Raw genomic sequence first — 72,089 nt, forward strand, 5'->3', positions numbered from 1 at the left:
CTATGTACATTTCAGGTATTATAATAGGCACTATTTGTATACTATTTATAGGGCTTACGTGGTTAAGAAATGGGCATCTCAGGTAACCACCACCATAAGTAAAAAGTGTAATTTCACTATGTAAATAATACATTTCTTCATGATAATGCTATTGTACAGCACATTCCCAAAATCTACAAATCTGCCGAATGCGCACACTGTTTGTGGTTGTTAGCCTTCCTGTGTTAAATACAGTAGCCTACAGTTGGGATCCCTCTGCACTAGGCTATTGCTTGCACAATGTTTGTTATTGATTTCATGAATTGTGCATTAGTGATTAACTCGTTGACCACTTCACGCACAAAAATATATACACATGAAGTCAATCCCACAAAGTTCTGTTTAAATAACCAGATATAAGTATACATTACAATGTAGAAATATCCCCTGAAATGCAGAACTTCTGCTTTGTTTTTAACCCATGCACCACGCACAGTAAACTCCTCAGAGTTAATTCAACTCTGTGAGAGTACAGATTTCAACTAACACTGAGGATTTCACAGTGTGTAGGCTTAGAAAATGAGAATGAGAGGGGTATGATATATTTACTTTATTTAAACCATCCAAAGGTATTGCAGGGACTTGAGATCCCATGCTAATTGTCTTGTGCACAGTGACAGCGTCTGGGGATTAACCGCAAGGTACAACACATCTGTACTAAAACAAACCCACCTCCTGAACCAGACCTGACTCGTCTCCTGTCTGCTTATACTGGCTTATGGTCTTTAGAGACCGTCTATGACTGAATGAAGTCACTGTAATTACAGTGGATTGATGCAAAACCTGATGGTTCACCTGTCCTACCCCATTGCTCATGCACAGTGAAAACCTAACTCTTGGGAGTGTAAAAGTAGAATCCAAATGGACCGGTACCCCAAGAGTAAAAAAACAAGGTCCCACTCCCACTTATATGAGTTGAAGGAACAATGAGGATTTTACTGTGCACCCCTTTCTCCTGGAACAATGGCTGTAATAATATTTTAGAGCTCTTTTGTTGCTTTCTTATGTCAGCGTACGTCTTTGAGTTAAAAGCTACTTAGCCGGCACACTCATCATTTCTGGGCTCAATAAAAATGTTTTTCAGCCTCCCCGGGAGCTATAAAGTGTAACAGTGTCAGATCCCCTGTCAGTTCCTCAGGTGCCTCGTCTGGACTCTGGCCAAATCTGACACAGCTGGAAAACAAAACCACCATATTTCCACTGTCCTTCATGTACAATACCTTTAACCACGTGAACGCCAGCATCCCTATTCTATTTTTGGCCACAAGATTTGGTGTTGAGTGAAAAAAAGAGCGTGACCAAGTACAGCTGCAACTCAGGTCTGTTTTACTAAGTATAGAGGGTTTAAGTGGTTAACACTCATTCTTTCCCGTCTTTTAACGCTCTCTCTCCTGCTACACTTTCTCTCTCCACCTCAGTCCCTTCCTCCCTCCCTCGCTCTCACTATACCTCCCAAAGAGATCTAGTGCTGTTGTCTTTGCTTTGTTTTCCTTGAAAAAGTGTGATCAAACCTGGGCCACACACACCTTCTCACACCCCCAGGCTCCTGCAGGCTGGCAGGCAGCGCTGCACAATGTGCACACAAACGTACAGACATTAAAGTCCCCACATCTGGTACTGGTCTGAGTATAGAACTGTTTATCTCCGTGAGTGGGTGGACTGATTGGTTTGACTTTATTAACAAGTTTGATAACAGTACATGTAATACAGTCAAGCCATATGAAGACAAAAAATTGAAGCCAGAGGATTGAAGAGTGTCCAAGTCAATTCCCCATTGAGTTGCAAGCAGGCAAGTGGTCAGACCGTCAGACTTCTGTTTTCTTTGGTTTGTGTTGATGTAGAAGTCATGTATTGTATGCATGTGAAAGTCATGTTTGTATGAAATGTGAGTCATGTTTGTATGAAATGTGAAAGTCATGTTTGTATGATGTGAAAGTCATGAATATTCAGGTAAATGTATGAATGTTAATGTTTGTTTTTTATTAGTTTTCTGTCTCAAAGTTTACTGCAGTGTTTACACGATGAAGCCCCTGAAATACAGCAGTTCTGCTTTTAACCCATGACCACACACAGTAAACCACACACAGGTACCAACGATGGCAATGGCAAAGATTAATGTCCAAATTGTAGAGGAGTGGCAAGGATTGGCAAACCAGCACGCAGTAGCAGATGGATCCATTAATTCCTACAAATACCCCCTGTGATCCTTTCGGCTTCAACCAAACCAGTGCCATCTATTAGAGAGTTACGCCAACTCCGTTCACTTCTTCGGGCCAGCTCTTCTACATACACATACATTGGCGAATAGTGACAAATCCCTGAACCGGAAGTACATGGAATGCATTGAAGTGGACGGCTCCTTGTCACTATTTCCAGCTACATAAACCACGTGACCGACGCTGTTTCTGACCCCTCATTGGCGCAACTCTCTAATAGATGGCACTGAACCAAACCATTCCCAATCTATTGTTGGAGCTCATTCAACAAGCACCAAGTCCATTGTTGGGACAGCCACTGTCCAACAAAACAGAACAATTCACCAGGTGAGGAATTTATTCTCACCATAAGGATTCAAAGCAATGTGTAGTTTACAGAAAGAAAACATGTATAATATCATACAGTACGTTAAATGAATCCCATCTCTTCACAATGTTTTTATGCTCTGCGCCCCGTTGTGTATGAACTTTATGGCCCAAACTATGCTGGAACACCTGACGCCAATCAAGATACCCTTGTAGGGCATGTCATGCAGTACTTGTTTGAGCTTTACCCGAGTGGCCAGTATCCTCCTGCATAAATGGTGCTACATATATCTTACATATCGTGCCTGTACTGTACGTGCAAAGCAAGTACACAAAACAAAACATGCTAACCCATGAGAGGAACACCAAGCAACTTATTGCAGTTAACTCATTCTCATTTCAGGAAGTGGTAAGAGCACAATGTACAGAATAATAACCCATAAACTTCCCTTTTACAGGTAGTCTATAAGGCCCATATTAGTTCCACTGTATAGGGCAGTAAGTGTGTGAATGAATGTGTGGCTGAAGACTTCACTGCGAGTTCCACTGTGTATGAGTTGAATGAATGTGTGGCTAAAACGTCCACTTTTGAGTCCATCCGGGTATGGGTAGATAGATATGTAGGCTACTGTATGCAGTGTTGCTAGCAAGACAAGTAGTCCACTGTGTGCTGCAGATGTGAGGTGATGTGGAAAAGGTTCAGTCAGTGTTCAAATTATAGTGTCTTATCTGATAAAGGGTGCTGCTTGAAGATCTAGATCCAGTCTGTGGGTGGCCCACCATCATGCATCGTTGAGTGGTACACAAATGTCACTTAATTCTCTCCAAGGAACAAAACCGGACCTGTTATAGAACAGTATCATGTATTCATAAATTAGGATCACACCCTTAATGTTTAGAAAGAAAACAAATATTGTCTCTTCTATCTAAATTACTTCCCTAATTACAATCCTGCACAACATGCAGAAATGGATGTATGCCATTAATGGATACACCTGTTGAACTCCATTAACTTGTCCCAACAATATCAACCGGCATACATTGTATTAATTGGCTTCCCTTTACATAAATAAACTCTTCAACTTGTTCACCAATTCTTTAGTTGTTAAACTACTGAAGGTTTTACAATTAGCTGGATTTACAATGACATCAAAATGGTTACCAAGACACAAAGTAGCATGGCTATGACAAACACAATGTACAGCTCAACTCACCAAGTCAGTGTTCACAACATAAGAAGGATCACAAGGATCAATATAAAGCACTCTTCACTTCAAAAAATAATGGGATGAACCAAACATTTTATGAATTGAAGTGGTCGGTTCACATTCATCACAATTGTCTTTCTCAAGCTTTTAATTCAACAGGATTTCTCTCTCTTGTTCTCTCCAAAACATTCATCTTTTCTCTGACTCTGAGGAAGGTATGCTAATTGGCTGATTCAGATCACCTGGCTTCCTGGCTAAATCAAGGCACCTCACTGGGGCTCTTAAGAGACACAAGTGGATGAATAGGAATGGATTAAATTAACCCATATATTATTTTACTCCGCAAACGTTAATTTGTTTTTGACCATCCCTGTCCATTATAAATCCATGAAGGCAGCGGGTATTCATTTAATAAAATACTCTTTTAATATTTACTGTACATGAGATTTCATAATCAGCAACATAATTTATAAACCTATGTTCTTATTTATAACCAAAATGCAGCATTCAAACATTTGTGTCCAAGCTTTCAACAAATCATTAGTCGACGCGTGTCCACAGTGACGTTAGTCACATAAATAACTATGATCAAAAAACAAAACACTGCTTCCTCTTAGACAGTGGTTCTGTATTAGTCTGTTTAATTAGGCCACAGACCCCCATTTGAAAATATTTTGTGCCAGGGACCCCCATAAGATAGGATTACAGTGGAGAGAGTAAAACCTATGAGGGGGTTGTAACATTTAAACTGTCTGCTTGTATGTTGTCAATGTGGCAGCAGTCCAACTTGTCATTTTTCAGAAATGTTATATATCTTATACATACTGTCATTGGGCTAAGTTCTAACCGGTGAAAAAATTGTGGAATTAATTTTTACTGGGCATCCCCTGGAATCCCCTCAAGGACCCCTCGGGGTAACCGGAACAGTGGGCCCCTGAGATTTATATGCACCAATTTGTTAAATATGTATTTATTTAATATTTTATTTAATATTTATTTGACAAATGAGTAATCATTTCATAACATTTAAGGCCCAATATTTCTACAAATGCTACAAATTTCTACGAAACATGTGATAGCCAGTCATTTTGAGGACAAACAAGAATTTGAAGGGTGGGTTACATACATACATTTACATACTTTTTTTTCTTTCTTTTTTTTTTACATTTTGAAAAAAACACCCAATTCAACATTGAGGTGCCCACAAGGATTAGATACCCACTGGATCTGTTTCCCCCCTGAGGATCCCCAGACCCATTTGAGAACAACCACTGTAAACCAAGTTGATGGCAGTGAGTGATACAATCTTCATCACTGATGGTCTCTGGCCTGTTTGTGCAGATAAGGCCACTCAATAGGGTTTTCCTCTGCTCAGGACATACACACACACACACACACACACGCACACACACACGCGCACACACATAGGCTTACGCACGTACGCATGCACCTAAGCACACATGCACACACATACACACAGATTTTGATTTAGATATTGGTAGAATTTTATATGCAACATTTAAAACACATTGGCAAACAAAACACGTCAGCAAAATTATGTTTTTGTAGGAAAACGTACCTGTCTCGCCCCTCCTGCACACAAGATTATCAATATCAACAGTGTGACCAAAACACAGCCAGCTGGTACCAACCAGTTGGCTCTCTCTGGAACAGACACAGAAACAAAGCTATCAGTTGTCAGCCATGAATGCAGCCTTGGCACTGTACTGCCACCATCTGGTACCAAACATTACTGCAGCTCTATGTGATTGTGTTCATTGTTTTGCAGTGCCCTTGTGAGAAAAGACTGCAGACACATTTCTAATCAGCAATGACACATGCACAATGCCATTTGTTGCTTTTTAACAAATGTAACCACATTTCAGTACAGACATTCCTAGCATAAGAGTTCTTCGTAACTGTCAGACAAGTTTCTCACCTTGGACAGTCAGTGTGACGCTCTTGCGGATGGGCATGCGAAGGGAACTGTGGGAAACACTACAGACAAACTGACTCCCTGAATCCCTGAGCGAGGCCTGGAGGTAGTGGAAGGCTGACAGGTTGAACGTCTTGTCCACGTTGTCTGTGTGGCCGCCACGATGTAATTTGGGAAGTTGAGCGCCAACTCGCTTGTTCGACGCCCCAGGTGCCTCTTGGTAGCGGTGCCAATCAATCTCCACCTCCAGGGGGTAGTAGCCCACTGCCGTGCAGACTAATGTCTTCTCACCCCCTTCTGGCAGGGAGAGGTCAGTGTCCACATTGAGAGAAACACGAGGAGGCTCTTAGGAGAGGAGGGGGTGAAAAAATAAATTAGGATTACTATACAGTGGAGATTACTTCAGTATCTTTAAATACCTATCAGCCAGATGTAGGTATTGTATTTCTGAGCCACCATAAATATTAATGGCATCCATGTAATATTTATTTACACTGCATCCATATAATAACCCATGACTTTCACACCAGGGTCCACGACCCATACTCACCTACGATATGAAGAGCAATATCGTGACTGGTGGATAGTGGAGGCACTGACACTTTACAGATATACGTCCCCTCGTTGGAGATCTTGATGAGGGATAAGGAAAGGGAGGCATCTCCTCTTCCCAGGTCCTTCACCTTGACCCCTTTCCCCTGCGTTTGCCCGGAACGGCTAGCGTGGCTGAACAGTTTGACCCGATCTCCACGCCAATTCCACAGCCATTCCATGTTGAGGTTTGGCCCCTTGTGGTCAACAGCAAACTGGCAGTGGATCTTTTGGTCTGACAGCAGTCGCACACGCACCGATGGAGTGCGAGTTTGGAGCACCATGGCCACTGTACAAGCAGATGTGAGGAACACACAGAGTATACATTAAATGGGGCTTGCTCCTGTTTGAATAAAGTTTGTATACAATAAAAGGGGCACACACAGATCTGCTTATCTCCCAAACATGAACAGCAAAGCACAAAAAACAGGAAGACACTGCAAAACATGTGCATATGTGTATACAACACAGAACACCCCCCCCCCACACACACACACACACACACACACACACACACACACACACACACACACACACACACACTGAAGAAAAGGGATAGGTGCTGGTAAAGGTAAAGTTAGTACTCGCTCTGGAGTGTCGGTCAGAACACAAGGAGGAGGCAATTGGGAGTGTAAACCATTTACTGAAGGCTTAGTAGGGCAGCATACAGATACGCACAGGTACAGGTATTGTGTGTGTGGTGGTTGTTCGATGACGCACACAGGTTAAAGGAATAAAAGGTAGAAAGGTAGAAAGGAGTATTAATAATACTAGGAGAGTCCGTCGCGGTGGACAAACTCCTCTGCAGGCACGGTGAAACAGAGTCACTAATGATTGACAGGTGCGTCCACGCTCCCGTTCTGTGCCTGCGGGGTGCGCTCATGCACGCGCTTTGGGAGCGCGCCTGGCAGGGTCTCTGGGACTTTATAACAGCCGCCCCCACAATTGAGTAGCAATTGTGCTCCCTGATGAGCAGGCAAGGATGGAAGGCGAGGTGAGGGGCTGTCGTCGCAGAGTTCAGGGAGAACGATGAGTCGCACGACAGGTCGCGTGTAAACGCGATCTCCGACCTTCACTTCCGCTGATCGAACTTTCCCATCTGCGCCGGGGTTCACCTTGATGACACGGCCGATGGACCAGAGTGCACGAGGCAGTTGAGGGTCGGCCATCATGACCACCGTATTCACAGTGAGGTTATCTGTCGACTTCTGCCACTTCTGACGTGGTTGAAGGCTTGGCAGGTAGTACTTGATAAACCTAGACCAGAAGTGGTCGGTCAGGATTTGGCTTTGCCTCCAGCGTCTTCGGCTCAGGAGCTCCGATTGCGGGTAGACCACTGGAGGTAGAGAACTGCTAGGCCGCCCCATGAGAAGGTGATTCGGGGTGATAGGGTCGAGGTCTGAGATGTCGGAGGAGACGTAACCTAAAGGCTTCGAATTCAGGATCCCTTCAACCTCTATCAGGACTGTCCGGAGGACCTCCTCTGTGACAGTCTGTGCCCCAATGGTGGCTTGGAGAGTGGACTTAACAGAACGAATCTCGCGCTCCCACGCTCCTCCAAAGTGTGGGGCCGCTGGTGGATTGAAATGGAACTCAATCCTGTGGTTCCTGGCAAGGATCTCCTTCAGGTCAGGGTGCATCTTCGCGAAGGCCACAGCCAACTCCTTCTCAACCCCCACGGAAATTGGTTCCCTGGTCTGAATAGAGCTCAGCCGTGGTTCCCCGGCGGGCAGTAAACCTTCGGAGAGCCATGAGGAATGCATCGGAGTCGATGGAAGTCAGGAGCTCCAGATGCACGGCTCGAGTTGTGAGGCATTTGAAGATGAGGCCCCACCTTTTCTCCGTCCGGCGTCCTATTCTAACCTGGAAGGGTCCGAAACAGTCCATGCCAGTGGAGTGGAAAGGCGGCTTGAAAAGACGGAGTCGGGCAGGTGGCAAGTCGGCCATGAATGGGGCTGCAGGCTTAGCTCTCCATCGTTGACACTCTGGGCAGGAGTGTTGTAGCTTCCTGATGGCTTCGCGTCCTCGCAGAATCCAAAAGGAGCGTCTGAGCTCAGGGAAGACTCGCTCAGGCCCTGGATGACGTAGCCGGCCATCGAAGTCTCTGATCAGCAGTGTGGCAACTCGGTGGTGCGGATTCCAGGACGACAGGATGTACCGCTGCAGGATCGAGCTCTTCGGCACGGCGCAGCCGGCCTCCGACTCTAATGAGTGCAGTGGCGGTTTTGAACTCAGGGGACAAGGTGATAAGGCGACTGTTAGCAGGCACAGGCTTGCCTGCCCGCAGTAGAGCGTAGTCATCAGGGAAGCAGTCGATCTGAGCTCGTTGTAGGATGAGACTCTCGGCTTGTTGATACATGGCTACAGAGGGTGCTGCGCCCTGGCTAGCCGCCCCGTGAAGCTGCTTCGCCGTAGCGTTGACCAAATCTTTCCAGGTATCGTACCTCTCTGGATCTGGCACAGCTGGATGAGGACTGGTAGCGGTCAACCCGCAGAACATGGATCGGCGAAGCTCTGGGGTATCCTGGATTGACTCACTCACCGGAGACTTGGGCCACTCAACTGGTGGCTGCAACAGGAAGGGAGGTCCATCACTCCATCGGTTGGGTTTCGCCAGGTCAGCTAAGGGTTTGCCTCGGGTCAGATCGTCGGCAGGGTTGGCAGCTGAATTGACGTATCTCCAGGAATCAGAGCGTGTGAGTTCCTGCACCTCGGCTATCCTGGTCCCCACAAAGACCTTGAACCGACAGGAGTCGGATTTCAGCCAGGTGAGCACCGTTGTCGAGTCAGACCAGAGTACAGTCTCTCGGATAGGCAGAGTGAGCTCAGTCTTTAGCAACTTGGTTAGCTGGGCCCCAGTGAGGGCTGCACAGAGTTCCAGCCTAGGAATGGACTGTTGCTTTCGTGGTGCGACCCTTGACCTGGCCATCAGGAAGGCCAAGTTGATGTTACCATCACGGTCTTCAGTGCGTAGGTAGGCCACCGAGCCATAGGCTCGCTCGGAGGCGTCACAGAAGATGTGGACATCATGGGTTGCATCAGGCTGGTCCATGTGGGCAGGAACGTAGCAGCGAGGCAGGCTTATCTTTGACAGTAAGGAGAGTTCGGTTACCCAGGTGTTCCATGCGGTCAGGATCTCCTCAGGAAGCAGTGGGTCGTCCCATTCTCTTGGCTTGTCCCAGAGACGCTGGACAAGGACTTTGGCCTTCGTAGTAAAGGGAAGGAGGAGTCCCAAAGGGTCATACTGGCTAGCAAGAACCCGGTAGACGTTGCGCATTGTTGGTGGGCCGTGGTCCACTGGCCGATGCTTGTAGCCGATGGTATCAGAGGGACAATGCCATTGCAGACCAAGGGTGGTCTCTTGCATGTCTACACGGTCCTGTGAGAGCCAGAGTTCTGTATTGCCAGAGAGCGCTTCCTTGGGCAGGTGGCTGACCACAGAGGGAACGTTGCTGGCCCACTGCCTGATCTCGAATCCGCCGGAGGAAAGGAGAGCTCGTAGCTTGTCCACCAACTGTCTGGCGTCCTTTGCTGAGGGAAGGCTCTGCAGGCACGGAGACTCTGACGTCTTCATCGGGACTGCTGTTGTCGATAACATGCCGTTGGAGGGCAAAGGTGGCACAGCAGGGTGAGCAGGTTGTGCCAAAGGGTAGCACTTGCCACTCATAGATGTCAGGAGGCATGTCTCTGTTCAGGTCGCGCCAGACAAACTTTAGGAGGGGCTTGTCTTCGGGCAGGAGACGGACCTGATGAAACATGGCCTTGATATCCCCGCTAATGGCCACACTGTGTAGCAGCACCCCGAGGAGTGAAGGACCAAGGGTAGGTCCCGGCAGGAGAGCATCATTTAAGTTCAGGCCTCTGTACACATAGGAGCAGTTGAAGACGATGCGATTCTTCTGATTATGCGACACCATATGGTGGGGTATGAACCACGACTGTCCCTGTTCGGCTTTGTGACTGAGCCTGCGACTTCCAGCTTGCTGATCTCGGCTCCATAGGCCACGGCCTTGTCGGGATCCTTCAGGAGTCGCCGCTCGGTGCTCCTAAGGCTCGGCATAACGGCCTCTGGAGAGGCTTGGAAGTGAGGCGCAGTCTTCCTCCTGAGCAGGGGCGTGGCATACCGGTAGATACCATCAACATTGACACGTACTGTTTTGCTCTCTAGGAGAGCGATGGCCTCTTGGTCCTCCTTCGACCGTGTCACCAGCTTCTCGTTGCGGAAAGGTAGCGTATCTACCTGCCAGAGAAGCTCGACATTACGGAGAAGTTCTGCTGTAGCAGGATTGGTGGAAGTCAGGAGGCAGCTCTGTGACTGGCAGTACTGTGGCAGACCCCTGGCTGGGCCCTGCAGGGTCCATCCGAGATTGGTCTTGATGGCTGCAGGTCCCCCTGGTGGTCCGCTGCGCACTGGCTCAATAGGCGTGATTAGATGGGTCTGATCGCTGCCGATGAGCAGTAGAGGGCTGACTCCGTCGAAGGACTCAAGGGGCAAACCCCTCAGGTGCTTGTACTTCTTTTGTAGGGCAGACACTGGGTACGAGTGGTCCGCCAGGCTAAGGTGTTTGGAGGTGAAGGCACCCACAATGTGGTATAGCTGATGAGGGTGAGCAACTGAAGAGATCTTGAAGGAGACATTGGCTCCATGGATAACCTCGATGTCCTGCCGGACTGTTCTCAGAGGTAAATCTTCAGGGGTGCCCCGAAGGCCCAGCTTGATGGCGGCAGTAGATAAAAGCACGGTGCGCTCTGAGCCGTCGTCAAGGACTACGTACGTGTCTAAGGTGCGGTCTTCATAATGCAGTTGGACCCTGATTACCTTCAGGAAGACACGGCTGCAGTCGGCTGGCCTGCCCAGATACATGGATGTCTGGGCAGCTCTGGCAGAGCTGTCCTTCACATTCACGTTGTGCAGAATCTGAAGGTGCGTCTCTTGACAGATGTTGCAGGGCTTCTTCAAGTTACACTGCTCAGGAGAGTGTGCTCGACCACATTTAGGGCATCGCTTGTTCTCCTTCAGCCATTTAGCAATCTGCTCCACTGTGAAGGACTTGAAGGCGTCGCACTGGCTGAGGTAGTGCTCCGTGCTATCGCAGTAGGGGCAGAATGGTTTGGGCTTGTTCTTCTTCCCTTTATCCCCAGTAGAAGGTTTGGCAGGTGGAGCAGGATTGTCCATTAAGGGAGTCTCAGCGCCGTGCAGGATGGTGGCTGCCCTAGGCTGGGCGGAAGGTCCCCTCTGTCGCACTTGCTTGTTGGGGACAGGCTTCTCCTTCCTGTCGCTGGGCTGATCGTCATTGCCTTGACACCAAGCTTCGTACTGGAGCCACTGGGAGAATTCAAGGAGGGTGTAGATGTTCCCAGGCTTGTGAAACATCTGTCTGCGGAAGGCTGCACGCCAGGGCCGGATACAGAAATTATTAATTGGGGGGGCATTAGGAAATGCTGGGGGGGGGGCGGCTTCCTCGGCGCCGGCGGCGGCTGTTTGTGTAATACTGCTTCTTATTGTTTAGGAGTAGTACTGTGTGTGACTGTGGAAAATCAGGGCAGAGGATTATTTGAATTGTGCAATGATACATGATGGAATATGATTAACGATTATTTTGATTATGGTAAGCTCACATTTCATATCATGACATAAATGTAACTTTCACAAGCCCCCCCACCCAAAAAAATAGGTAATTTACCCAGGAGCCTTGCCACATGTGAGCCGCATCTGAGTTCAGTGTCCCCTTCAGGGCCAAGCAATATGCCAACCAGGGCACGGATCTGCAGGGTGAACTTCTCGAAAGCTGCGGTGTCTCCCCACTTTATGTCGGGGGAATCCATCACTTGGGTTATCTTGTTCAAGGCCAGCATATGAGGTTGCCCATATTTCTCATTTAACGCCCACATGGTATCAGTGTATGGAGTCGCTGAATTCAGGTAAGAGTCGGCAATTAGGCATGCCTCCTCTAGCTTCAGGTGATCCACTAGGATCTGATACTTAAAGAGCTCTGTACCGTCAGGTGGCAGGAGATTCTCCAAGGCGATCTTGAGTCGGGCGAATTCTCCAGGGTCCCGATGGGCGAAATACGGTATGCTTGGCTTTGGTCCACGGTAGCTCCTCTCAGAGGCCACTGATGCTGATAACTGGGAATGGCTTTGAGATGGATGAACTTGAGCAGGTGCGCTCGTGTAGGCACGCTGCTGAGTGGCAGGCCTCGGCAGTGCGTGTGTTGTCTGAGGATACATGGGAGGCTGAGGATATGTAGTGGGCCAGGATATGCAGCCGTCGCTGTGGGTGGCGGCGGATAGGCGGACCAGCTCCGGGCCGGCATAGACTGTGGCGCAGGATATGAAGCCGTCGCTATGGGTGCAGGTGGATAGGCGGACCAGCTCCGGGCAGGCATAGGCTGTGGTGCAAGATAAGAACCATACTGATGGGTTCCTGCCGCAGCAAGGTTAGCCTGAGCCGGATAGCTCTGAGGTGGCTGTAACTGGTCATGAGATGAGGGATGTGTAGAGGGGAATGCAATGTAGCTCCTCATTGTCTGCAGCTCACGCATCATCCTCTCCAGATGGTCCATCATGGCATTTTCGGGTCCTACTGGCTCCCGATGTCCTCTCCCGTAGGTGGCAGGATTGTTGCCTCTGTCTGCAGGAGCAACACCACCATGCATTACTTGTTCAGCGATGGGCTCATGCTGGGTCGACATAAGATGTTGACTGACTACAGGTGCATGGCCTGTCGCTTGGGTCGGTAGAGTATAGGGGTGCCACTCTACAGGGGCTCTTTGTTGTTGTTGGGGCAAGGAATGGGTTTGAGTGGGAACGTAGTTTAACATCCCTCTCTGTCGGAGCTCAGGCTCTGTGGGAATGGAGGACCTAGCAGGCAGATTGCCCTGTTGGTCCAACTGGCGTGGCGGTGGGTTACCAACCTGCCTGGTCGGGTTGGAACCGAGTAGGTCCTCTCCAGGTTCCTCGAGGGTGTCATGGTAATTTTCGGTCGAAGGACCACAATGAAGAAAAGGGATAGGTGCTGGTAAAGGTAAAGTTAGTACTCGCTCTGGAGTGTCGGTCAGAACACAAGGAGGAGGCAATTGGGAGTGTAAACCATTTACTGAAGGCTTAGTAGGGCAGCATACAGATACGCACAGGTAAAGCAGTCTCAATAGAGTAACACAGTTACAATAGTGTATGAAGGGAGAGAGAATGAGTCAAATAAAGTTATATACATAAACTCATATTCTCTTTTCCACCAGGCAGGGTAGAGAGAGAGGCTGCAAACTGTGATCAGTGTTACCTGAAGTGGTGATTGTGTCTCTATCTCCAACAGCCGGCTTGGTGCGATAGTCCTCCTGTGCCGAGGGTGGCATAGCAGGGGTGTGTCTGAGGAAGCCGGTGACAGCAAACAGACCCTCTGTGTGTTTGAGGGAGCAGGTGAACCAACGGTCGTACTCCTGGGCTCCATCGCTAGGCCAGCGGAGCTGGATTCCTTCTGTACTGTACCAACTCAACTCACACTGCAGCTGGTCTGCAGCAGCACCCTCTATATATTTCCGCAGATCCACCTTTGAACCTATAGAACAGGAGTAGGCAACCTTAGGCACGGGTGCCAACATTGGCACAGGGGAGGGTGATCACTGGCACACTGGCATTAGTGTGAGAGACAGTGGCGGAGCGTCCGGGGAGGCCAGGGAGGCGGCCGCCTCCGGGCCCGCGACCCAGGAGGGCCCGGGCCGTCAGATAATAAATCGGTAAAATCAGGCAAAAATAAGAATTAAACAACATAACCCTAACCTAACCCTACCCTAACCCTAAAACCGAAATAAAGTGACAAAAAGCCCCCCAAAAAGTGACCGAATTTGCGCGCGCGGGATGTGGGGGGGGCCTGATCACTGCGCTGTGCCTCCCGGCCCGGCTTTCAGTTGTTCCGCCACTGGTGAGAGAGAGGTTTTTTCTTTTGAAATTGAAGTTCTAAAAAAGTTGAGTCAGTTAAATTAAGTCCACTCACATCTATATATTTAAATTACATCCTGCACATAATTCTACATTCATTCAAACTGATAACTCTCTGACTGGGGAGGGTGTCTGGGAGATAGGTGGGTTATTGATAGGTGGGTTATAATGATCATTACATCCTGAAATATTTCTAAAGAAGGAAAAAAATAAAGGTTGTTATGTATAGCCTATGGACAATCAAAATCAGTTGGATATATTTAATTGTGATGTGTTGTCATAATTAAACTAAATGTTGATATGGCTCACTGACAATCAAGAAAATGAAAACATGGCACTTCATGTCAAAAAGGTTGCCGACCCCTGCTATAGAATGTCAAACGAGTACTGGCTTCACAGAATTGAACAGGGAGATACTGTATGATAGAACAGTGGTTCTCTAACCTTTTCAGGCCGTGACCCCCCAAAATAATCATATTTGAACTGGGGACGCCCCCCCCCCCCCACCCTGACAAACACTTGGAATTGTAGGAGATGAGGCATTACATTAAGTTTGAATCGGTTCCACAGATAAATATTGTGAAAATATTACATAATATTACAGCACCTTGCATTGCGAGGTGTTGTTGTGAGCTTGTAGATCGGCTACTTTCAAAATGTTTGCCTCTTTCTTATATTATTTGACAATTTGGCCAATGTTTAACCAGTTTTTGCGAACGCAGCGGAATGAGGCGCGCCGGACGCGCAAGTGGAGCTTACTATGAAACCGTGCTCGGGGTGTGTGTGTCTCTGTCTGTCTGTGTGTGTCTCTCTGTGTGCATGCACTGCCTGTGTGCAGCCGCCAGAGTGCGCCAGAGTGCAGGAATGTAAACAATGCTCTGATTAAAATGCACAACAGCCTGCAAAACACACACACACACACACACACACACACACACACACACACACAATGTCAATGTTCTCTCCCCATCACAGTGAAATAACACGGATTACAAGTCCGTAAATACACAATATTTTCGAGCTGCGTTCGCTTCCAGCGTTCGCGCCTCTTACTTGTTATAGTACAGCTTGAATACTTTTGATGCAGTAAATGGTCTTTTTCTTTTCTTTTCTTTGAGGAATTAAAAAGGTCTCAAAAGTTATTAAATTGTCACTTCACTGTCATCTGGCGACCCCCCAAAATCATGTGGGGACCCCCAGGTTGGGAACCACTGTGATAGGGAACAGAAGAGGAAACCCACATGCCCAAGCCATTTGGTAAGGTAATGATAGGAATACAAATACGGTAAAGAATAGAATGGAATAGAATAGAATAGAAACTCTCCGACATACTCTTTTAGCCTATAGCTATACTTACTGGTGACCAAGAAAGTTATTGCATGAGGATTGATAGGAGCGTCCCCTGCTTGACCAAACTGCAGCATTGCATCTCTGGGAAAGAACTTTGTCTCAGTGTGATTTTCATGGCCGATGAACAAATAATGATCAATGAATTGACACTGACAGGCCAGCCATGATGTTTGATGCATGCACTGGAATCCTGAGAGAGAGAGAGAGAGAGAGAGAGAGAGAGAGAGAGAGAGAGAGAGAGAGAGAGAGAGAGAGACTGTCATTATGACTGACTACATTTACGATAGCAGGAACACTTTCAGTGGCGGAAACAGATTTTATACTAAAGTCAAAGAATCAATACTGCAATGTAGAAATAGTCTGTTACAGGTAAAGGTACGGAATAAAACATTTACATTTTTGTATAATTACTATTAACTAATAAAGAGAACTGAACATCCCGTCACAGATCTATTACAAGGCTATAAATGACCTAGCCCTGAAACATCATACCATGACAGTCATGGCGCTACTTGTTCCTGTTTTTTGAAAATGTTACATTTACAACCAGTACATCTACATACACGTTCAAATTTCAAATATAAAGTGCTGACCCCCCGGCCACGGATGTTACAAGTTAAAGCGCACGGGTCTAAGTACCCGAATCTTCAGTATTGTTCAATAAAAAGCTTTTTAATCCGATCGCCAGCCATTTTCTCTGATTTGTTTCCCAGCCTGATTGTTGTTTCCATATGCTTTCAACTACGCGCCCCTATCGGTTGGGAGGTATGTTGTAGGTATATTGCAGTCTGATACATTATGAAAAAAAAGGAAAAGCGCCAAACAGATTAAAAATCTTTTTAATTGAACAATACGGAAGATTCGGGTACTTGACCCGTGCGCTTTAACTTCCGTAACCCGTGGCCAGGGGGGGTCAGCACTTTGTATTTGAAATCTGAACGTTTATGTAGATGAACTGGTTGTAAATGTAACATTTTCTAAAAACAGGAACAAGTAGCGCCATGACGCTTGTGACAGGCGAGCGTCATGTGAACCATGGCTATAAATGACCAACCTGCACAGAGATACAAGTAGATCAGAATCTTTAGGATTAAACCCATAGTCATTCATCGGTAGAAAGTCCTCCTTGCTTGAGTAACATAAGTTGTTGCTTTGCCTTCCTTCGTTGTACAGTAACACATTCTACATGAGAATGTGTACAACTAACTGCTTTTACTTTCGTTTCTTGGTCCTGGTCACGTCTCCACGTCTCAGACGCGGTCAGTGTTGCCAGGTTTAGAGAGAGAAACAAGCAACCAGGTCTATGAAAACAAGCACAGGTAGGCAGTAATAGGCACGGGTGATCACACTGGCACACTGGCATTAGTGTGAGAGAGAGGTTTTTTCTTTTGAAATTGAAGTTCTAAAAAAGTTGAGTCAGTTAAATTAAGTCCACTCACATATATATACAAATTTCATCCTGCACATAATTCTACAGTCATTCAAACTGATAACTCTGACTGGGGAGGGTGTCTGAGAGATAGGTGGGTTATTGGTGGGTTATTGCTCGTCTCGTCTAATGATCATAACATCCTGAAATATTTCTAAAGAAGAAGAAAAAAAATAAAGGTTGTTATGTATATCTAGCCTGGTAAACCCTCCCTCCGGAAATCTCAATTCGGAAATGAAATGGAATTGAGATTTCCGGAGGGAGGGTTTACCAGGCTAATGTATATCCTATGGACAATCAAAATCAGTTGGACATATTTGATGTGGTGTCATAATTAAACTTACTGCTACTACTAAACTACTGCAATGTATAAATAGTCTGTTACAGATAAAAGTACGGAATTAAACATTTTCATTTTTGTATAATTAACTAATAAATAGAACTGAGCATCCCGTCACAGATCTATTACAAGGCTATACATAGCCCTGAAACATGACTGTCATACAGTACCATGACAGTTATGGCGCTACTTGTTCCTGTTTTTTGAAAATGTTACATTTACAACAGTAAATCTACATAAACGTTCAAATTTCAAATATAAAGTGCCAGCACTTTATATTGAAAATCTGAACGTTTATGTTGATGTACTGGTTTATTGCTGTAATTGTTGCATTTTTAACCTATCCTCCTAATAGTTGGCTTTCCACTTGTAAATCTCTCTCATTGTCTCTTTTCCAACAAGATATGTTTTTAAGCATGTTAAAAACGGCCATAGCCATCCTTTTCCAGGTATACTTTTTGTGTAAAAAGCCCATTGAGATTGGGCTGTTTTTAGCCCAAGGAGTGGTTTTGGTGCAAAACAAATGCTTGCAATGGATTCAGAATCATAAAAACACCCTAGTTTGACCCCTCACATGCTACTTAAAACAGAATTAAAATATTAATATTTTTTTCTCCTGCAGGTTATGGTGGGTACCCCAACTTTCAGCAGCTGTCAAAAATTCTCCTAGGGAAACTGCATTTCAGTCTTTGTGAGATGTGTTACTAGACACCTTTACAAACACATTGGTGAAGATTTTTTTTGGTAAGGAATTTATTCCAAGATTGGACATTTTTCTGCTAATATCCCCTGACTATCTGAGTATAGAACTGTTTATCTCCGTGAGTGGGTGGACTGATTGGTTTGACTTTATTAACAAGTTTGATAACAGTACATGTAATACAGTCAAGCCATTATGAAGAAAAAAATTTGAAGCCAGCGGATTGAAGTGTCCAAGTCAATTCCCCATTGAGTTGCAAGCAGGCAAGTGGTCAGACCGTCAGACTTCTGTTTTCTTTGTGTTGATGTGGAAGTCATGTATTGTATGATGTGAAAGTCATGAATATTCAGGTAAATGTATGAATGTCAAGTTAAGTTTGTTTTTTATTATGCATCGTTGAGTGGTACACAAATGTCACTTAATTCTCTCCAAGGAACAAAACCGGACCTGTTATAGAACAGTATCATGTATTCATAAATCAGGATTAATGTTTAGAAAGAAAACAAATATTGTCTCTTCTATCTTAATTACTTGCAATCCTGCACAACATGCAGAAATGGATGTATGCCATTAATGGATACAAGTGTTGAACTCCATTAACTTGTCTCAACAATATCAACCGGCATACATTCATATTAATTGGCTTCACTTTAAATAAATAAACTCTTCACCTTGTTCACCAAATGGCAATGCTACACAAAGTAGCATGGCTATGAAAAACACAATGTACAGCTCAACTCACCAAGTCAGTGTTCACAACATCACAAGGATCAATATACAGCACTCTTCACTTCAAAAAGGAATGGGATGAACCAAACATGTAATGAATTGAAGTCGTTGGTTCACATTCATCACACTTGCCTTTTTAAGTTTTTCTCAAGGTTTTAATTGAACAGGATTTCTCTCTCTTGATCTCCCCAAAACATTCATCTTTTCTCTGACTCTGAGGAAGGTATGCTAATTGGCTGATTCAGATCACCTGGCTTCCTGGCTAAATCAAGGCACCTCACTGGGGCTCTTAAAAGAGACACAAGTGGATGAATAGGAATGGATCATTAAATTAACCCATATTATATTATTTTACTCTGCAAACACTTAATTTGTTTTTGACCATTCCTGTCCATTATAAATCCATGAAGGAAGCGGGTATTCATTTAATAAAATACTCTTTTCATATTTACTGTACATTAGATTTCATAATCAGCAACATTATTTATTAACCTATTTTCTTATTTATAACAGTTCAAAAATTGACATTAACACCAAAATGCAGCATTCAAACATTTGTGTCCAAGCTTTCAACAAATCATTAGAACACGTGTCCACAGTGACGTTAGTCACATAAATAACTATGATCAAAAAACAAAACACTGCTTCCTCTTAGACAGTGGTTCTGTATTAGTCTGTTTAATTAGGCCATTGTAACATTTAAACTGTCTGCTTGTATGTTGTCAATATGGCAGCAGTCCAACTTGTCATTTTTCAGAAATGTTCAGAAAATAGCCTATAATAGATCTGCTTTGCGATTCGTTGTACAAGAATTATATAGGGCTTATGTGGTTAACATGTCTGTCATATACATTTTACTACATGTGTGGGGGTCTCAGCCTCTGTCAGATGTAAGAAGGGTGGGAAAGGAGGAAAAGAGGTTGGGAACCACTGATCTGAATAGTCCTTATACATACTGTCATTGGGCTAACTTCTAACCGTTTTTTTACTGGGTATCCCCTGGAATCCCCTCAAGGACCCCTCGGGGTAACCGGAACAGTGGGCCCCTGAGATTTATATGCACCAATTTGTTCAATATTTACTTATTTTATATTTTATTTTATATTTATTTTACAAAGAGTAATCATTTCATAATATTTAAGGCCCAAAATGTCTACAAATGCTACACATTTCTACAAAACATGTGATAGCCAGTCATTTTGAGGACAAACAAGAATTTGAAGGGTACATACATACATTAACATAATTTTTTTTTTTTTTTTACATTTAAAAAAAAACACCCAATTCAACATTGAGGTGCCCACAAGGATTAGATACCCACTGGATCTGTTTCCCCCCTGAGGATCCCCAGACCCATTTGAGAACCACTGTAAACCAAGTTGATGGCAGTGAGTGATACAATCTTCATCACTGATGGTCTCTGGCCTGTTTGTGCAGATAAGGCCACTCAATAGGGTTTCCTCTGCTCAGGACACACACACACACACACACACACACACACACACACACACACACACACACACACACACACACACACACACACACACACACACACACACACACACACACACACACACACACACACACACACACACACTTAGATTTTGATTTAGATATTGGTAGAATTGTGCAACATTTAAAACACATTGACAAACAAAACATGTCAGCAAAATTATGTTTTTGCAGGAAAACGTACCTTTCTTGCATCTTGTCGTACTGAGGAATTACAGAGGTCACAATTACTCCCTCGAACACAAACATTTTATGTGACAAACCTGCATTTGCAATGAATATGCTTGTTAGACTCACCTGAGTGCAAATAGTATAGCAGCACACACAGGATTATCAACAGTGTGACCAAAATGAAAACACCAGTCACCATGTTAAACCAGCTGGCTGTCTCTGGAACAGACACAGAAACAAAGCTATTAGTTGTCAGCCATGAATGCAGCCTTGGCACTGTACTGCCACCATCTGGTACCAAACATTATTGCAGCTCTATGTGATTGTGTATTGTGTTGTTTTGCAGTGCCCTTGTGAGAAAAGACTGCAGACACATTTATAATCAGCTATGACACATGCACAATGCCATTTGTTGCTTTTTAACAAATGTAACCACATTTCAGTACAGACATTCCTAGCATAAGAGTTCTTCGTAACTGTCAGACAAGTTTCTCACCTTGGACAGTCAGTGTGATGCTCTTGCGGATGGGCATGCGAAGGGAACTGTGGGAAACACTACAGACAAACTGACTCCCTGAATCCCTGAGCGAGGCCTGGAGGTAGTGGAAGGCTGACAGTGAGTACGTCTTGTCCAAGTTGTGTTTGTGGCTAGAAAAGACAATGTTCTCCAGAATTTTGGGAAGTGGAGCTCCAACTCGCTTGTTCGACGCCCCAGGTGCCTCTTGGTAGCGGTGCCACTCAATCTCCACGTCCAGGGGGTAGTAGCCCTCTGCCGTGCAGACAAATTTCTGCTCACTCCCTTCTGGCAGGGAGAGGTCAGTGTCCACATTGAGGGAAACACGAGGAGGCTCTTAGGAGAGGAGGGGGTGAAAATAAATTAGGATTACTATACAGTGGAGATTACTTCAGTATCTTTAATCAGCCAGATGCATTTTAAATGCTTTCATGGTAAATCATGGTATTGCATTTCTGAGCCACCTCCGGTAATGGCATCCATGTAATATTTATGACACTGTATCCATATAATAACCCATGACTTTCACACCAGGGTCCACGACCCATACTCACCTACGATATGAAGAGCAATATTGTGACTGGTGGATAGTGGAGGCACAGACACAGAACAGACATACGTCCCCTCGTTGGAGATCTTGACGAGGGATAAGGAAAGGGAGGCATCTCCTCCTACCAGGTCCTTCACCTTGACCCCTTTCCCCTGCGTTTGCCCGGAACGGCTAGCGTGGCTGAACAGTTTGACTCGATCTCCACGCCAATTCCACAGCCATTCCATGTTGAGGTTTGGCCCCTTGTGGTCAACAGCAAACTGGCAGTGGATCTTTTGGTCTGACAGCAGTCGCGCGCGCACCGATGGAGTGCGAGTTTGGAGCACCATGGCCACTGTACAAGCAGATGTGAGGAACACACAGAGTAGTGTTGATTTTGACAGCTAATTCTAATTTAGTTTTAGTCATAGTCTTTTGAATAAAATTCCATTTAGTTTTAGTCATATTTTAGTCATCTGAAATGTTTCAGTTTTTGTCTAGTTTTAATCGACTAAATATCATAAGATTATAGTCGACTAAATCTACAGTTGATTTAGTCGACTAAATTGTATTTTGGCAGTGCTTTGATGGCGTCTTGATGGCTGATTTTACTCTCGGTTGCCTGCTGAAAATAGCAGATCTACAAGCTCACAACGCGTCGCAGCGTGACACGTTGTGAGCTTGTAGATCGTTGTAGATCGGCTATTTTCAGAGCGCAAAACATAAAATGACTTCTACTGGATCTCTTCTCCACTAGTCCCACCATAACATTTTAGTCTAGTTTGCATTTGTTGACAAAATTGTCAGTACATTTAGTCATAGTTTTAGTCATCATAGCTTAGTTTTTATTTAGTTTTCGTTTTTCGTCATAGTTTTAGTCGACAAAATCAACACTGAGAGTATACAATATATGGCGCTTGCTCCTGTTTGAATAAAGTTTGTATACAATAACACAAGGTCCACACACAGATCTGCTTATCTCCCAAACATAAACCAAATGCAGCTGAATGAAAAGCAAAGCACAAAAAAACAGGAAGACGCTGAAATATGTGTATATACACAGAACACAACCCCCCCCCCCCACGCACGCACGCACATGTGCCACATTTTGCCATCATTCTCCTTGTTCATAGATGCTTGGTAACATTGTATGTCATTTAGACATAGTTTGTTAAATGATGCAAACCCAAGTACACAAAATGTAATAATGCAAAATCAATTAAAAGTTCTACATGAAATGTCAGCTCTTCGTGAAAGCAGTCTCAATAGAGTAACACAGTTACAATAGTGTATGAAGGGAGAGAGAATGAGTCAAATAAAGTTATATACATAAACTCATATTCTCTTTTCCACCAGGGTAGAGAGAGAGGCTGCAAACTGTGATCAGTGTTACCTGAAGTGGTGATTGTGTCTCTATCTCCAACAGCCGGCTTGGTGCGATAGTCCTCCTGTGCCGAGGGTGGCATGGCAGGGGTGTGTCTGAGGAAGCCGGTGACAGCAAACAGACCCTCGGTGTGTTTGAGGGAGCAGGTGAACCAACGGTCGTACTCCTGGGCTCCATGGCTAGGCCAGCGGAGCTGGATTCCTTCTGTACTGTACCAACGCAACTCACACTGCAGCTGGTCTGCAGCAGCACCCTCTATATATTTCCGCAGATCCACCTTTGAACCTATAGAACAGGAGTAGGCAACCTTAGGCACGGGTGCCAACATTGGCACAGGGGAGGGTGATCACTGGCACACTGGCATTAGTGTGAGAGAGACGTTTTTTCTTTTGAAATTGAAGTTCCAAAAAAAGTTTAGTCAGTTAAATTAAGTCCACTCACATCTATATATTTAAATTACATCCTGCACATAATTCTACATTCATTCAAACTGATAACTCTCTGACTGGGGAGGGTATCTGGGAGATAGGTGGGTTATTGCTCTGAGTCTAATGATCAATACATCCTGAAATATTTCTAAAGAAGGAAAAAAAATAAAGGTTGCTATGTATAGCCTATGGACAATCAAAATCAGTTGGATATATTTAATTGTGATGTGTTGTCATAATTAAACTTAATGTTGATATGGCACACTGACAATCAAGAAAATGAAAACATGGCACTTCATGTCAAAAAGGTTGCCGACCCCTGCTATAGAATGTCAAACGAGTACTGGCTTCACAGAATTGAACAGGGAGATACTGTATGATAGAACAGTGGTTCTCTAACCTTTTCAGGCCGTGACCCCCCAAAATAATCATATTTGAACTGGGGACGCCCCCCCACCCTGACAAACACTTGGAATTGTAGGAGATGAGGCATTACATTTAGTTTGACTCGGTTCCACAGATAAATATTGTGGAAAATATTACATAATATTACAACACCTTGCGTTGCGAGGTGTTGTTGTGAGCTTGTAGATCTGCTACTTTCAAAATGTTTGCCTCTTTCTTATATTATTTGACAATTTGGCCAATGTTTAACCAGTTTTTATAGTATAGCTTGAATACTTTTGATGGAGTAAATGGTCTTTTTCTTTTCTTTGAGGTATCAAAAAGGTCTTAAAAGTTATTAAATTGTCACTTCACTGTCATCTGGGGACCCCCCAAAATCATGTGGGGACCCCCGGGTTGACAACCACTGTGATAGGGAACAGAAGAGGTAACCCACATGCCCAAGCCATTTGGTAAGGTAATGATAGGAATAAATGTGACTGTAAAAAATACGGTAAAGAATAGAATGGAATAGAATAGAACAGAAACTCTCCGTCATACTCTTTAACTTTTAGCCTATAGCTATACTTACTGGTGACCAAGAAAGTTATGGCATGAGGATTGATAGGAGTGTCCCCTGCTTGACCAAACTGCAGCATTGCTTCTCTGGGAAAGAACTTTGTCTCAGTGTGATTTTCATGGCCGATGAACAAATAATGATCAACGAATTGACAGGCCAGCCATGAGGTTTGATGCATGCACTGGAATCCTGAGAGAGAGAGAGAGAGAGAGAGAGAGAGAGAGAGAGAGAGAGAGAGAGAGAGAGAGAGAGAGAGAGAGAGACTGTCATTATGACTGACTACATTTAGCAGGAACACTTTCAGTGGCGGAAACAGATACTAAAGTCAAAGAATCAATACAGCAATGTAGAAATAGTCTGTTACAGGTAAAAGTACGGAATAAAACATTTACATTTTTGTATAATTACTATTAACTAATAAAGAGAACTGAACATCCCGTCACAGATCTATTACAAGGCTATAAATGACCTAGCCCTGAAACACGACTGTCATACCATGACCATATGGCGCTACTTGTTCCTGTTTTTTGTTACATTTACAACCAGTACATCTACATAAACGTTCAGATTTCAAATATAAAGTGCTGACCCCCCGGCCACGGATGTTACAAGTTAAAGCGCACGGGTCTAAGTACCCGAATCTTCAGTATTGTTCAATAAAAAGCGTTTTAATCCGATCTCCAGCCATTTTCTCCGATTTGTCTCCATATGCTTTCAACTACGCGCCCCTATCGGTTGGGAGGTATGTTGTAGGTATATTGCAGTCTGATACATTATGAAAAAAAAGAAAAAATTGCCACCAATCAGATTAAAAAGCTTTTTAATTGAACAATACGGAAGATTCGGGTACTTGACCCGTGCGCTTTAACTTCCGTAACATCCGTGGCCGGGGGGTCAGCACTTTGTATTTGAAATCTGAACGTTTATGTAGATGAACTGGTTGTAAATGTAACATTTTCTAAAAACAGGAACAAGTAGCGACATGACGCTTGTGACAGACGAGCGTCATGTGTGAACCATGGCTATAAATGACCAACCTGCACAGAGATACAAGTAGATCAGAATCTTTAGTATTAAACCCATGGTCATTCATCGGTAGAAAGTCCTCCTTGCTTGAGTAACATAAGTTGTTGCTTTGCCTTCCTTCGTTGTACAGTAACACATTCTACATGAGAATGTGTACAACTAACTGCTTTTACTTTCGTTTCTTGGTCCCGGTCACGTCTCCACGTCTCAGACGCGGTCAGTGTTGCCAGGTTTAGAGAGAGAAACAAGCAACCAGGTCTATGAAAACAAGGTCACAAAAGAAGCGAGCGCTTCGCCCTTTCAACATATTGGCTATTTGAAAACGCGATGCGACGCGTTGTGAGCTTGTAGATAGATCTGCTATTTAAAAAAAAATCTTGAAATCAATTTGACATTTTTAACAACAAAATCTTGTATGGGGGTCCCTGGCATACAATGTTTTCAGATAGGGTCCGCACGCAGACAAATACATATTCAATTGGGGGGTCCTTGACTTGAAAATGTTTGAGAGCCACTGGTTTAAACAACGTTAGGAAACAAGCCCAAATAAGCAACTACACTTTAGAAACAAGCCCCCAAAAAAACGCAACCCGCAACTACCAACATTTAAAAGGAACTTTAAAGCCCAAAGTCGCTTATAATAACCAGACATGGCAACAGTGGGCTCAGACCAATGGTCTGAGTCCATAGAGTTATAATGTATCATCAATCATAATATCGCATCAACCCGCCTACCTGCACACACATGCAACACCGTTTCCGTATCCGCTGATTCTCTCTAGACTGGATGTGTCAACAAGTAGAGTGAATAGATCCCAGTCTGGAGGCAAAACTCTTTTGCAGGGCGTTGCTGAACATGACTACCCTGTGTAAATAAAGTCACATTACTGTTATTATTGATATTAGGCCTACACTATTACATTGTATCACATCCTTTAGCATATCATGTAGATAACGTATGTGTGAAGTGGTGTAAGGTAACTAAGTTTTGAGGTATTTTTTACTTTTACTTGAGTATTTCCAATTGTCAATACTTTTACTTCTACTTCACTACATCTAAGAGACACATATTGTACTTTTACTCCACTACAGGAAAACTTAAGTTACTAGTTACTTTGCAGTCTTGCAGATATACATTATTATATTATTTTATATAAAACATACAATTAACCACTTCAGCCCTATTTTATACATAAGCTATTTGAAAATAGCCGATCTACAAGGTCACAACGCCTCATTGTGAGCTTGTAGATCTGCTATTTTCAAACATTTGAGTACTTTTACTTTCGGTACTTTAAGTATATTTTAATGCCAATACTTCTGTACTTTTACTCAAGTAAATTTTTGAGCACAGGCCTTTTACTTGTAACAGAGTATTTTTATATTATGGTATTGCTACTTTTACTTAAGTAAAATATCAGAGTACTTCTTTCCACCACTGGAGGGGGGGGGGGGTCTAACCTCTCAGCGGAGGGAGTGGTTTTGATTGATTGATGTAGTTTATTTAGTAAGACATGAGAATAGTACATGACAGTACATGGAAGTACAAATTCACAATACAAGGTCTACTAAACTGGAACTCTCATTAAGCACTGAGCTTGTTTAAGATGAGAACCCCATGCACACAAATCATGATGACATATAAGAGGCAGACAGATATACACACTACTATACAGAATGTCATACAATCAGCTTTCAGGTTACTGGTATGAAGAGAGAGAAAAAAAAAAAAAATAATAATAATATATATATATATATATATATATATATATATATATATATATATATATATATATATATATATATATATATATATACACAAAAGAGGAAAATTAAGGGAGGGGGGGTAGGTTAAGACTTAGACAGGGGCCATTTTCGAATTGCAGCCTCCTGAAGGTGTATCTTTAGGGCAGTTTTGAAAGTGAGTAGGGTTTTACACTCCTTTACTCCTTTTGGTAGGGCATTCCACATTTTTGATGAATAGCATGAGAACGAGTTCATTCCCTTAGTTGAGCCAAATCTGGGTTGAACATGATTTGAATTAGCCCCTACGGAACCATGTTCCGTAGGGGCTAATTCAAATCATGTTAATTCAAATCATAATGCTTGTCATGCAGCTGCTCTATCCATTGAGCTATGGCTGCCACTTCAAACAATACAGTGGTTCTCAAACATTTTCGTGTCAAGGACCCACAAATTGATATGAATTTGGCCGCATACCCCAATCTGAAATGTAGTGCCTACAAGGGCTCCCATAAGAAAGATTTGTATTTAAAACTTAAACAAATAAATTCAAAATGTGTCAAGATTCTTTAAATAGCATGGATAACTTGTACCAACTGGGAATCAAACCTGTGACCTCTTAGCAGTCTTTCTTGAAGTACTTGCTCTGATACTCCAGAACCTCATACTCCAGAACCTCTTGCCTGATGGCAGAGGATCAAAGAGTTTGTGAAGAGGATGTGAGGGGTCCTTCAGTGCCGAGGCATCGGCTCTAGTAGACGTCCTGAATAGAGGGTAGGGAGACTTCAATGATCTTCTCAGCCCCCCTGTACTGCAGCACAGCTGGAGTAGGAAGTAGGAAACCATATAGGGTCCTCACAGATCAGTCTCAGTGGTCTACGCCAACATAGGGCTATAATGTATATGCAGCACTATTGTTAGAAGGAACAATAGCCTGCGTGGTGTAAGTTAAATTTCATTGTTGTCATATGACCTGACTTTCCGTGTGTGTGTGTACCCTTCCTGTCATGTTGTCTATCTATCTGTCTGTCTATTTGTCAGTGTGTGTGCTGGACAACTGACAGATAGTTTGTGAGGAATATTTCCTGTTAGTAAGAGTAAACCCATAATATCTCTCCCCCACACCCACACCCCCCCCCCCACACACACACACACACACACACACACACACACACACACACTTGGACTGACGAGGTTAGAGGTTTAATAATAAAGAATTTAATAATAAACTATTTATAGATATAAATATAAGCATACGTATAATGTACAATCTATAACCAGTAATATGGGCATACAGTATACAGTATATCATCCATACACAGACCATCGACAATGGATGTGATGTGAGGCTGATACGGCTTCGGATGCTGTCAGTGCACTGAATGGGAGATTATCACGTTCAATCAGACCCGGTGGATACATGTACCGTACACTGTCAGTCAGCTACACAGTGGGAAAATGGATAAATACAGTGAATATAAAGAGCCATATGCAGTCTAACATTGGTGAAATCTTTACGGCAGGTAACCTAAGCAGTCCTCTGATTATACTAGTGTACATCCCAGCAGTCCATGAGCAAATGTGCCAGAGTGAGTGATGCAGGAGTCATTAATCCAAGGACAGAACGTATGAGTTATGTAGCTTAATGCTACTGGCACAAAGGACTGATTGAGTCACTCAGTCATGTTCCGAGGGACTATGAGTCTGTGGCTGAAGGTGCTCCTCAACCCCATTAGCTCATCAGACACACACAATTTCAGATATACCTTTCTTTGGACAATATCATTCACCAGAACCAAGGACGGGTGTTTCCGATGAATCTAACATGGTTAAAATGGAGTTTGAAATTATAATGGGTTTGTATTAGGAAGGGGGCGTGTCTGATAAAATGAATATCAAATATCTAAATACTGAATCAAGCAACTTAAAAACCTTCTGGGGGGCTCACATAAGCCTGAGTAGACGATAAAATGACCCAACATTTTTTTTAAAGTGAAATATCCCTTTAAGCCCTATATACTTTGTCATACAACAAATAGCCAATGTACAAGCTAACAACATGTTGGGTTGTCAGCTTGTATTCAGATTCAGATTCCTTTATTAGCCATTGTGTAATACACATAGTTATTTGCTTTGGCAATTACATGATTGTGTTTCGATCTTTTTTCACAAATAACATAAAATACCAACAAACACAAAACAACACCGTGCAAGAAAATAGATAAATATAAAGTGCCATAGTGTTCAGTAGTGCAATGTCATTGCCAGTGTCAAGTTTCAGTGACCCTTGGGGGCGGGGGAGAAGGGAAGCCAGACTCAGTGAGCAGCCACACATGTAGATGCGTGTGTGGTCAGCTTGTAGATCTTTTATTTTACTGCTATATTCGTTATTATGGTGACATTAGATTTAAAAAATATAGTATATTAAGAATATATTCATTAGTATGGTGCTGTCAAACTTTAAAAACAGGTCACCACTTACCAAGAGTGCAAGAACACCTTTATTTACAAGTACCAGTTGTAATCGGTAGTCTTCCATTACAATATTACATAACAAAATGAAATGTAAAAAACTAAAGTTACAAGAATTGAACCACGTTTGTCCTCAAACTATCCCAACGCAACAGCTAATCTGTTTAAATTGGAACAGAATTATTTCTCATTGTTCAAAAAGGAGAGATTTTACATGTTTCACTGACTGCATTTAATTTGAGTATCACCAGACAGAATAGAATACCCGTTCTGTGCTGTAGAGTTGGACTTCGTTATTTTTCTGTTCCTGGCCTCCACACTGGCCTCCACACTGGCCTCCACACTGGCCTCCACACTGGCCTAAACTAGGTCAAGCAATCAAATCCCTGTGTTTTATTTGTAAAAAAAAAAAATTCAAACCGCACAAAAATAAAAGTGATTCGACCAGCAGTCTTGGATAGGTAGCAAACATTCATCATGGAACCTCAGACAACTTCTCTGGAGGGGTGTCTTAGTCCTCAGGGAAACGACCACAGAAACCTGGTAAAATAGAATCCACTGGTGAGAATAGTTGTACAAAGATAACTTGGATGAACAGCCAATAACCATGTTTATCAAAACTATATAGTTTAGTAGTCTGTATTACAACTACAGACTACCAATTTTGATGCGACCTAAGAATCAGAATCAGGTTTATTGTCACATCAAAGGTTTACAGAAGTAAAAAAATGGGTGAAATTCGTTTTGGTGCATAGTTCCCATCGTAACGTTATTTCCATAGAAAGAAGAAGGGGAGGAAGAAGAGGGGGGGGGGGCAAGTGGAAAAAGGGGTTCGATTCCAGCTCGGGGCACTAAAACGCTACAATATCAATAAAAGCAGCAGAGGGGTTTGTGTGGGCTATACACACATATGTAAACTGAAGCATATTTAGGCAAAATATGTTGCCATATTTTGGCAACATATTTTGTCGAGTCGCGTTGTTAGCTTGTAGATCTGTTCTCCAATATTGTGACGTAAATTGCGTAAGAGCACTTCCGGTGCTAGGGCCACCTAGTAACTAAAACGCATGAGCAATAATGGTGTTTTATACAAACTGTACTATTGTTATATAGAATTCAGAGCAATTTTTGTGCAAAGTGTGGAGTTATTTGGAGCATGCGTCTGCTTTGAGACCCTCGCGAACACTGACTCAGCACTCCATGGGTGTCCTCCTCAATTCTGGCAGACAGATTAAGGCTCTGTTTAGTGTAGCACAGTGGTTCTCAAACTTTTTAATTTCAAGGACCCCCATAACTCTCAGAGTTACATACCCATACAGGGCCATTTGGAACCCTCTCAAGGAACCATGAGGGTCCCTGGACCCCAATTTGAGACCCACTGGTGTAGCAGAGTGTTTCCAGTGAGCAAACATGTACAATATCAGCACCCTGACTCTAGTTTCACCAGAATGGAACAGAGCCTTCGTTAGTATCATTGGTAACACCTATGAAGGAAGGAAGAGGCCCAACGTCTTTCCAATATGGCTGCTGTGCATAGAGCCTATCGCACCTCCTTTCCTTCCTCACCTCCTTTGCTCCTCTCCTCTCCTCTCTCCGTGCGCCTCCCTCTCCTCCTCCCACATCAGTCCTCCTTTTTGTTTGGCAGCTCGTCTAGGAGCTTTTGCGTCTGCTCTGCCAGTAGCTTCTTCTCAGCCTCTTCTTTCTTCAAGGCCGCCTCTATTTTCTTGCCCTGGTAGATCTTCGCCCCGGCGAAGCAGACACAGCAGCATTGCCTTCAGGGCCAGGATGTAGAAGAGCAGGGGGACATTGTCCATAGCCTAAAGATGAAGACACACGCACGCACACGCACATGTTACATTATATACACACAGTACATACACTTTGGGGTCACACTAGGCCATTGGTTCCCAAAGTGGAGTCTGGGGGCGAGTTCAACATTGGTGAACAGTGTCCGTGCGTCAACCAATAAGGAAACAAGTGCCGTAGTTTTATCCCACTTGGCAGGCATTTTCCTCATAGTTTTCTTTCATTGAGCCCACCACTCCAACGTGGGTCAAACAAACTACCAGAAAACCAGCATGCACTGCTAACCAGCCTCGGCATGCATTGGACGCTTCTGACACAGATGTATGACCGTTAGTACATGGGGAATAGCTAATCAAATTAATGATGAGTGTGTTAGATTATATGTGTGTAAATGTGCACTGAGTCACCGGTTGACAACTGTGGCTCTGGGCACACCTGCTTAGGTCAGTCTTATGCAGCGTGCCATGTTGTCTGTTGTAGTTTTTGAAACCCACCCAAACTGGAAAACAAAGTACTATATCAGCCATGGGTTTCATGCCCCTTTAAACAAGGTAGGCCTTACAACTTGGAATCACCAAGTTGTAAATTGATGCAAGTGCTTACTATTGTTTCGATGGGAAATTCACCAAAACAATTTCCCACACAATTGCCACAAAGTTAAAGAGCTCACTCGGTTTGCAGTGAGAAACTGGCTGGGAAGCAGTCTCCACAGGAGTGGAGAGCAGAGATTCTTACACTAGAACAACATGGCTGCAATTCAGTCTTGACCCTTATACACAGGCTATTTAAAAACAAATGCAGAGTCCATGGCACTTTGGGTAAGAACATCATGTCCTGTGTTTGTGAAACTATATCTGTACTGAGAAGTGACAGATACCTCTGTCACTAATTATGTTTTCCATTCACAGCCTGAAGAAATGGAGAGGAGCATTTTCTCCAGTACAATTATTTGAAATCTTTAGTTACTAGTTTTACATTTGGATTATTATTACAAAACATATATTAACCACTTCAGCCCTATACATTTCGGCCATTTGAAAATAGCCGATCTACAAGTTCACAATGCCTATGCTATGCGACGCATTGTGAGCTTATATATATTTACTGCTCCTCAACGTGGTCTCAGTGGACAAACATCTCTCCATTGAACAAATGATCAAATCGTTTGGTGTAGGCTTGCACATGATTCACCTCGATGTGAATTCCCTTGTAGGAGACAAGCTAACACAAATCAAGCAGATGTTTTATGATGGTAAGGTTGACATTTTAACTTTCTCTGAAACTAAACTTGATCATACGATAATGGACTCTGAGATTGAGATTGAAAACTGCAAACTCTTCAGAAATTATAGGAACAGAAATGGGAGAAATGTGAGTGGTGTATGCATGTATGTACATAAAGACAATGACTGCATCCTTCGCGAAGACCTGAAAGATGCAGCCATTGAAGCTGTGTGGGTCGAGATCATTTTTAAACATGCTAAACCTGTGCTAGTCGGTACCATATACAGACCTCCTAACCAGACTGATTTCTATGATAGACTTGAGGAGTGTTTAGCTAAGGTGGACCATGCGGAGACGATACTTCTTGGTGACTTTAACACAGACATGCTCCGTAAGGAAGCGTCAATGTTTAAGTCATTCAGGGGGTTTTTAACCTGACGCTTCCAGATCCAAAGAAGCTTTCGTCACACATTTGATGCTGTCTTGAGAAACTAGTTACTCAATACCGCCCCCATCTGGCAGAGTCAGGTTAGGGGGTTTTGTGATCAGCACTCATTCCACCAAATGTGGAATGTGTGGAATGTGTTTCCACTCAAACTACCATAGATCTCATTCTAACAACAGACAAGGACAAAATGTTGTGGTGTTTCGGTTGGCATATCTGATCATAACATGATCTTTTGCACCAGAAAGAAACGTAAACCTAAGACCGGTTACCACAAATCAGTCACGATCAAAGACCTCAAAAACTACAAGAGTGAGGACTTAGATCACAGGCTAGAGGAACAGGACTGGTCCGACGTACTAAACAGCACACAGGTAGACGAATCTTGGCTTGGCTTCAAAACCAAATTCATTCAAATTTTGGACTGTGTGGCTACCATGAAAACCATCAGGGTCAAAACCCGCTCTGTACCATGGATTCATTCGGACATCCTTACTGCCATGTAAGTCAGAAACAAAAAGTGTTCTGAGCTTCATAAAGGTAGGATCAAACTCGCCAAATGCTTTAACAAAGGTCTCGAATCCCACATAGCTAAACTCGAAAAAGAGAGAAACATGCTAAGAAACAAGGTAAATGGCATGCTCCTGTTAGCAGAAAAAAGCTACCTCGATGACAAAATTGAGGAAAATCAAAACAAACCACGAGAGTGCTGGAAGCTATTCAACAACCTACTAGGCTGCAGCAAAAAATTTAAAACCAGGTTTACAAACGTAAACCTCAAGGTGAAGGAGACTCTCACTACAACAAATCGGGAAGTGAGTAAAATCCTCAACATATTCTTTACAACCGTAGCCTCAGAACTGGTTGAAAAACTACCCCCTCACTCTGGGTGCTATGGTAAAGAGTATGTTGACTCATTTTACGAAAAACAAGGTGTACACAAAGATGATTTTAAACTCTCCCCTGTGACAACAGATGAGGTGTTTAAAAAATTGAGTGCACTTCAAGCCACAGGACGCGACAATATCCCTGCCGAATTTCTAAAAGACTCAGCTGAACTCAACAAGATCTGCATCTGGCTCTCCGACAACAAACTATCATTACTCTAGGGGGTGCTCAGGGGGTCGGCGACCCCTTAGCTCTGACACTATGGGGCAGCGCTACTCAACCCGCGGCCCGCGGGCCGCATGCGGCCCGATCGCAGCGTCTTGGCGGCCCCCTCATGGTCAAAAAAAAAAAAAAACTTTTTTTTTTTTTTTTTTTTTAAGCACAGGATAAAAATATACATTTCCGTTCAAATATATGGGTTGCTAAAACATTTTTCAAAAACAAACAGACAGACATACATACAGGTGCGTCAATTGTTACAGGTATAATGCATAGTTTTCTATGCATTTCGGGTTTTTGGGGGGGTTTGACCCCCAAATTTTTCCGGCCGCGCGGCTTTGCCGCGCGCCCAGGATAGGTACACACAACACAAAATAAACTGGTACAGTGAAAAGAATATGATGTCAAAATGTACATTTTCTTGTGCGTTACAAAATCGAAAAATCCAAAATAGGACCGTCATTTTTATGGCGGCCCCTTGGACTTTTGGTATTTTGCTGAGTGGCCCCTGAGCCATCTTAAGTTGAGTAGCCCTGCGTATGGGGGCTGGGGGCTCACACATGCTCCACATGCACGTGCGAGCACGCACCGTCAGCGGCGGTCTTTAACACCACATTCACTGCCAGAACTTTTTTATTTTTGCGTTTGACAAACTGCCAGAGATTTTTCATAGAAAAAAAAAAGTACTCAGGAGCCAAGATACAAAATGTTTAAGTTTTAAGTTAACAAGGAAGTGAATGGGAGTCTAGATCTTCAACAAATCATATCTCCTTGGTCTTTAGGTTAAAAATTAAATAAATAAATAAGAAAAAAAGAAAGAAAAAAAAAAGCTTAAAGGACAAAAGTCGTTTTAGTCGTTCTAGGCAGTGAATGAGTTAAAGTTTAAACAATAGCCTCTCAAGGTTCGCGCCGTCAGCGGCGAGCCGTTCTCAATAGCCTCTACCTGGCTGCTTTGCATAACATTAGGCTACTCGAGAAAAGCCATGGACTTGAATTGAATGTGTACATACTACATTCCTCTCACAATGAGAGACAACAGTCTCTGCGCTGCAGAGTGTGAAGGGGATCGCTTAGCAGAGGACCCAGTTCTCTGAGACAAGACAAAGACAAGTTGTCTGATTATTTTAACTACTTATGTGTGGGTGAGTCTATGTAAAGGGCTTTTATATAAAACTAAAAGGAAAATAAAAGAATTAATGAATTGAAACAAAAATAAAAACAACAAATTAACAATGCAACAAAATAATAAGAAATATAATTACATTAATAATCACATGTTGAATACAGTATTTCAACTAGCACTGAGCTGAGTGGCTATGTGCACATGCCCGTGCGCGCGCCGTGACGTCATAAAATAGAGCCCCCATAGCTCAAAAATCCACAGCTAACCACTGAATTTACACCTGGGTAAAACTAAATCCATCCTCTTTGGGTCCAGTCCTAACCTTAGCAAGGCTGAGAGCTTCACGATCAAAGTGGGTGATGATGTTATCACAAGAAAGGAGGAAACTAGACGCGTCGCAATTCAGGGCAATTGCAAAGTGTGGTTGCGCCGACGCCGGTCGGGACTCGAGGAATACGCTGGGAGGAATATCGTCGGAGGCTGCGCCAATTACATTGTCACGTCACTCCTGAGATCACTTGCGTTTCATTTTGAGAGGATTGATCCCCCCAAAATAAGGTTGTGGCATCAAACGGTTACGTTTTGCGCATTTGTGCTGCCCCCTACGGATTAAAGTGGAAATGCTTTTGGGGATTCGTTAAGTAAACCACCCTCGACATGTGATTCAAATTTGGGATCGATTGGACGTTTCGTTCGTGATTTTTGGCATTTTTGGTAAAACGGGCCCCTCCTTTGGAAGCCAATTGCGGACGAACGGTAAAGACTATCAAAATGCCGTTTGGATAGGTTTATCGCATGGGTCCATAGATCACGTTTACCGATTTTTGTGAGATTTGGGAAAAATCTGTAGGAAAAGGTGCAAAAAGTGTGTTTTGAAGAAAATTCAAAATGGCGGAAAATCTTTCCTGACGCAAATGGGTGTGGCCTATATGGGGAGATGCGTCGTAACCCAAGGAATCCAGGGGAAAAGAGATTTTTATTCTACGACCTACGGTTCAAGAGTTAAAGGCCAAAACGTAAAGGCGGCTGTTATAGCGCCACCATGAGGCCGAATGGTGTAATTATTTGTATAATAATTTTGGACTAAATTATGAACCTCCCCTCCAAATCTGGTAACTCTAGCTCTTACGGTTTCTGAGAAAAAAATACTTGAATTTGAGTTTTTTCACTTTTCCATTAAAGCGGATGGGGAAATTTAATGCACTAATAAATCAATATCAATTAAACTATTTAACCAATCTCTTAGCAAAATACAAGCGCACGATTCCCGGTCAAGACGGTCATTTTGACATATGGCACGAAATTGGGGAATAAAAACTGTGGGAGGAGATGCAGTTTGAAATATTGTTTATTAACATTGTTCAAGAACAATGTTAATACTAGACGCGTCGCAATTCAGGGCAATTGCAAAGTGTGGTTGCGCCGACGCCGGTCGTGGGCTGCGGCCGCCGGGACTCGAGGAATACGCTGGGAGGAATACTGTCGGAGGCTGCGCCAATTACATTGTCACGTCTCTCCTGAGATCACTTGCGTTTCATTTTGAGAGGATCGATCCACCCCGAAATAATGTTTTTGCATTAAACGGTTACGTTTTGCGCATTTGTGGCGCACCCCTATGGATCAAAGTGGAAATGCTTTTGGGGATCCGTTGAGTAAACCACCCTTGACATGTGATTCAAATTTGGGATTGACTGGAGGTTTCGTTTGTGATTTTTGGCCTTTTTTGTAAAACGGGCCCCTCCCGCTAACTTTGGAAGCCATTTAAGGACGAACCGTAAGGACTATCAAAATTCAGCTTGGAGACGTTTATCGCATGGGTCCAGAGATCATGTGTACCGATCTTTGTGAAATTTGGACAAAATATGTGGGAGGAGGAGCTAAAAGTGTGTTTTGAAGAAAATTCAAAATGGCGGAAAATCTATCCAGACGGAAATGGGCGTGGCGTACATGGGGAGTTGCGTCATGACCCAAGGAATCTAGGGAAAAAGACATTTTGATTTTACGACCTACGGTTCAAGAGTTATAGGCCAAAAGGTAAAGTGGGCTGTTATAGCGCCACCATGTGGCCGACTGGTGTGATTTTTTTTTAAATAATTTTGCAAAAAACTATTAACCTCCCCTCCAAGTCATGTAACTCTAGCCCTTATGGTTTCCGAGAAAAAAATACTTGAATGGGAGTTTTTGCAATTCCCATTAAAGTGGATGGGGAAATTTAATGCACTAATAAATCAATATCAAAAAATCGATCCAGACGCAAATGGGCGTGGCCTATATAAGGAGTTGCGTCATGATCCAAGGAATCTAGGGGAAAAGAAATTTTGATTTTACGACCTACGGTTCAAGAGTTATAGGCCAAAAGGTAAAGTGGGCTGTTATAGCGCCACCATGTGGCCAACTGGTGTGATTATTTTTTCAATAATTTTGGACTAAATTATGAACCTCCCCTCCAAATGTGGTAACTCTAGCTCTTACGGTTTCTGAGAAAAAAATACTTGAATTTGAGTTTTTTCACTTTTCCATTAAAGCGGATGGGGAAATTTAATGCACTAATAAATCAATATCAATTAAACTATTTAACCAATCTCTTAGCAAAATACAAGCGCACGATTCCCGGTCAAGACGGTCATTTTGAAATATGGCACGAAATTGGGGAATAAAAACTGTGGGAGGAGATGCAGTTTGAAATATTGTTTATTAACATTGTTCAAGAACAATGTTAATACTAGACGCGTCGCAATTCAGGGCAATTGCAGAGTGTGGTTGCGCCGACGCCGGTCGCGGTTCGCGGCCGCCGGGACTCGAGCAATACGCCTGGAGGAATACCGTCAGAGGCTGCGCCAATTACATTGTCACGTCACTCCTGAGATCGCTTGCGTTTCATTTTGAGTGGATTGATCCCCCCAAAATAATGTTTTTGCATCAAACGGTCACATTTTGCGCATTTGTGGCGCCCCCTATGGATCAAAGTGGAAATGCTTTGGGGGATTTGTTGAGTAAACCACCCTCGACATGTGATTTAAATTTGGGATTGACCGGACGTTTCGTTCGTGATTTGTGGGCTTTTTTGTAAAACGGGCCCCTCCCGCTAACTTTGGAAGCCATTTACGGACGAACGGTAAGGACTATCAAAATGCCGTTTGGATGTCTTTATCGCATGGGTCCATAGATCACGTGTACCGATTTGTGTGAGATTTGGACAAAATTTGAAGGAAAAGGAGCAATAAGTGTGTTTTGAAGAAAATTCAAAATGGCGGAAAATATATCCTGACGCAAATGGGCGTGGCCTATATGGGGAGCTGCGTCATGACCCAAGGAATCTAAGGAAAAAAATATTTTTATTCTATGACCTACGGTTCAAGAGTTATAGGCCAAAAGGTAAAGTGGGCTGTTATAGCGCCACCATGTGGCCAACTGGTGTGATTATTTTTTCAATAATTTTGGACTAAATTATGAACCTCCCCTCCAAATGTGGTAACTCTAGCTCTTACGGTTTCTGAGAAAAAAATACTTGAATTTGAGTTTTTTCACTTTTCCATTAAAGCGGATGGGGAAATTTAATGCACTAATAAATCAATATCAATTAAACTATTTAACCAATCTCTTAGCAAAATACAAGCGCACGATTCCCGGTCAAGACGGTCATTTTGAAATATGGCACGAAATTGGGGAATAAAAACTGTGGGAGGAGATGCAGTTTGAAATATTGTTTATTAACATTGTTCAAGAACAATGTTAATACTAGACGCGTCGCAATTCAGGGCAATTGCAAAGTGTGGTTGCGCCGACGCGAGTCGCGGGTCGCTGCCGCCGGGACTCGGGGAACACGCTGGGAGGAATACCGTCGGAGGCCGCGTGACGTGCCATTCGAATCGGGTGTCGATCGGATCCTGCCTTCGTGATACATGCCGTTTTGATTTTAGGAAATAGGCCCCTCCCACAAATGTAACGGACCAATCATATTGTCACGTCACTCCTGATATCACTTTTATTTCATTTTGAGAGGATTGATCCCCCCAAAAATCATATTTTTGCATCAAACGGTTACGTTTTGTGCATTTGTGGCGCCCCCTATGGGTCAAAGTGGAAATACTTTTGGGGATTCGTTGAGTAAACCACCCTCAACATGTGACTAAAATTTGGGATTGACTGGACGTTTCGTTAGTGATTTGTGGCCTTTTTTGTAAAACGGGCCCCTTCCGCTAACTTTGGAAGCCATTTACGGACGAACGGTATGGACTATCAAAATTCTGTTTCACTCCAGATTATCGCATGGGTCCAGAGATCATGTGTACCGACTTTTGTGAAATTTGGAGAAAATATGTGGGAGGAGGAGCTAAAAGTGTGTTTTGAAGAAAATTCAAAATGGCGGAAAATCTATCCTGACGCAAATGGGCGTGGCCTATATGGGGAGTTGCGTCATGACCCAAGGAATCTAGGGGAAAAAAGATTTTTATTCTAGGACCTACGGTTCAAGAGTTATAGGCCAAAACGTAAAGTGGGCTGTTATAGCGCCACCATGAGGCCGACTGGTGTAATGTTTTTTTAAAAAATAATTTCGGACTAAATCATGAACCTCCCCACCAAATCTGGTAACTATAGCTCTTACGGTTTCAGAGCAAAAAAATACTTGAATTTGAGTTTTTTCACTTTTCCATTAAAGTGGATGGGGACATTTAATGCACTAATAAATCAATATCAATAAAACTATGCAACCAATCTCTTAGCCTTATACAAGCGCACGATTCCCGGTGAGGCCGGTCATTTTGACATATGGCACAAAATTGGGAAAATTAAACTGTGGGAGGAGTAGTGGTTTGAAATATTGTTTATCTAGAAACAGCGAAAGAATAAAGTTTCTGTAAAACAATAGTCTGGTTGCCCATTCGGGCAACCACACTAACTAGACGCGTCGCAATTATGGGAAATTGCAAAGTGTGGTTGCGCCGTCGCCGGTCGCAGGTTGCCGCCGCCCGGACTTGAGGAATATGCTTGGAGGAATACCGTCGGAGGTCGCGTGACGTGCCATTCGAATTTGGTGCTGATTGGATCCTGTGTTCGTGATACATGGCGTTTTGATTTGAAGAAATAGGCCCCTCCCACTAAAATAAATAAGCCCCTCCCACAAATGTAGCGGGCCAATGACATCGTCATGTCACTCCTGAGATCACCTGCTTTTCAATTTGAGAGGAGTGATCCCCCCAAAAATCATGTTTTTGCATCAAACGGTTACGTTTTGCAGAGTTGTGGCGCCCCCTATGGCTCAAAGTGGAAATGCTTTGGGGGATTTGTTGAGTAAACCACACTTGACATGTGATTCAAATTTGGGATTGACTGGACGTTTCGTTCGTGATTTGTGTTTTTTTTTGTAAAACGGGCCCCTCCCGCTAACTTTGGAAGCCATTTACGGACGAACGGTAAGGACTATCAAAATGCCGTTTGGATATCTTTATCGCATGGGTCCATAGATCACGTGTACCGATTTGTGTGAGATTTGGAAAAAAAATTGAAGGAAAAGGAGCAATAAGTGTGTTTTGAAGAAAATTCAAAATGGCGGAAAATATATCCTGACGCAAATGGGCGTGGCCTTGTTCGTGATTTGTGGGCTTTTTTGTAAAACGGGCCCCTCCCTCTAACTTTGGAAGCCATTTACGGACGAACGGTATGGATTATCAAAATTCTGTTTCACTCCAGATTATCGCATGGGTCCATAGATCACGTGTACCGATTTGTGTGAGATTTGGACGGGCCCCTCCCGCTAACTTTGGAAGCCATTTACGGACGAACGGTAAGGACTATCAAAATGCCGTTTGGATATCTTTATCGCATGGGTCCATAGATCACGTGTACCGATTTGTGTGAGATTTGGACAAAATTTGAAGGAAAAGGAGCAATAAGTGTGTTTTGAAGAAAATTCAAAATGGCGGAAAATATATCCTGACGCAAATGGGCGTGGCCTATATGGGGAGCTGCGTCATGACCCAAGGAATCTAAGGAAAAAAATATTTTTATTCTATGACCTACGGTTCAAGAGTTATAGGCCAAAACGTAAAGGGGGCTGTTATAGCGCCACCATGTGGCCGATTAGTATAATTATTTTTTCAATAATTTCGGACTAAATTATGAACCTCCCCTCCAAATCTGGTAACTCTAGCTCTTACGGTTTCTGAGAAAAAAATACTTGAATTTGAGTTTTTGCACTTTTCCATTAAAGCGGATGGGGAAATTTAATGCACTAATAAATCAATATCAATTCAACTATTTAACCAATCTCTTAGCAAAATACAAGCGCACGATTCGAATGTTGAGTAAACCACCCTCGACATGTGATTTAAATTTGGGATCGATTGGACGTTTGTTCGTGATTTTTGGTAAAACGGGCCCCTCCCACTAAGTTTGGAAGCCAATTACGGACGAACGGTAAAGACTATCAAAATGCCGTTCGGATATATTTATCGCATGTGTCCATAGATGACCTGTACCGATTTGTGTGAGATTTGGAAAAAAAATTGTAGGAAAAGGAGCAAAAAGTGTGTTTTGAAGAAAATTCAAAATGGCGGAAAATGTATCTAGACGCAAATGGGCGTGGCCTATATGGGGAGCTGCATCATGACCCAAGGAATCCAGGGGAAAATATTTTTTGATTTTACGACCTACGGTTCAAGAGTTATAGGCCAAAACGTAAAGGGGGCTGTTATAGCGCCACCATGTGGCCGATTAGTATAATTATTTTTTCAATAATTTCGGACTAAATTATAAACCTCCCCTCCAAATCTGGTAACTCTAGCTCTTACGGTTTCTGAGAAAAAAATACTTGAATTTGAGTTTTTTCACTTTTCCATTAAAGCGGATGGGGAAATTTAATGCACTAATAAATCAATATCAATTAAACTATTTAACCAATCTCTTAGCAAAATACAAGCGCACGATTCCCGGTCAAGACGGTCATTTTGACATATGGCACGAAATTGGGGAATAAAAACTGTGGGAGGAGATGCAGTTTGAAATATTGTTTATTAACATTGTTCAAGAACAATGTTAATACTAGACGCGTCGCAATTATGGGAAATTGCAAAGTGTGGTTGCGCCGTCGCCGGTCGCAGGTTGCCGCCGCCCGGACTTGAGGAATATGCTTGGAGGAATACCGTCGGAGGTCGCGTGACGTACCATTCGAATTTGGTGCTGATTGGATCCTGATACATGGCGTTTTGATTTGAAGAAATAGGCCCCTCCCACTAAAATAAATAAGCCCCTCCCACAAATGTAGCGGGCCAATGACATCGTCATGTCACTCCTGAGATCACCTGCTTTTCAATTTGAGAGGAGTGATCCCCCCAAAAATCATGTTTTTGCATCAAACGGTTACGTTTTGCAGAGTTGTGGCGCCCCCTATGGGTCAAAGTGGAAATGCTTTTGGGGATTCGTTGAGTAAGCCACCCTCGACATGTGATTAAAATTTGGGATCGATTGGACGTTTCGTTCGTGATTTTTGGCATTTTTGGTAAAACGGGCTCCTCCCGCTAACTTTGGAAGCCAATTACGGCCGAACGGTAAGGACTATCAAAATGCCGTTTGGATAGGTTTATCGCATGGGTCCATAGATGACCTGTACCGATTTGTGTGAGATTTGGACAAAATTTGTAGGAAAAGAAGCAAAAAGTGTGTTTTGAAGAAAATTCTAAATGGCGGAAAATCTATCCTGACGCAAATGGGCGTGGCCTATATGGGGAGATGCGTAGTGACCCAAGGAATCCAGGTGAAAAGAATTTTGATTTTACGACCTACGGTTCAAGAGTTATAGGCCAAAAGGTAAAGTGGGCTGTTATAGCGCCACCATGTGGCCGACTGGTGTGATTTTTTTTTAAATAATTTTGCAATAAACTATTAACCTCCCCTCCAAGTCATGTAACTGTAGCCCTTATGGTTTCCGAGAAAAAAATACTTGAATGGGAGTTTTTGCAATTCCCATTAAAGTGGATGGGGAAATTTAATGCACTAATAAATCAATATCAAAAAATCTATCCAGACGCAAATGGGCGTGGCCTATATGGGGAGATGCGTCGTGACCCAAGGAATCCAGGTGAAAAGAAATTTTTATTTTACGACCTACGGTTCAAGAGTTATAGGCCAAAACGTAAAGGGGGTTGTTATAGCGCCACCATGTGGCCGATTGGTGTGATTTTTTTTAAAATAATTTTGGACTAAATTATGAACCTCCCCTCCAAATGTGGTAACTCTAGCTCTTACGGTTTTCTAGAAAAAAATACTTGAATTTGAGTTTTTTCACTTTTACATTAAAGCGGATGGGGAAATTTAATGCACTAATAAATCAATATCAATTAAACTATTTAACCAATCTCTTAGCAAAATACAAGCGCACGATTCCAGGTCAAGACGGTCATTTTGAGATATGGCACAACATTGGGGGATAAAAACTGTGGGAGGAGATGCAGTTTGAAGTATTGTTTATCCGGAAGATTAATAAAGTTCATCAAGAACAATAGTCTGGTTGCCCTGTTAGGGCAACCACACTAACTAGACGCGTCGCAATTCAGGGCAATTGCAAAGTGTGGTTGCGCCGACGCCGGTCGGGACTAGAGGAATACGCTGGGAGGAATATCATCGGAGGCTGCGCCAATTACATTGTCACGTCACTCCTGAGATCACTTGCGTTTCATTTTGAGAGGATTGATCCCCCCAAAATAAGGTTGTGGCATCAAACGGTTACGTTTTGCGCATTTGTGCTGCCCCCTACGGATTAAAGTGGAAATGCTTTTGGGGATTCGTTAAGTAAACCACCCTCGACATGTGATTCAAATTTGGGATCGATTGGACGTTTCGTTCGTGATTTTTGGCATTTTTGAATCACATGTCACAATAAGTGTGTTTTGAAGAAAATTCAAAATGGCGGAAGATATATCCTGACGCAAATGGGCGTGGCCTATATGGGGAGTTGCGTAATGACCCAAGGAATCTAGGGGAAAAAATATTTTTATTCTATGACCTACGGTTCAAGAGTTATAGGCCAAAACGTAAAGTGGACTGTTATAGCGCCACCATGAGGCCAAATGGTGTGATTATTTTTAAAATAATTTCGGACTAAATTATGAACCTCCCCTTCAAATCTGGTATTTCTAGCTCTTACGGTTTCTGAGAAAAAAATACTTGAAATCTAGTTTTTTAATTTTCCCATTTTCCATTGAAGTGGATGGGGAAATGTAATTCACTAATAAATTAATATCAATTAAACTATTTAACCAATCTCTTAGCAAAATACAAGCGCACGATTCCAGATCAAGACGGTCATTTTGAGATATGGCACAACATTGGGGGATAAAAACTGTGGGAGGAGATGCGGTCTGAAGTTTTTCAGTTTCTCTATAACAATAGTTTGGTTGCCCTGTTAGGGCAACCACACTAATAAGGACTGTGGCGCCCCCTATGGATCAAAGTGGAAATGCTTTGGGGGATTTGTTGAGTAAACCACACTTGACATGTGATTCAAATTTGGGATTGACTGGACGTTCTGTTTGTGATTTTTGGCATTCTTTGTAAAAACGGGCCCCTCCCACTAACTTTGGAAGCCAATTGCGGACGAACGGTAAGGACTATCAAAATGCCGTTTGGATATCTTTATCGCATGGGTCCATAGATCACGTGTACCGATTTGTGTGAGATTTGGACAAAATTTGAAGGAAAAGGAGCAATAAGTGTGTTTTGAAGAAAATTCAAAATGGCGGAAGATATATCCTGACGCAAATGGGCGTGGCCTATATGGGGAGTTGCGTAATGACCCAAGGAATCTAGGGGAAAAAAATATTTTTATTCTATGACCTACGGTTCAAGAGTTATAGGCCAAAACGTAAAGTGGACTGTTATAGCGCCACCATGAGGCCAAATGGTGTGATTATTTTTAAAATAATTTCGGACTAAATTATGAACCTCCCCTTCAAATCTGGTATTTCTAGCTCTTACGGTTTCTGAGAAAAAAATACTTGAAATCTAGTTTTTTAATTTTCCCATTTTCCATTGAAGTGGATGGGGAAATGTAATTCACTAATAAATTAATATCAATTAAACTATTTAACCAATCTCTTAGCAAAATACAAGCGCACGATTCCAGATCAAGACGGTCATTTTGAGATATGGCACAACATTGGGGGATAAAAACTGTGGGAGGAGATGCGGTCTGAAGTTTTTCAGTTTCTCTATAACAATAGTTTGGTTGCCCTGTTAGGGCAACCACACTAATAAGGACTGTGGCGCCCCCTATGGATCAAAGTGGAAATGCTTTGGGGGATTTGTTGAGTAAACCACACTTGACATGTGATTCAAATTTGGGATTGACTGGACGTTCTGTTTGTGATTTTTGGCATTCTTTGTAAAAACGGGCCCCTCCCACTAACTTTGGAAGCCAATTGCGGACGAACGGTAAGGACTATCAAAATGCCGTTTGGATATCTTTATCGCATGGGTCCATAGATCACGTGTACCGATTTGTGTGAGATTTGGACAAAATTTGAAGGAAAAGGAGCAATAAGTGTGTTTTGAAGAAAATTCAAAATGGCGGAAGATATATCCTGACGCAAATGGGCGTGGCCTATATGGGGAGTTGCGTAATGACCCAAGGAATCTAGGGGAAAAAATATTTTTATTCTATGACCTACGGTTCAAGAGTTATAGGCCAAAACGTAAAGTGGACTGTTATAGCGCCACCATGAGGCCAAATGGTGTGATTATTTTTAAAATAATTTCGGACTAAATTATGAACCTCCCCTTCAAATCTGGTATTTCTAGCTCTTACGGTTTCTGAGAAAAAAATACTTGAAATCTAGTTTTTTAATTTTCCCATTTTCCATTGAAGTGGATGGGGAAATGTAATTCACTAATAAATTAATATCAATTAAACTATTTAACCAATCTCTTAGCAAAATACAAGCGCACGATTCCAGATCAAGACGGTCATTTTGAGATATGGCACAACATTGGGGGATAAAAACTGTGGGAGGAGATGCGGTCTGAAGTTTTTCAGTTTCTCTATAACAATAGTTTGGTTGCCCTGTTAGGGCAACCACACTAATAAGGACTGTGGCGCCCCCTATGGATCAAAGTGGAAATGCTTTGGGGGATTTGTTGAGTAAACCACACTTGACATGTGATTCAAATTTGGGATTGACTGGACGTTCTGTTTGTGATTTTTGGCATTCTTTGTAAAAACGGGCCCCTCCCACTAACTTTGGAAGCCAATTGCGGACGAACGGTAAGGACTATCAAAATGCCGTTTGGATATCTTTATCGCATGGGTCCATAGATCACGTGTACCGATTTGTGTGAGATTTGGACAAAATTTGAAGGAAAAGGAGCAATAAGTGTGTTTTGAAGAAAATTCAAAATGGCGGAAGATATATCCTGACGCAAATGGGCGTGGCCTATATGGGGAGTTGCGTAATGACCCAAGGAATCTAGGGGAAAAAATATTTTTATTCTATGACCTACGGTTCAAGAGTTATAGGCCAAAACGTAAAGTGGACTGTTATAGCGCCACCATGAGGCCAAATGGTGTGATTATTTTTAAAATAATTTCGGACTAAATTATGAACCTCCCCTTCAAATCTGGTATTTCTAGCTCTTACGGTTTCTGAGAAAAAAATACTTGAAATCTAGTTTTTTAATTTTCCCATTTTCCATTGAAGTGGATGGGGAAATGTAATTCACTAATAAATTAATATCAATTAAACTATTTAACCAATCTCTTAGCAAAATACAAGCGCACGATTCCAGATCAAGACGGTCATTTTGAGATATGGCACAACATTGGGGGATAAAAACTGTGGGAGGAGATGCGGTCTGAAGTTTTTCAGTTTCTCTATAACAATAGTTTGGTTGCCCTGTTAGGGCAACCACACTAATAAGGACTGTGGCGCCCCCTATGGATCAAAGTGGAAATGCTTTGGGGGATTTGTTGAGTAAACCACACTTGACATGTGATTCAAATTTGGGATTGACTGGACGTTCTGTTTGTGATTTTTGGCATTCTTTGTAAAAACGGGCCCCTCCCACTAACTTTGGAAGCCAATTGCGGACGAACGGTAAGGACTATCAAAATGCCGTTTGGATATCTTTATCGCATGGGTCCATAGATCACGTGTACCGATTTGTGTGAGATTTGGACAAAATTTGAAGGAAAAGGAGCAATAAGTGTGTTTTGAAGAAAATTCAAAATGGCGGAAGATATATCCTGACGCAAATGGGCGTGGCCTATATGGGGAGTTGCGTAATGACCCAAGGAATCTAGGGGAAAAAATATTTTTATTCTATGACCTACGGTTCAAGAGTTATAGGCCAAAACGTAAAGTGGACTGTTATAGCGCCACCATGAGGCCAAATGGTGTGATTATTTTTAAAATAATTTCGGACTAAATTATGAACCTCCCCTTCAAATCTGGTATTTCTAGCTCTTACGGTTTCTGAGAAAAAAATACTTGAAATCTAGTTTTTTAATTTTCCCATTTTCCATTGAAGTGGATGGGGAAATGTAATTCACTAATAAATTAATATCAATTAAACTATTTAACCAATCTCTTAGCAAAATACAAGCGCACGATTCCAGATCAAGACGGTCATTTTGAGATATGGCACAACATTGGGGGATAAAAACTGTGGGAGGAGATGCGGTCTGAAGTTTTTCAGTTTCTCTATAACAATAGTTTGGTTGCCCTGTTAGGGCAACCACACTAATAAGGACTGTGGCGCCCCCTATGGATCAAAGTGGAAATGCTTTGGGGGATTTGTTGAGTAAACCACACTTGACATGTGATTCAAATTTGGGATTGACTGGACGTTCTGTTTGTGATTTTTGGCATTCTTTGTAAAAACGGGCCCCTCCCACTAACTTTGGAAGCCAATTGCGGACGAACGGTAAGGACTATCAAAATGCCGTTTGGATATCTTTATCGCATGGGTCCATAGATCACGTGTACCGATTTGTGTGAGATTTGGACAAAATTTGAAGGAAAAGGAGCAATAAGTGTGTTTTGAAGAAAATTCAAAATGGCGGAAGATATATCCTGACGCAAATGGGCGTGGCCTATATGGGGAGTTGCGTAATGACCCAAGGAATCTAGGGGAAAAAATATTTTTATTCTATGACCTACGGTTCAAGAGTTATAGGCCAAAACGTAAAGTGGACTGTTATAGCGCCACCATGAGGCCAAATGGTGTGATTATTTTTAAAATAATTTCGGACTAAATTATGAACCTCCCCTTCAAATCTGGTATTTCTAGCTCTTACGGTTTCTGAGAAAAAAATACTTGAAATCTAGTTTTTTAATTTTCCCATTTTCCATTGAAGTGGATGGGGAAATGTAATTCACTAATAAATTAATATCAATTAAACTATTTAACCAATCTCTTAGCAAAATACAAGCGCACGATTCCAGATCAAGACGGTCATTTTGAGATATGGCACAACATTGGGGGATAAAAACTGTGGGAGGAGATGCGGTCTGAAGTTTTTCAGTTTCTCTATAACAATAGTTTGGTTGCCCTGTTAGGGCAACCACACTAATAAGGACTGTGGCGCCCCCTATGGATCAAAGTGGAAATGCTTTGGGGGATTTGTTGAGTAAACCACACTTGACATGTGATTCAAATTTGGGATTGACTGGACGTTCTGTTTGTGATTTTTGGCATTCTTTGTAAAAACGGGCCCCTCCCACTAACTTTGGAAGCCAATTGCGGACGAACGGTAAGGACTATCAAAATGCCGTTTGGATATCTTTATCGCATGGGTCCATAGATCACGTGTACCGATTTGTGTGAGATTTGGACAAAATTTGAAGGAAAAGGAGCAATAAGTGTGTTTTGAAGAAAATTCAAAATGGCGGAAGATATATCCTGACGCAAATGGGCGTGGCCTATATGGGGAGTTGCGTAATGACCCAAGGAATCTAGGGGAAAAAATATTTTTATTCTATGACCTACGGTTCAAGAGTTATAGGCCAAAACGTAAAGTGGACTGTTATAGCGCCACCATGAGGCCAAATGGTGTGATTATTTTTAAAATAATTTCGGACTAAATTATGAACCTCCCCTTCAAATCTGGTATTTCTAGCTCTTACGGTTTCTGAGAAAAAAATACTTGAAATCTAGTTTTTTAATTTTCCCATTTTCCATTGAAGTGGATGGGGAAATGTAATTCACTAATAAATTAATATCAATTAAACTATTTAACCAATCTCTTAGCAAAATACAAGCGCACGATTCCAGATCAAGACGGTCATTTTGAGATATGGCACAACATTGGGGGATAAAAACTGTGGGAGGAGATGCGGTCTGAAGTTTTTCAGTTTCTCTATAACAATAGTTTGGTTGCCCTGTTAGGGCAACCACACTAATAAGGACTGTGGCGCCCCCTATGGATCAAAGTGGAAATGCTTTGGGGGATTTGTTGAGTAAACCACACTTGACATGTGATTCAAATTTGGGATTGACTGGACGTTCTGTTTGTGATTTTTGGCATTCTTTGTAAAAACGGGCCCCTCCCACTAACTTTGGAAGCCAATTGCGGACGAACGGTAAGGACTATCAAAATGCCGTTTGGATATCTTTATCGCATGGGTCCATAGATCACGTGTACCGATTTGTGTGAGATTTGGACAAAATTTGAAGGAAAAGGAGCAATAAGTGTGTTTTGAAGAAAATTCAAAATGGCGGAAGATATATCCTGACGCAAATGGGCGTGGCCTATATGGGGAGTTGCGTAATGACCCAAGGAATCTAGGGGAAAAAATATTTTTATTCTATGACCTACGGTTCAAGAGTTATAGGCCAAAACGTAAAGTGGACTGTTATAGCGCCACCATGAGGCCAAATGGTGTGATTATTTTTAAAATAATTTCGGACTAAATTATGAACCTCCCCTTCAAATCTGGTATTTCTAGCTCTTACGGTTTCTGAGAAAAAAATACTTGAAATCTAGTTTTTTAATTTTCCCATTTTCCATTGAAGTGGATGGGGAAATGTAATTCACTAATAAATTAATATCAATTAAACTATTTAACCAATCTCTTAGCAAAATACAAGCGCACGATTCCAGATCAAGACGGTCATTTTGAGATATGGCACAACATTGGGGGATAAAAACTGTGGGAGGAGATGCGGTCTGAAGTTTTTCAGTTTCTCTATAACAATAGTTTGGTTGCCCTGTTAGGGCAACCACACTAATAAGGACTGTGGCGCCCCCTATGGATCAAAGTGGAAATGCTTTGGGGGATTTGTTGAGTAAACCACACTTGACATGTGATTCAAATTTGGGATTGACTGGACGTTCTGTTTGTGATTTTTGGCATTCTTTGTAAAAACGGGCCCCTCCCACTAACTTTGGAAGCCAATTGCGGACGAACGGTAAGGACTATCAAAATGCCGTTTGGATATCTTTATCGCATGGGTCCATAGATCACGTGTACCGATTTGTGTGAGATTTGGACAAAATTTGAAGGAAAAGGAGCAATAAGTGTGTTTTGAAGAAAATTCAAAATGGCGGAAGATATATCCTGACGCAAATGGGCGTGGCCTATATGGGGAGTTGCGTAATGACCCAAGGAATCTAGGGGAAAAAATATTTTTATTCTATGACCTACGGTTCAAGAGTTATAGGCCAAAACGTAAAGTGGACTGTTATAGCGCCACCATGAGGCCAAATGGTGTGATTATTTTTAAAATAATTTCGGACTAAATTATGAACCTCCCCTTCAAATCTGGTATTTCTAGCTCTTACGGTTTCTGAGAAAAAAATACTTGAAATCTAGTTTTTTAATTTTCCCATTTTCCATTGAAGTGGATGGGGAAATGTAATTCACTAATAAATTAATATCAATTAAACTATTTAACCAATCTCTTAGCAAAATACAAGCGCACGATTCCAGATCAAGACGGTCATTTTGAGATATGGCACAACATTGGGGGATAAAAACTGTGGGAGGAGATGCGGTCTGAAGTTTTTCAGTTTCTCTATAACAATAGTTTGGTTGCCCTGTTAGGGCAACCACACTAATAAGGACTGTGGCGCCCCCTATGGATCAAAGTGGAAATGCTTTGGGGGATTTGTTGAGTAAACCACACTTGACATGTGATTCAAATTTGGGATTGACTGGACGTTCTGTTTGTGATTTTTGGCATTCTTTGTAAAAACGGGCCCCTCCCACTAACTTTGGAAGCCAATTGCGGACGAACGGTAAGGACTATCAAAATGCCGTTTGGATATCTTTATCGCATGGGTCCATAGATCACGTGTACCGATTTGTGTGAGATTTGGACAAAATTTGAAGGAAAAGGAGCAATAAGTGTGTTTTGAAGAAAATTCAAAATGGCGGAAGATATATCCTGACGCAAATGGGCGTGGCCTATATGGGGAGTTGCGTAATGACCCAAGGAATCTAGGGGAAAAAATATTTTTATTCTATGACCTACGGTTCAAGAGTTATAGGCCAAAACGTAAAGTGGACTGTTATAGCGCCACCATGAGGCCAAATGGTGTGATTATTTTTAAAATAATTTCGGACTAAATTATGAACCTCCCCTTCAAATCTGGTATTTCTAGCTCTTACGGTTTCTGAGAAAAAAATACTTGAAATCTAGTTTTTTAATTTTCCCATTTTCCATTGAAGTGGATGGGGAAATGTAATTCACTAATAAATTAATATCAATTAAACTATTTAACCAATCTCTTAGCAAAATACAAGCGCACGATTCCAGATCAAGACGGTCATTTTGAGATATGGCACAACATTGGGGGATAAAAACTGTGGGAGGAGATGCGGTCTGAAGTTTTTCAGTTTCTCTATAACAATAGTTTGGTTGCCCTGTTAGGGCAACCACACTAATAAGGACTGTGGCGCCCCCTATGGATCAAAGTGGAAATGCTTTGGGGGATTTGTTGAGTAAACCACACTTGACATGTGATTCAAATTTGGGATTGACTGGACGTTCTGTTTGTGATTTTTGGCATTCTTTGTAAAAACGGGCCCCTCCCACTAACTTTGGAAGCCAATTGCGGACGAACGGTAAGGACTATCAAAATGCCGTTTGGATATCTTTATCGCATGGGTCCATAGATCACGTGTACCGATTTGTGTGAGATTTGGACAAAATTTGAAGGAAAAGGAGCAATAAGTGTGTTTTGAAGAAAATTCAAAATGGCGGAAGATATATCCTGACGCAAATGGGCGTGGCCTATATGGGGAGTTGCGTAATGACCCAAGGAATCTAGGGGAAAAAATATTTTTATTCTATGACCTACGGTTCAAGAGTTATAGGCCAAAACGTAAAGTGGACTGTTATAGCGCCACCATGAGGCCAAATGGTGTGATTATTTTTAAAATAATTTCGGACTAAATTATGAACCTCCCCTTCAAATCTGGTATTTCTAGCTCTTACGGTTTCTGAGAAAAAAATACTTGAAATCTAGTTTTTTAATTTTCCCATTTTCCATTGAAGTGGATGGGGAAATGTAATTCACTAATAAATTAATATCAATTAAACTATTTAACCAATCTCTTAGCAAAATACAAGCGCACGATTCCAGATCAAGACGGTCATTTTGAGATATGGCACAACATTGGGGGATAAAAACTGTGGGAGGAGATGCGGTCTGAAGTTTTTCAGTTTCTCTATAACAATAGTTTGGTTGCCCTGTTAGGGCAACCACACTAATAAGGACTGTGGCGCCCCCTATGGATCAAAGTGGAAATGCTTTGGGGGATTTGTTGAGTAAACCACACTTGACATGTGATTCAAATTTGGGATTGACTGGACGTTCTGTTTGTGATTTTTGGCATTCTTTGTAAAAACGGGCCCCTCCCACTAACTTTGGAAGCCAATTGCGGACGAACGGTAAGGACTATCAAAATGCCGTTTGGATATCTTTATCGCATGGGTCCATAGATCACGTGTACCGATTTGTGTGAGATTTGGACAAAATTTGAAGGAAAAGGAGCAATAAGTGTGTTTTGAAGAAAATTCAAAATGGCGGAAGATATATCCTGACGCAAATGGGCGTGGCCTATATGGGGAGTTGCGTAATGACCCAAGGAATCTAGGGGAAAAAATATTTTTATTCTATGACCTACGGTTCAAGAGTTATAGGCCAAAACGTAAAGTGGACTGTTATAGCGCCACCATGAGGCCAAATGGTGTGATTATTTTTAAAATAATTTCGGACTAAATTATGAACCTCCCCTTCAAATCTGGTATTTCTAGCTCTTACGGTTTCTGAGAAAAAAATACTTGAAATCTAGTTTTTTAATTTTCCCATTTTCCATTGAAGTGGATGGGGAAATGTAATTCACTAATAAATTAATATCAATTAAACTATTTAACCAATCTCTTAGCAAAATACAAGCGCACGATTCCAGATCAAGACGGTCATTTTGAGATATGGCACAACATTGGGGGATAAAAACTGTGGGAGGAGATGCGGTCTGAAGTTTTTCAGTTTCTCTATAACAATAGTTTGGTTGCCCTGTTAGGGCAACCACACTAATAAGGACTGTGGCGCCCCCTATGGATCAAAGTGGAAATGCTTTGGGGGATTTGTTGAGTAAACCACACTTGACATGTGATTCAAATTTGGGATTGACTGGACGTTCTGTTTGTGATTTTTGGCATTCTTTGTAAAAACGGGCCCCTCCCACTAACTTTGGAAGCCAATTGCGGACGAACGGTAAGGACTATCAAAATGCCGTTTGGATATCTTTATCGCATGGGTCCATAGATCACGTGTACCGATTTGTGTGAGATTTGGACAAAATTTGAAGGAAAAGGAGCAATAAGTGTGTTTTGAAGAAAATTCAAAATGGCGGAAGATATATCCTGACGCAAATGGGCGTGGCCTATATGGGGAGTTGCGTAATGACCCAAGGAATCTAGGGGAAAAAATATTTTTATTCTATGACCTACGGTTCAAGAGTTATAGGCCAAAACGTAAAGTGGACTGTTATAGCGCCACCATGAGGCCAAATGGTGTGATTATTTTTAAAATAATTTCGGACTAAATTATGAACCTCCCCTTCAAATCTGGTATTTCTAGCTCTTACGGTTTCTGAGAAAAAAATACTTGAAATCTAGTTTTTTAATTTTCCCATTTTCCATTGAAGTGGATGGGGAAATGTAATTCACTAATAAATTAATATCAATTAAACTATTTAACCAATCTCTTAGCAAAATACAAGCGCACGATTCCAGATCAAGACGGTCATTTTGAGATATGGCACAACATTGGGGGATAAAAACTGTGGGAGGAGATGCGGTCTGAAGTTTTTCAGTTTCTCTATAACAATAGTTTGGTTGCCCTGTTAGGGCAACCACACTAATAAGGACTGTGGCGCCCCCTATGGATCAAAGTGGAAATGCTTTGGGGGATTTGTTGAGTAAACCACACTTGACATGTGATTCAAATTTGGGATTGACTGGACGTTCTGTTTGTGATTTTTGGCATTCTTTGTAAAAACGGGCCCCTCCCACTAACTTTGGAAGCCAATTGCGGACGAACGGTAAGGACTATCAAAATGCCGTTTGGATATCTTTATCGCATGGGTCCATAGATCACGTGTACCGATTTGTGTGAGATTTGGACAAAATTTGAAGGAAAAGGAGCAATAAGTGTGTTTTGAAGAAAATTCAAAATGGCGGAAGATATATCCTGACGCAAATGGGCGTGGCCTATATGGGGAGTTGCGTAATGACCCAAGGAATCTAGGGGAAAAAATATTTTTATTCTATGACCTACGGTTCAAGAGTTATAGGCCAAAACGTAAAGTGGACTGTTATAGCGCCACCATGAGGCCAAATGGTGTGATTATTTTTAAAATAATTTCGGACTAAATTATGAACCTCCCCTTCAAATCTGGTATTTCTAGCTCTTACGGTTTCTGAGAAAAAAATACTTGAAATCTAGTTTTTTAATTTTCCCATTTTCCATTGAAGTGGATGGGGAAATGTAATTCACTAATAAATTAATATCAATTAAACTATTTAACCAATCTCTTAGCAAAATACAAGCGCACGATTCCAGATCAAGACGGTCATTTTGAGATATGGCACAACATTGGGGGATAAAAACTGTGGGAGGAGATGCGGTCTGAAGTTTTTCAGTTTCTCTATAACAATAGTTTGGTTGCCCTGTTAGGGCAACCACACTAATAAGGACTGTGGCGCCCCCTATGGATCAAAGTGGAAATGCTTTGGGGGATTTGTTGAGTAAACCACACTTGACATGTGATTCAAATTTGGGATTGACTGGACGTTCTGTTTGTGATTTTTGGCATTCTTTGTAAAAACGGGCCCCTCCCACTAACTTTGGAAGCCAATTGCGGACGAACGGTAAGGACTATCAAAATGCCGTTTGGATATCTTTATCGCATGGGTCCATAGATCACGTGTACCGATTTGTGTGAGATTTGGACAAAATTTGAAGGAAAAGGAGCAATAAGTGTGTTTTGAAGAAAATTCAAAATGGCGGAAGATATATCCTGACGCAAATGGGCGTGGCCTATATGGGGAGTTGCGTAATGACCCAAGGAATCTAGGGGAAAAAATATTTTTATTCTATGACCTACGGTTCAAGAGTTATAGGCCAAAACGTAAAGTGGACTGTTATAGCGCCACCATGAGGCCAAATGGTGTGATTATTTTTAAAATAATTTCGGACTAAATTATGAACCTCCCCTTCAAATCTGGTATTTCTAGCTCTTACGGTTTCTGAGAAAAAAATACTTGAAATCTAGTTTTTTAATTTTCCCATTTTCCATTGAAGTGGATGGGGAAATGTAATTCACTAATAAATTAATATCAATTAAACTATTTAACCAATCTCTTAGCAAAATACAAGCGCACGATTCCAGATCAAGACGGTCATTTTGAGATATGGCACAACATTGGGGGATAAAAACTGTGGGAGGAGATGCGGTCTGAAGTTTTTCAGTTTCTCTATAACAATAGTTTGGTTGCCCTGTTAGGGCAACCACACTAATAAGGACTGTGGCGCCCCCTATGGATCAAAGTGGAAATGCTTTGGGGGATTTGTTGAGTAAACCACACTTGACATGTGATTCAAATTTGGGATTGACTGGACGTTCTGTTTGTGATTTTTGGCATTCTTTGTAAAAACGGGCCCCTCCCACTAACTTTGGAAGCCAATTGCGGACGAACGGTAAGGACTATCAAAATGCCGTTTGGATATCTTTATCGCATGGGTCCATAGATCACGTGTACCGATTTGTGTGAGATTTGGACAAAATTTGAAGGAAAAGGAGCAATAAGTGTGTTTTGAAGAAAATTCAAAATGGCGGAAGATATATCCTGACGCAAATGGGCGTGGCCTATATGGGGAGTTGCGTAATGACCCAAGGAATCTAGGGGAAAAAATATTTTTATTCTATGACCTACGGTTCAAGAGTTATAGGCCAAAACGTAAAGTGGACTGTTATAGCGCCACCATGAGGCCAAATGGTGTGATTATTTTTAAAATAATTTCGGACTAAATTATGAACCTCCCCTTCAAATCTGGTATTTCTAGCTCTTACGGTTTCTGAGAAAAAAATACTTGAAATCTAGTTTTTTAATTTTCCCATTTTCCATTGAAGTGGATGGGGAAATGTAATTCACTAATAAATTAATATCAATTAAACTATTTAACCAATCTCTTAGCAAAATACAAGCGCACGATTCCAGATCAAGACGGTCATTTTGAGATATGGCACAACATTGGGGGATAAAAACTGTGGGAGGAGATGCGGTCTGAAGTTTTTCAGTTTCTCTATAACAATAGTTTGGTTGCCCTGTTAGGGCAACCACACTAATAAGGACTGTGGCGCCCCCTATGGATCAAAGTGGAAATGCTTTGGGGGATTTGTTGAGTAAACCACACTTGACATGTGATTCAAATTTGGGATTGACTGGACGTTCTGTTTGTGATTTTTGGCATTCTTTGTAAAAACGGGCCCCTCCCACTAACTTTGGAAGCCAATTGCGGACGAACGGTAAGGACTATCAAAATGCCGTTTGGATATCTTTATCGCATGGGTCCATAGATCACGTGTACCGATTTGTGTGAGATTTGGACAAAATTTGAAGGAAAAGGAGCAATAAGTGTGTTTTGAAGAAAATTCAAAATGGCGGAAGATATATCCTGACGCAAATGGGCGTGGCCTATATGGGGAGTTGCGTAATGACCCAAGGAATCTAGGGGAAAAAATATTTTTATTCTATGACCTACGGTTCAAGAGTTATAGGCCAAAACGTAAAGTGGACTGTTATAGCGCCACCATGAGGCCAAATGGTGTGATTATTTTTAAAATAATTTCGGACTAAATTATGAACCTCCCCTTCAAATCTGGTATTTCTAGCTCTTACGGTTTCTGAGAAAAAAATACTTGAAATCTAGTTTTTTAATTTTCCCATTTTCCATTGAAGTGGATGGGGAAATGTAATTCACTAATAAATTAATATCAATTAAACTATTTAACCAATCTCTTAGCAAAATACAAGCGCACGATTCCAGATCAAGACGGTCATTTTGAGATATGGCACAACATTGGGGGATAAAAACTGTGGGAGGAGATGCGGTCTGAAGTTTTTCAGTTTCTCTATAACAATAGTTTGGTTGCCCTGTTAGGGCAACCACACTAATAAGGACTGTGGCGCCCCCTATGGATCAAAGTGGAAATGCTTTGGGGGATTTGTTGAGTAAACCACACTTGACATGTGATTCAAATTTGGGATTGACTGGACGTTCTGTTTGTGATTTTTGGCATTCTTTGTAAAAACGGGCCCCTCCCACTAACTTTGGAAGCCAATTGCGGACGAACGGTAAGGACTATCAAAATGCCGTTTGGATATCTTTATCGCATGGGTCCATAGATCACGTGTACCGATTTGTGTGAGATTTGGACAAAATTTGAAGGAAAAGGAGCAATAAGTGTGTTTTGAAGAAAATTCAAAATGGCGGAAGATATATCCTGACGCAAATGGGCGTGGCCTATATGGGGAGTTGCGTAATGACCCAAGGAATCTAGGGGAAAAAATATTTTTATTCTATGACCTACGGTTCAAGAGTTATAGGCCAAAACGTAAAGTGGACTGTTATAGCGCCACCATGAGGCCAAATGGTGTGATTATTTTTAAAATAATTTCGGACTAAATTATGAACCTCCCCTTCAAATCTGGTATTTCTAGCTCTTACGGTTTCTGAGAAAAAAATACTTGAAATCTAGTTTTTTAATTTTCCCATTTTCCATTGAAGTGGATGGGGAAATGTAATTCACTAATAAATTAATATCAATTAAACTATTTAACCAATCTCTTAGCAAAATACAAGCGCACGATTCCAGATCAAGACGGTCATTTTGAGATATGGCACAACATTGGGGGATAAAAACTGTGGGAGGAGATGCGGTCTGAAGTTTTTCAGTTTCTCTATAACAATAGTTTGGTTGCCCTGTTAGGGCAACCACACTAACTAGACGCGTCGCAATTCAGGGCAATTGCAGAGTGTGGTTGCGCCGACGCCGGTCGCGGTTCGCGGCCGCCGGGACTCGAGCAATACGCCTGGAGGAATACCGTCAGAGGCTGCGCCAATTACATTGTCACGTCACTCCTGAGATCGCTTGCGTTTCATTTTGAGTGGATTGATCCCCCCAAAATAATGTTTTTGCATCAAACGGTCACATTTTGCGCATTTGTGGCGCCCCCTATGGATCAAAGTGGAAATGCTTTGGGGGATTTGTTGAGTAAACCACCCTCGACATGTGATTTAAATTTGGGATTGACCGGACGTTTCGTTCGTGATTTGTGGGCTTTTTTGTAAAACGGGCCCCTCCCGCTAACTTTGGAAGCCATTTACGGACGAACGGTAAGGACTATCAAAATGCCGTTTGGATGTCTTTATCGCATGGGTCCATAGATCACGTGTACCGATTTGTGTGAGATTTGGACAAAATTTGAAGGAAAAGGAGCAATAAGTGTGTTTTGAAGAAAATTCAAAATGGCGGAAAATATATCCTGACGCAAATGGGCGTGGCCTATATGGGGAGCTGCGTCATGACCCAAGGAATCTAAGGAAAAAAATATTTTTATTCTATGACCTACGGTTCAAGAGTTATAGGCCAAAACGTAAAGTGGACTGTTATAGCGCCACCATGAGGCCAAATGGTTTGATTATTTTTTAAATAATTTCGGACTAAATTATGAACCTCCCCTTCAAATCTGGTATCTCTAGCTCTTACGGTTTCTGAGAAAATAATACTTGAAATCTAGTTTTTTAATTTTCCCATTTTCCATTGAAGTGGATGGGGAAATGTAATTCACTAATAAATTAATATCAATTAAACTATTTAACCAATCTCTTAGCAAAATACAAGCGCACGATTCCCGGTCAAGCCGGTCATTTTGACGTATGGCACGACATTGGGGGATAAAAACTGTGGGAGGAGATGCGGTTTGAAGTTTTTCAGTTTCTCTATAACAATAGTTTGGTTGCCCTGTTAGGGCAACCACACTAATAAGGACTGTGGCGCCCCCTATCGATCAAAGTGGAAATGCTTTGGGGGATTTGTTGAGTAAACCACACTTGACATGTGATTCAAATTTGGGATTGACTGGACGTTCTGTTCGTGATTTGTGGGCTTTTTTGTAAAACGGGCCCCTCCCGCTAACTTTGGAAGCCATTTACGGACGAACGGTAAGGACTATCAAAATGCCGTTTGGATGTCTTTATCGCATGGGTCCATAGATCACGTGTACCGATTTGTGTGAGATTTGGACAAAATTTGAAGGAAAAGGAGCAATAAGTGTGTTTTGAAGAAAATTCAAAATGGCGGAAAATATATCCTGGCGCAAATGGGCGTGGCCTATATGGGGAGCTGCGTCATGACCCAAGGAATCTAAGGAAAAAAATAAACTAATTGGGGAATAAAAACTGTGGGAGGAGATGCAGTTTGAAATATTGTTTATTAACATTGTTCAAGAACAATGTTAATACTAGACGCGTCGCAATTCAGGGCAATTGCAGAGTGTGGTTGCGCCGACGCCGGTCGCGGTTCGCGGCCGCCGGGACTCGAGCAATACGCCTGGAGGAATACCGTCAGAGGCTGCGCCAATTACATTGTCACGTCACTCCTGAGATCGCTTGCGTTTCATTTTGAGTGGATTGATCCCCCCAAAATAATGTTTTTGCATCAAACGGTCACATTTTGCGCATTTGTGGCGCCCCCTATGGATCAAAGTGGAAATGCTTTGGGGGATTTGTTGAGTAAACCACCCTCGACATGTGATTTAAATTTGGGATTGACCGGACGTTTCGTTCGTGATTTGTGGGCTTTTTTGTAAAACGGGCCCCTCCCGCTAACTTTGGAAGCCATTTACGGACGAACGGTAAGGACTATCAAAATGCCGTTTGGATGTCTTTATCGCATGGGTCCATAGATCACGTGTACCGATTTGTGTGAGATTTGGACAAAATTTGAAGGAAAAGGAGCAATAAGTGTGTTTTGAAGAAAATTCAAAATGGCGGAAAATATATCCTGACGCAAATGGGCGTGGCCTATATGGGGAGCTGCGTCATGACCCAAGGAATCTAAGGAAAAAAATATTTTTATTCTATGACCTACGGTTCAAGAGTTATAGGCCAAAACGTAAAGTGGACTGTTATAGCGCCACCATGAGGCCAAATGGTTTGATTATTTTTTAAATAATTTCGGACTAAATTATGAACCTCCCCTTCAAATCTGGTATCTCTAGCTCTTACGGTTTCTGAGAAAATAATACTTGAAATCTAGTTTTTTAATTTTCCCATTTTCCATTGAAGTGGATGGGGAAATGTAATTCACTAATAAATTAATATCAATTAAACTATTTAACCAATCTCTTAGCAAAATACAAGCGCACGATTCCCGGTCAAGCCGGTCATTTTGACGTATGGCACGACATTGGGGGATAAAAACTGTGGGAGGAGATGCGGTTTGAAGTTTTTCAGTTTCTCTATAACAATAGTTTGGTTGCCCTGTTAGGGCAACCACACTAATAAGGACTGTGGCGCCCCCTATCGATCAAAGTGGAAATGCTTTGGGGGATTTGTTGAGTAAACCACACTTGACATGTGATTCAAATTTGGGATTGACTGGACGTTCTGTTCGTGATTTGTGGGCTTTTTTGTAAAACGGGCCCCTCCCGCTAACTTTGGAAGCCATTTACGGACGAACGGTAAGGACTATCAAAATGCCGTTTGGATGTCTTTATCGCATGGGTCCATAGATCACGTGTACCGATTTGTGTGAGATTTGGACAAAATTTGAAGGAAAAGGAGCAATAAGTGTGTTTTGAAGAAAATTCAAAATGGCGGAAAATATATCCTGGCGCAAATGGGCGTGGCCTATATGGGGAGCTGCGTCATGACCCAAGGAATCTAAGGAAAAAAATATTTTTATTCTATGACCTACGGTTCAAGAGTTATAGGCCAAAACGTAAAGTGGACTGTTATAGCGCCACCATGAGGCCAAATGGTTTGATTATTTTTTAAATAATTTCGGACTAAATTATGAACCTCCCCTTCAAATCTGGTATCTCTAGCTCTTACGGTTTCTGAGAAAATAATACTTGAAATCTAGTTTTTTAATTTTCCCATTTTCCATTGAAGTGGATGGGGAAATGTAATTCACTAATAAATTAATATCAATTAAACTATTTAACCAATCTCTTAGCAAAATACAAGCGCACGATTCCCGGTCAAGCCGGTCATTTTGACGTATGGCACGACATTGGGGGATAAAAACTGTGGGAGGAGATGCGGTTTGAAGTTTTTCAGTTTCTCTATAACAATAGTTTGGTTGCCCTGTTAGGGCAACCACACTAATAATATGGTTTTTGCATCAAAAGGTTACATTTTGAGCATTTGTGGCGCCCCCTATGGATCAAAGTGGAAATGCTTTTGGAGATTTGTTGAGTAAACCACCCTTGACATGTGATTTAAATTTGGGATTGACTGGACGTTTTGTTAGTGATTTGTGGGCTTTTTTGTAAAACGGGCCCCTCCCGCTAACTTTGGAAGCCATTTACGGACGAACGGTATGGACTATCAAAATTCTGTTTCGTCCAGATTATCGCATGGGTCCAGAGATCATGTGTACCGATTTTTGTGAAATTTGAAGAAAATATGTGGGAGGAGGAGCTAAAAGTGTGTTTTGAAGAAAATTCAAAATGGCGGAAAATCTATCATGACGCAAATGGGCGTGGCCTATATGGGGAGTTGCGTCATGACCCAAGGAATCTAGGGGGGAAAAGATTTTTATTCTAGGACCTACGGTTCAAGAGTTAAAGGCCAAAACGTAAAGTGGGCTGTTATAGCGCCACCATGAGGCCGAATGGTGTGATTATTTATTTAAATAATTTCGGACTAAATTATAAACCTCCCCTCCAAATCTGGTAACTCTACCTCTTACGGTTTCTGAGAAAAAAATACTTGAATTTGAGTTTTTTCACTTTTCCATTAAAGTGGATGGGGACATTTAATGCACTAATAAATCAATATCAATAAAACTATGCAACCAATCTCTTAACAAAATACAAGCAGACGATTCCCGGTGAGGCCGGTCATTTTGACATATGGCACTAAATTGGGAAAAATAAACTGTGGGAGGAGATGCGGTTGAAAAAATTGTTTATCTAGAAATAAAGTTTCTGTAAAACAATAGTCTGGTTGCCCATTCGGGCAACCACACTAATTACCTACCTGGGTTCCATCTTGGAGGCAAACCTCTCCGGTAACAAAAACGCCGAAAGAGTGATCAAAAAGGTTCACCAAAGAACACGCTTTTTGCATAGGATTGGACGTCTAGTCAGTAAGAATACTCTGAAGATTCTTGCAGGGGCCCTCATACAAGGTTATTATGACAAGTGAAGACGCGTGAACGCAGCTCGAAAATATTGTGTATTTACGGACTTGTAATCCGTGTTATTTCACCGTGATGGGAAGAGAACATTGACATTGTGTGTGTGTGTGTGTGTGTGTGTGTGTGTGTGTGTGTGTGTGTGTGTGTGTGTGTGTGTGTTTTGCAGGCTGTTGTGCATTTTAATCAGAGCATTGTCTACATTCCTGCACTCTGGCGCACTCTGGCGGCTGCACACAGGCAGTGCACGCACACAGAGACACACACACACAACCCGAGCACGGTTTCATAGTAAGCTGCACTTGGGCGGAGGCCCCTTCTGCGTTCGCAATTATGCATGCACTTCATGGTATCACAACACCTCCAAGGCCTTAAAAACAAGGCTCCAAACATCCCAAAACAAACTAGTAAGGCTACTTCTTGGCCTCAATCACAAAACCCATCTAACCCCTGCTCATTTTGCTAGGATTGGATGGCTTAGGGTTGAGGACAGAGTACAGCAACTTGCTATGGGCCTGGTCTTCAAGATACACCACAACATTGGGATCCCCCCTGTATTTGTCAAAATACTTCCTAAATGTTAATGAAGTCCACGATCATAACACCAGAGGCAGCTCCACAAATCATGTTCAACCCAGAGTTGGCTCAACAAAGGGAATGAACTCGTTCTCATGCTATTCATCAAAAATGTGGAATGCCCTACCAAAAGGAGTGTAAAACCCTACTCACTTTCAAAACTGCCCTAAAGATACACCTTCAGGAGGCTGCAATTTGAAAATGGCCCCTGTCTACCCCCCCCCCCCCCATTTATTTTTCTTCTCTTGTACATTTTTTTTTACTCTTCATACCAGTAACCTGTAAGCTGATTGTATGACATTCTGTATAGTAGTGTGTATATCTGTCTGTCACTTATATGTCATCATGATTTGTGTGCATGGGGATCTCATCTTAAACAAGCTCAGTGCTTAATGAGTCTCCCAGTTTAGTAGACCTTGTATTGTGAATTTGTACTTCCATGTACTGATGTTCTCATGTCTTACTAAATAAAGTCAATCAAATCAATCAATCAATCAATCAATATATATGCTATTTTCAAAAGATTTCTATACATTAGAAAACATTAGAAAACTTGATAAATGGGACATTCTGCATAATGAGTACTTTCTACTTTTGGTACATTTTGAAACCAATACTTTTGTACTTTACTCAAGTAAATTTTGAATCCCGGACTTTTACTTTTAATTTTTTTTTTTTGTAAACAGAGTATTTCTACACTGCAGTAGCATATTGATACTTTTACTTAAGTAAAACATTTGAGTATTTTTTCCACCACTGCTTTAAATGATCATTGAACTAAATGTTGTCTGTGTTAACTTTCTCATGCAAACTTCATTTGGGCCTTCATAGAGGAGAGAAGTGTACAACCGTTCCACTAGTAATACAACAAGACAGGTAAGAAACGAACAAAACTAATACTTACACATTTTTTTTTTAGATGCATGCATTCAACAGTCAATCCATGTTGAATTCACTCAGCCATTATTTACCTTCCAGTTGATCATTGTTGCGATGTAAGGCCGTTCTTCAGCTGTAGAGCACCGATCGAGGTACGCAGCTATTACAGCTAAACACTGAGCTAAGATGAGTGAGGCTGGGACCGAGGTTAACACAGAGCAAAGTCAACTGATTTGAAACGAGGCGGGACCTAACAGAATGGACCAATAGCGGTGCGCACTTTGTCCGCTATAACTCTAGCTCGCCTCTGGTCCATAACGTTACTTTCGAGCCGTTTCCCTTCCCGCACACCCCCGGTAGCGCTGCCTCTCGTCTATAGTAAGAAATACAAAAATACTCTTTCGCTAGTCGCTACTCACCAAAACAAAGACGGTTTTAAGATGTTGAAAGCCTACTTTCCATGGTGGGAACACTCGGAGCCCCCCACCTCACGTCTAAAATACACTTTTTGACCAACATGAAAAATAATCCACTGGATGGAAGAAAAACAATTCGTTATTCCACTGCGCCCCCTACAGATCTTGTCAATAGAAAATTCCATTGACCAGATCCGTAGGGAGCGCAGTGGAGTAACAAAAATGTTCCCCTTCCGTGTGAAATGTTTTCTTTTGTGGCCAAAAAGTGTATTTTAGACGTGAGGTGGGGGGCTTTGAATGTTCCCACTAAGGAAAGTAGGCTTTCAACATCTTAAACCCGTCTTTGTTTTGATGAGTAGCAAAAGTGTATGTTTTATTTTTACTACAGACGAGAGGCTTCACTACCGGGGGCAACGGCTCGAAAGTAACATGGCGTTAAGGAGAACTCCTTCTAACGCTATAGACCATATTCACATGGCGGCCATGTTTCTATGAAGTCAATGAAAGTAGCCACCCCGGGTGGCAGCACTTTCAATGTTAAATTCCAATATGGCCGCCGTGTGAATATGGTCTATTGACCAAAGCTATAACTTTTATCAGACCAGACGCGTGCTATCTATGGCTATTCCCAAGGGCTATTCCCATGGCTATTCTCCATCAGAGCCTTAAAGAGAGTTCTGACACTAGCGTCGACTCCCATTGTAAGAATGGAATGCGGAAGTGCTCTGTCTATCTCAATGAGATAGTTCCAATGTTTGGAACTATAGCCCATAGACCATATTCACACGGCGGCCATATTGGAATTTAACATTGAAAGTGCCGCCACCCGGGGTGGCTACTTTCATTGACTTCATAGAAACATGGCCGCCGTGTGAATATGGTCTATTGGAGCCCGCTTTGCGGCGAGATCAAAGCGTGTCGTTACTCTCTTTTCTACACTCTGTTCCCCATGCTATTCCCTACTGCGTACTACTGTCTACCATCCCATCGCCCGGAGGGCCGGTGCGTCGCGCTATGATTGGCTAATTCGTTGTCAGGCAACCTTTCCCAGGAAAAATATACTCTACACAACACTGGGTCGGGACCCATTTGTGGGCCGCGGACACGTTTTTATGGGTCGCGAGTAAATCAATCAATGATCAATGAAAAAAAAAGTTAAATTGAAAATGTTCAGCGATAACAAGAATTTCAATCATTTTTTAAAAATAACTTCATATATGAGGGGGGGGGGGAACCTTTACGGAGCAGCCTAGTGAAAATAGCTTGTAGATCTGTTGTTTTCACTAGTTTGGGTCATAGAGTTTGGGTACCGGGAAGACATCAAATTCCCCTTTTGGGTCTCGAGCTAAAAAGTTTGGGAACCACAACCGCTGCTCTACACAGAGCATTTTCAAGATACAGACGCTCCAATTTTTTTCCCCATCATGCCAAAGTTAAACCTTTAGATTTGACCCTACCCTGGTACAGAATGTTTTCAGATGTGTGGCCAAATACGATCGGGCGCGTTCGAAAATACAGCACTGAGCGCACTGGCCAATACAAACTAATAGGCGAGTGTACGGAGCCCCTTAGGGGACATTACTAGGTAGATTGTTTTAAGGGTAGGTTACATTATTTTAAGAGCTAGGTAGATTGTTTTAAGGGTAGGTACATTATTTTAAGAGCTAGGTAGATTGTTTTAAGGGTAGGTACATTATTTTAAGAGCTGGTGGTTTATGTTTTCTGGTATGGAAAAAAAAAACATAGGCTATAACATTTTTTTTGAGGGATGAGTTTTTTTTTTTGAGGGATGAGTTTTTTTTTTTTGAGGGATGATTTTTTTTTTTTGAGGGATGAGTTATTTTTTTTGAGGGATGAGTTATTTTTTTTTGAGGGATGAGTTATTTTCTTTGAGGGATGAGTTATTTTTTTTGAGGGATGAGTTTTTTTTTTGAGGGATGAGTTTTTTTTTTTGAGGGATAATTTTTTTTGTTTGAGGGATGAGTTTTTTTTTTTGAGGGATGAGTTTTTGTTTTTGAGGGATGAGTTATTTTTTTTTGAGGGATGAGTTTTTTTTTAGGAGGGATGAGTTTTATTTTTAAAAGAGGGATGAGTTTTTTTTTTAGGAGGGATGAGTTTTTTTTTTAAAAGAGGGATGATTTTTTTTTTTAGGTTAGTTTTTTTTTCATGCATGACAAAAAAAAAAAACTTTGAAAAAAAAAAAAAAAACTTGGACCAAAAAAAAATATTATGCCTATCTTGAAAATAAAACCTCTCCTTTTCAAAGTCGCTATTTATAGAATAGTGGAGCGGCTAAGAGAAAAATCGTTCACTTTGTGATGCAAGCATGAAATTTGGTACATTTACTCTTCAAACCCCACTCTTTTCAAAAATACCGCTGGCCACGCAAAATTCCAAAATGGCGGTCCACAAATCCAAGATGTCTGTCCAAAAGTGAGGTTTTTCCTTTATAACTCGAAATGTATTGATTTTAAGCACCATAAATGTATTAAAGTTGAATATAAATTTGGGCATTGTGGATATTTTGGTACCACGTACATGACTGTATCTATTACGGTTCTTGAGATACAGCATATAGGTACTTTTACAGACTCAGGAGAGTAAGAAATGTGCAACATTGATTGTTAATAAGTGAATATGGTGATATTTGGTGTTATTTTCATAACCTGTTATTTTCAGTAGGGTTATAACATACAATTCTAAATCCAAGATGGCGTCCAAGATGGCTGCCATTAACTTGAAGTAATCATATCTTTTGGCGTGCATATGTTTTTTGGTCTATGAATCCAATGGGGCCATTGCAGTACAGAATTTAGACGTTGATAAAAGTGGATATTTTGGTACCTAGTGCATGTCTATATCTATTGCGGTTCTTGAGATACAGCTTATAGGTTCTTTTACGGAATCGGGAGAGCATAAAAAAGAGGTTTGAGTTACACCTCACAGTTGCAACTGCACAGAGCTGTACACATGAGACCCAGTTTATAGCACTTGCACCTGCCACGACAGCCACATTTACAGCCACATTTGGTAAGCTGTTTGCACGTCTTGGCTATTGGAGAGTTGGCTGTCCAGAAGACCTGCCATTCCTCACCAACCTTCTGCCATCACCAGTCTGCAGGGTCCTCTGCTCCTGGCTGACACTGGGTTGCCTGGGCCCACACACAACCAGCCTGGTAGGCAGCACGCCTGGTGTGTTGGAGCAAAGCTCTGGTTGGTGGGATTGACTCATAAGGCCTCTGCTTTCTGGCAAACATGTCAAACCTGGCCTCATCCACAGTAGCAGCTGTGCTGGATCTGTCATACATTAGGATGACAAACCTCTCCAGAATCTGTAGGTCACAATCCTCCACTGTGGGAGGGTAAATACCCAGTTTGGAGAATACAGGCGAGACCTCTGGGCATATCTCCCATGTCTGCCAAGCAGTTTTCTTGCCTTTGTCGCGGAAGGCTGACACGGTGTCACATCCTGTAAAGTCATGAAAGAATAGCAAGCTGATAGCCGCATCTTTGTGCACGCCAAACATGCTGCAGAACATGGTAGCCAATCCATCCTGATCAAGGCAAATGACACAGATGTTCTCATCTTAGCAAGTGTCTTCGCTGCTCTTCAAGAGGCTGGACTACAGCAGATGTGGGTTGCATTTGGACAAGGTCAGAGCCTGCGCTGGATCAGTGTGCATGACCTTTTCATTTTGTTGGCCAGGAGAAGGTCAAAGGCATGCTATTCTTTCATGCCTTTACAGGATGTGACACCGTGTCAGCCTTCCGCAACAAAGGCAAGAAAACTGCTTGGCAGACATGGGAGATATGCCCAGAGGTCTCGCCTGTATTCTCCAAACTGGGTATTTACCCTCCCACAGTGGAGGATTGTGACCTACAGATTCTGGAGAGGTTTGTCATCCTAATGTATGACAGATCCAGCACAGCTGCTACTGTGGATGAGGCCAGGTTTGACATGTTTGCCAGAAAGCAGAGGCCTTATGAGTCAATCCCACCAACCAGAGCTTTGCTCCAACACACCAGGCGTGCTGCCTACCAGGCTGGTTGTGTGTGGGCCCAGGCAACCCAGTGTCAGCCAGGAGCAGAGGACCCTGCAGACTGGGGATGGCAGAAGGTTGGTGAGGAATGGCAGGTCTTCTGGACAGCCAACTCTCCAATAGCCAAGACGTGCAAACAGCTTACCAAATGTGGCTGTAAATGTGGCTGTCGTGGCAGGTGCAAGTGCTATAAACTGGGTCTCATGTGTACAGCTCTGTGCAGTTGCAACTGTGAGGTGTAACTCAAACCTCTTTTTTATGCTCTCCCGATTCCGTAAAAGAACCTATAAGCTGTATCTCAAGAACCGCAATAGATATAGACATGCACTAGGTACCAAAATATCCACTTTTATCAACGTCTAAATTCTGTACTGCAATGGCCCCATTGGATTCATAGACCAAAAAACATATGCACGCCAATTTTTTTTTATCATAGTTGCTAAGATATGATTACTTCAAGTTAATGGCAGCCATCTTGGACGCCATCTTGGATTTAGAATTGTATGTTATAACCCTACTGAAAATAACAGGTTATGAAAATAACACCAAATATCACCATATTCACTTATTAACAATCAATGTTGCACATTTCTTACTCTCCTGAGTCTGTAAAAGTACCTATATGCTGTATCTCAAGAACCGTAATAGATACAGTCATGTACGTGGTACCAAAATATCCACAATGCCCAAATTTATATTCAACTTTAATACATTTATGGTGCTTAAAATCAATACATTTCGAGTTATAAAGGAAAAACCTCACTTTTGGACAGACATCTTGGATTTGTGGGCCGCCATTTTGGAATTTTGCGTGGCCAGCGGTATTTTTGAAAAGAGTGGGGTTTGAAGAGTAAATTACCAAATTTCATGCTTGCATCACAAAGTGAACGATTTTTCTCTTAGCCGCTCCACTATTCTATAAATAGCGACTTTGAAAAGGAGAGGTTTTATTTTCAAGATAGGCATAATATTTCTTTTTGGTCCAAGTTTTTTTTTTTTTTTTCAAAGTTTTTTTTTTTTGTCATGCATGAAAAAAAAAACTAACCTAAAAAAAAAAATCATCCCTCTTTTAAAAAAAAAACTCATCCCTCCTAAAAAAAAAAACTCATCCCTCTTTAAAAAAAAAACTCATCCCTCTTAAAAAAAAAAACCTCATCCCTCTTTTAAAAAAAAAACTCATCCCTCCTAAAAAAAAACTCATCCCTCAAAAAAAATAACTCATCCCTCAAAAAAAATAACTCATCCCTCAAAAAAAAATAACTCATCCCTCAAAAAAAAACTCATCCCTCAAAAAAAAAACTCATCCCTCAAAAAAAACAAATTATCCCTCAAAAAAAAAAACTCATCCCTCAAAAAAAAATAACTCATCCCTCAAAAAAAATAACTCATCCCTCAAAAAAAATAACTCATCCCTCAAAAAAAAATAACTCATCCCTCAAAAAAAATAACTCATCCCTCAAAAAAAAAAACTCATCCCTCAAAAAAAATGTTATAGCCTATGTTTTTTTTTTCCATACCAGAAAACATAAACCACCAGCTCTTAAAATAATGTACCTACCCTTAAAACAATCTACCTAGCTCTTAAAATAATGTACCTACCCTTAAAACAATCTACCTAGCTCTTAAAATAATGTAACCTACCCTTAAAACAATCTACCTAGTAATGTCCCCTAAGGGGCTCCGTACGCGAGTGTGCTCCGGTGCATAATTTTCGAACGCGCCCAAATATCAATTTCAGTGGTGGAAGAAGTACTCGCATGTTTTACTTAGGTAAAAGGCACTGCAATGTAGAAATACTCTGTTACAAGTAAAAGTCCGGAATTCCAAATTTACTTGAGTATGTCGAAAATAGCACATTTACGATAAGCAAAAATAGTTGATCTATTCGCTATTTTCTTAATAAGTAAAAAAAATAGGATGTTAAAGTGGGTGGAAAGAAATGCTTTATTAAATGCTTTATTTTATTTTGGACCACCTCTAAAATGGGCAAGACCTTATTTCCCCCCTTGTGATCTTTGGCGCTCCCTAGTGGGAAAACACGGGTCTATCTATCTATGGGACAGTCTGATGCAAGTTAAATCTCTCAAGACAGATTCTGCTAACAGCTAAATCTGCCAGCAGGCACCACTGCCCTAAACATGTAGTGTTGTTGTTAGCAGGAATAAACACAGAAGCACCAGGGAGGAAGTGGACTATGAAAGGGGAGGAGCCAAACTGAGTTCCTGTTTCTACACAAAAAGAGGTGGTGCCCCCAGAGGTAAAAAACAAAGGACAGAATGGGTTCAGTTTACAGTTGAGGGACCTCTGTATGGAGTCTTGTGTTATTGTGGAATTAGAAGGGTCAGTATAGCTGATGTCATAGAAGGCAGAAAGTACAACAGAGCTATAAGTATAAAGCATTGATGAGGCTTGCCTGGAAAGGCTTCCTCCTCTGGCTAAAGGGCAAACATACAGAGGTTGACATCCTGGAAGAAGCCCTGAGGAGCATTTCACAGCTTCCAATGATGCTCCTGGAGAAGGCAACTGGAAGTTGCACCTTGCATGCACCCAAGAGGGTTAAGGTTCAGGTACTTCAAGTTTACAACTTTCCAAAATCATAATTATTGCGTTTTCATCCAATTGCCTCAAGTCAAGACGTTATGATTTCCTCCCCACTATTGAAATTTGAGTGTTTTATTCACCTTTGTTACACCTTTACTTTTCCCGGTCAAAAGTGACCACTATTTTGACTGAAATTAATGGGTAAAGACTTACAGTATATCCAGTAGGAAGGAAAACTCTCCCGCAAAAAAAAAAGACAAAGACAAAACATCATACAAAATCAAACATTTTAGACTTCTGTGTACCACAGCAGGTCAAATTGCTCAATTAAGGCCACACAATGTGCTGAAGCACTTTGCGAGCAGTGGAGGCGAGACACCTGTGGGTGACGTGTCTCAACCAATTAGACTATAAAAAATCCTAAAGGAACATGTCATAGGTTCAAAAGCCTATTGTGGAGAAAAACATAATT

General features: G+C 41.9%; 2 protein-coding genes across 2 annotated transcripts; both read right to left on the minus strand.

Moving 5' to 3' along the window:
- Positions 1–4,172: 4,172 nt before the first annotated feature.
- On the minus strand, positions 4,173–16,799 carry LOC308085450 (tapasin-related protein-like). Its single transcript, XM_080428608.1, has 7 exons — positions 16,639–16,799; positions 15,592–15,774; positions 13,579–13,854; positions 6,256–6,585; positions 5,709–6,050; positions 5,349–5,434; positions 4,173–5,219 (listed from the first exon to the last, which is right to left on the minus strand). Exons 1-7 carry the CDS (start codon positions 16,688–16,690, stop codon positions 5,121–5,123), a joined length of 1,368 nt encoding a protein of 455 aa, XP_080284734.1. The 5' UTR covers positions 16,691–16,799; the 3' UTR covers positions 4,173–5,120.
- A 1,629-nt stretch (positions 16,800–18,428) lies between these two features.
- Positions 18,429–25,493, minus strand: LOC308085451 (tapasin-like). Its single transcript, XM_080428609.1, has 8 exons — positions 25,322–25,493; positions 24,297–24,473; positions 22,902–23,177; positions 21,534–21,863; positions 20,962–21,315; positions 20,592–20,684; positions 20,479–20,498; positions 18,429–20,244 (listed from the first exon to the last, which is right to left on the minus strand). The coding sequence occupies exons 1-8, from the start codon at positions 25,371–25,373 to the stop codon at positions 20,230–20,232; spliced, it is 1,317 nt and encodes a 438-aa protein (XP_080284735.1). The 5' UTR covers positions 25,374–25,493; the 3' UTR covers positions 18,429–20,229.
- Between the last annotated feature and the right edge of the window lie 46,596 nt (positions 25,494–72,089).

Source organism: Gymnoscopelus braueri (genome assembly GCF_963280865.1).
Source record: "Gymnoscopelus braueri genome assembly, chromosome: 5".
NCBI classification, from domain to species: domain Eukaryota; kingdom Metazoa; phylum Chordata; class Actinopteri; order Myctophiformes; family Myctophidae; genus Gymnoscopelus; species Gymnoscopelus braueri.

What these genes read in the sequence shown, in the direction of transcription:
- LOC308085450 (XM_080428608.1), bottom strand. Translation starts at nt 16,690, where the DNA reads ATGACTATGGGTTTAATCCTAAAGATTCTGATCTACTTGTATCTCTGT. An exon ending in CTACTTGTATCTCTGTGCAG is followed by an intron (nt 15,775 to 16,638) that starts GTTGGTCATTTA and finishes TCTCTCTCTCAG; the next exon opens with GATTCCAGTGCATGCATCAA. An exon ending in AATAACTTTCTTGGTCACCA is followed by an intron (nt 13,855 to 15,591) that starts GTAAGTATAGCT and finishes CCTGTTCTATAG; the next exon opens with GTTCAAAGGTGGATCTGCGG.
- LOC308085451 (XM_080428609.1), bottom strand. Translation starts at nt 25,373, where the DNA reads ATGACCATGGGTTTAATACTAAAGATTCTGATCTACTTGTATCTCTGT. An exon ending in CTACTTGTATCTCTGTGCAG is followed by an intron (nt 24,474 to 25,321) that starts GTTGGTCATTTA and finishes TCTCTCTCTCAG; the next exon opens with GATTCCAGTGCATGCATCAA. An exon ending in GCTATACTATTTGCACTCAG is followed by an intron (nt 20,499 to 20,591) that starts GTGAGTCTAACA and finishes GTAATTCCTCAG; the next exon opens with TACGACAAGATGCAAGAAAG.